This window comes from Malus sylvestris, chromosome 9 (genome assembly GCF_916048215.2).
Source record: "Malus sylvestris chromosome 9, drMalSylv7.2, whole genome shotgun sequence".
Classification (NCBI taxonomy): Eukaryota; Viridiplantae; Streptophyta; class Magnoliopsida; order Rosales; family Rosaceae; genus Malus; species Malus sylvestris.
Genome location: NC_062268.1, coordinates 20,901,930 through 20,974,018, shown reverse-complemented (window position 1 = coordinate 20,974,018; position 72,089 = coordinate 20,901,930). Strand labels below are relative to the sequence as shown.

Here is a 72,089-nt window from a genome sequence, read left to right as displayed (position 1 = left end):
GTGAGGTGTATTAAGATAATTTTTAATTGAAAAAGTAAATATGGGATGTATTAAGTAAGTGAAGTTTATTTAACAATTTGTGAGGTGTTAATATAATAAGCCTATTTTATTCCTACTACCAGAGAGGCATTATTGGAATTTCATGTATCCTACTGCGATTTCCCAATAAAAAACATAGGACAACCACATCATGTCACCATCCTTCTCCTCACTCACTTCTCACTTTGACCTTAAAATCCTTTCAAATTCCAAATACAAATTCTGAAGTTTTGAACGCGCCAAATTTTACCAAAGTGGAAAATCTATCTTCCAAGTTCCAACAGGTTAATGGTAAAATGTACCATTTGTGACAGCAATTAAATTTGAAACTTTAACGAATAATATTTTTGGTTTTTTTCCATATCCGAATAATAATTGAATTTTCATTTTCAAATTCGTTCTCTTCATGCGGTTATCCACAGTTATTGAATTTAACAGTTTGAATTGCCATCACACAACAATTAAATTTGAAATCTCACCACAAAAACTACCATATCTCAACTCAACTATATAAGGCAGAAAATCTCAACTAAATCAAAAATCAAAAGAAATTAAACAAAGTTAAACCCCAATGTCTTTTTGCCTTTTCCAGTCAAACCAGTCAAAACCCTTTGGAGATAAATGATTAATTTAATATAATTTATTTACTATTCAATCAGTTTTCATTTTCCCAATTTAATTTTTCCATTAAACTTTATTATTAACCAACAACAACAACCACCTTCACTCTGCTTCCGTGTCATATTTTCAAATTGTGCCTAATCCCGCTCTCTCTCAAGCTCAGAGCTTTCTCTCTCCTCTCTCTGGAGGCCTTTGGAACTTTTAGGATAGAGAGAGAGATTCATTTCTTTAGGTCAATCTTCAGCCTAACAATGCAATGTGTTCATCTATGCATATCAAACTTTGTGTATGTAATCATGGGTTTCCTCAATTTTTTTGTTTAGTTCTGGAGATGAATCGATTAGGGTTTCTGGGTTTGTTTCCATTTTTTAAATTCTTCAAGTTTTGGGTCGGTTGACATTGTTCTGTGCGCCCAATGTATGTTTGGTTAGTGAGAAAATGTGGGAACGAAAAAGGAATTAAATCAATGTTTCAAGAATCCTTCTCTTTAATTTTTCAATTTTTGGGATAAAAACTCGAAAGAAATGAAAATTTCCACTTAATAAAAACCAGTGTTCTAAAACGCGGTCAAGGCGGCCGCCTAGGCGCTAGGCGTCGGACCGCCGCCGCGATTTTTCCAAAAACGTTCAATAAATCGGCAAGGGTATTAGGCGGTGTCTAGGATGCCGACTGGGCGGGCTGGGCGGGCTGGGTGGTCGCGGCGGCGAGCTAGGCGGTCTCGGCGGTCTCGGCGGTGAACTAGGCAATTGCTGGAAAAAAAAAACGAAAAATTTGACCTGGACTCTTCGGATTTCTTCACCGGAGCCAGCAACGTTTTCAAGGATCTTCGCTGTGCTAGAATATGTTTTGGGAAATTTTGCAGGGCAAGAAGATGGGGAATTAGGCGGAGAAGACGATGGAGAATTGGGCGGAGCAATCGAAGAAGTGGAGCTCGTCTCTGTGAACTGAAGATGAAGGAAGAAAAAATGTTGCTGGCAGAGCAATCAGAGAAGTGGAGCTCATCTGTGAAGATGAGAGGAGAGAGTGCGAAGAGAGAGAGAGAGAGAGAGAGAGAGAGAGAGAGAGAGAGAGAGAGAGAGAGAGAGAGCGACATTTCAAATGTAGTGGTGCGGGGAGTGGATCTCAAATCCAAGTTTACAGCCAAAAGCTGATGGTTTTAATGAAGAAAACCATGGACTGTAGTGGTTTTAATAATGAAAACCACCCAAGGTGGACATGTGGACATGTGATGCGAAAAGGTTGATGGTTTTAATAATAAAAACCACCACGTGGGTTTTTTATATTTTTAAAAATTTGTTATATATATTGTGTGTGTATATAAATTTTATATAAATTATAAATTATTTAGATAATTTTTTTTCTAAGAAAGCATATCATATATGTACATAAAACATTCACATATATATGTTCTTTAATAAGAAATAACATATTAATCAATAATTATTTATATTTGATATAGTAAATTTAATTAATTCATAAAATATATAAGAAATTTACTTAAATCCGCCTAGGCGCCCGCCTAAACCCCGCCTAGCCGCCTAGGCGCTAGGCGCTAGCCCGCCGCCCGACTAGCGCCTAGCGTTTTTTAGAACCTTGATAAAAACTGGGTTTTACATCTTCTATTTGGGATTTTCTATAAAAAAAAAAAGAAGAAGAAGAAGAAAAGTTCCAATTTGGGTCATATTTTCTTTTGGGGTTCTCCCATTTTCTTGGGAATCAAACAGGTCAATGTGTCAACTTTCTCTGTTAAATTTGGAGATCCTGAAATTTTGAAAATTGGGTTGATAGCAAAAAATGATTTTACCTGGAACTAGATGAACTCAGCTCGATGCTTTTGCTTGATTCCTGAGAATTTGTGGGTAAAAATCAAGAGCTCAGTTTTTGAGTCCTTTTATCTGTTTTGATCCCACTTCTATCTGATCTGAGTAGCTGAAATTTAAAAATTCCAGATTGTAGTTTGTCTCTAGAAGCGAATTTATGGGCTGAATAATTTGAACTATTAGTCATGCTTTTCCCTATATTTTCCTTACATCTCATTTCATAGTTTGATTATTGTGCCCAATGTACTAGTCTGAATGAAATCCATTGAACATTGAGTTTTTTTTTTTTTTTTTGTTCTTTCAGAATAAATCTTGACATGATGGTTTTCCAAAGTTATGTCTGTCATTTTAAATTTCAATAAATATTTTGGTGTAAGCTGAACCAAATATTTCCCATTGATCTGTACTTATGACAAAAATGGTTAATTTAATAATTGTCCATGTAATTTGGCACTTTGGGAGCTTATTTAGGAAGATCATTTGGGACTTTGACTTCTATGATAGTTGATCATCACTAAAAAGATTTCTTATATCCTGATACGGATGCGATCTTGTGTACTGTACGATTAACTTTATTTCAATTGTATAATTTCAAATTTCATTCACTTCTGTTCGAATAACTTTGTTTCCACAATCAAAGTGCACTGTTCAACTGTATTAGAAAATGGCCTTTGTTGATTTACTTTTTGCAAGCTTATCATGGTCTTCAAATTCATGAGTTGCATTTTGAAGTAGCATTACAACATATCTGGAGATTTTCTTATGAATGTCGTACTTTCTGATTTTCATGATCTGCATAGCTGTTGTTGTATGCTCTTTACTCAGCTTGTTCTTGAATTTACTTTGTCCTGATTTTGTTGCAGGTCACATTGATTGGTTCCATTTGATGTGGTGAGCTGTTTGTATCTCAGCCCAGCAAACATGAAGAGAGAAAATACAGTCACTGCACATGTTAGAGAACTTCCTGGTAGAATAACACGTGTTCGAGCTGCTTCACTTCATACATCTGGACATATTCCCCCACCTAAAATACCCTCACAACAGAGTCAGAAGCAGGCTTTGCAGACAAATTCAAAGAGAGCTGCCACGGATGAGAACATTACAAACGCTACTGGTAATGCATGTATCCAACGCAAGAGGAGGGCAGTACTTCAGGATGCGACCAATGCTTTCTGTAAACCTTCATATGCAAACTGCTTCAATGCAACTAAAATTAAGGTCAATAGCCGGTTAGTTAGATTTTTTTCATAATAAGTATTCAGGTTTCCTCTTAAATGTTGTGGAAATACAATGATACGCTTGGTTTATGCTAGTGTACGGCTAACTTTAGTTTTCAGAATGTTAAGCAATTTTAGAAGGCTGAGAAAAAGAGATGACTTGCTATTCTTTTAATTTTTCATAACATAGTAAGCATGAAGGACCGTTTCCAGAATTAATTTCCACTTGTCACTTGTCACTATCTTGTAGCAAGGTTTAGTAAGCATATATGTCTGTGTATATATAATTATATATACACATCATGACGGCTTTGCGCTTTTTTATTTCTCTGCTCAAGAATCTGAATTCTGCCTCTAATTAATGCAGGCTAAGAACAATAAGCCAACTAAAAAGGGTCAGGCAAAGCTGATGGAAATGGCCTCTTCCGTTGCTGGAGATTCAAAAACCGAGGTTTTGGACGGAACAGTCAAACTAGAACTTAAATCAGACGAATTTTGGTGTACAATTAATTTGGAAGATGGCAACAGATTTATGAGGTCAACTTAGGATGTGAAAGATATTGATCAGTTGGAGAATCAGATTTCTGGAGTGGCTCCAAAATTCCAAAGCCCTTCGTATAAAGGTTTGCATTTCTTTAGTTTTCTCTTTTCCAAACATGACAAATCATTGCAAACTTGAGTTGAAATGCAACAAAAGAGTAGCACTAGATAGGAGTTTGTATATCAATGTATGTCAGTTTTGAAGCATGAAATGTGTCCACACCCTTTCTTGTGGCCCCTTTATTTCCGTTTCACTTACTCATAATGCACAAAGGATAATAGGCTGATAAATAGCATCATTAGACGTCACTTTTCTGATTAGATGTGATTAGACCATAATTCCGTAGTTCTTATGTACTAAGGGGCTTAAGGGCTATATGAGCTTGGAAGGCTTTATATGAGGAGGATTCATGATCAAATATCTGGTTGTTTCTCCTATTAGGAATGAGGCCATATGCAGTAACCACTACAATAAAACAAAATCATATTTTTACTGTAAATACAAATCCACGCTAAAAGCTTAAACAAATATAAACCAGAATGTTTATATTTTTTAAACAGCAATATTGAGGGAGGGAGGGGATTGAACCTACGACCTCGGGGTGCAAGGGTAAATGCTCGTAACTACAAGCAACAAGCCCCTTGTAAACATACTAGAAGGTTTGATTGTGTACTGCTTCTGTTCATGCCAGTTATAGCTGACTTGGTTTCAGAAGAATAAAAACTGAAGATAAAATGGGAGTATGGAAAAGTCCTTGACAATTAAACCAGTTATTAGATAACAATTAGAAAGAAGAAAAGAAGTTGTGTTTCAATATGATTTACAAATAAGCATTCTATACATCTTTTCCTTTGCTAATATTATGCTTCACCGTGTGTGCTAACCTTATATGGCTCTGTCATTCTGAAGACAGTTGACCCATGTCAAAGCAATACAATACTTTTCTGAGCTACTTTGGGTGCTAGATGTCAAATGATAATGTTTCTTTTAAGGATATTCTATGGCTTTGGTGTGCAGTACTTTATGACCTTTAGCATTAAATTGTTGCAGCAGATAATGGTAGTCTTTCAGCAGACATGGTTACGTCAAGCAACCAGCATATTGTTAACATTGATGCGGATTACAAGGATCCTCTTTTGTGTAGCCTCTATGCCCCTGATATCTATAACCATTCAAGTGTTGCAGAGGTTTGTGTCGTTGAGTGTCGATATTATTTTTATATGTACACCAGTTCCCTTTCTAGTAGCACCAGTATTTCATTCTAAATACATTATAATGGTTAATTAAACAATTGGATACCTAAGCGACTCGGTTATATATAAAGATGATGTGCAGCAAATTATTTTGTTTAACAAGCATAACTACCTGAAACCACAATGACATAGTGCACTTCAGATACATATGAATATCTGATACATGATTCCCGAGAAGCTGTATTATTCATAAGAATGTTGTTTTGTTTAGAGGAATGCCTGATAGGAGCATATTTATGCGCCTTAGTTAGCTAGTTCTTATGCACTTTTATGGTGTTTTCTTAGTTAAAGTCGTCTTTTAAGCTAGTTTTATGTGTTTTCAGGTTTTTAAGGACAAAGTAAGCAAAAAGATGCAATTTGGAGCATTTTGGAGCAAAATTGAGCTAGAATGGAGCTCATGCATGTGGAGCACAAAGAATGGACGAATTTGAAGGATTGAAGAAGCTAGGAATGTGTTTCAAAGTTGAAGACTTGAAGATGCAAAGTTTCCTAATTGAAGTGGGAAAGTGCTTAATTGAAGATGAAATCCTAGTCAAGCATGGATTCCTAGTTGAGGAAGGATTCCTAGTTGAAGAATGATTCCTAAGTGAAGTTGGATTCCTAGAAGATTGAAGTTTCCTACTCAAACAAGGTTTCCTACTTGAAGAAGGGAAGTTAAAGCCAAAGAATCAGCTCAAGTGAAGACACCTTATCCAAAACATTATCCATAACCTTATCCTATCCTATCTTATCCTAATCCTAATCTACCTATATTTCAGCTACAAAAGGGATTTCTTTTCCTATTTGGAGACTTAAAACCTGATTTCTAGAAGCCTTATCCCTTCCTACAAAGGTGCCACACCTTATCCCTTGTTTTTTCTAGAAATCAGCCACAAAACAACCTTTCTAGAAGGCCTTATCCCTTGTCCTACAAAAGTGACGCCCCAAACCTTTCTAGAACTTCTAGAAACCTGATTATTCCTTTCCCCCTTGGTTTCTAAAAGCCTTAGCCTTTTCCTTCAAGGATTGTGTGTTATTGTCCTATACAAATTAGGCCTTTAAATCCTTTTCCTTTGCTACATAGGGGCTGCGAATTTCAGCCTATAAATACCATCCCTTGCTGCACAAATCATTCACCACCCTCTACCATATTTTCACTACACCATTCACCCAAACATCCCTCTTGTGCCGTGAGTTTGCAAAGGAGAAGGAAGGAGACTCTTGGAGCCGTGCATGCCATTCAAGGAGCTTGGATTGTTGGAGCGTTTCTAGGTGTTTTCTATCTTTATGTCAATGTTTAAATTTAATTATCTTTGTTTATTTGCGAGCATGAGGAACTAATTTCTTTATAGTTAGAGGGGAATTCAAAGCCATGATCATATGTTTTATATGACTTGATTTTCTCCAGTTATGATTTCATAAATCGTGAATGTGGTTTACTTATCTATTTGATTGATAACATGTTTATGTATGTTGATTGAGGGTCGACACTTAGTTTGCATGCATGAATTTGATGCTAGAGTATAAGGGAATTTCACCTAATCGTTATTAACTTATATTCATAAGTAGTAAAAGTCGCTAGTCACGATTGTGTTAAGTAAATCCTTGGCAAGAGTAACATGCGTATTCCATAGTTATGAATGCCTCGTCAATGCTTATGATTTCCATTGAACTTAATGATCTTTGATATGTGTCTCTATCATGGGTATTCCATAGTTAGGTCCTTGATAAGAATAATTTGGTTGTAATGCGTATTCCATTCAATTCAATGAATCTAGGGAAATCTGAGAATTAATTGGTGCAATCTAGTTAATTTGGGGCATTGTCATTCATGGTTTGTTGAAAGAGTAACTGGAAATCGAGTCGTATGCATATGTTTCATATGTGGAGAAGGAACCCTCTAACTAGCCTTTCACCATCTTAATTTCCATCAAATCGTTTTTGTCAAGTTTGTTTTCAAAGTTTCTGTTTTAAAAGTAAATTCGTCAAAACCAAACCTCTTGCTTTTAAATCTTGTTTTTAGAGTCAAAACTTGTTTCTTTTAAGTCTTTTGAGTCTTTGAAGTTCTATTTTCGTCCAAATCACTTGTTAGGTCTAGAATTGAGTCTTTTTTATTGTTTCTTGCTGTTTTTAGTGTTTTAAAGTTAGTTTTGAGTCTATAGAGTCTAGTTTAGTGTTTTTGAGTCTTATTTGTGTTGATTAGCATCCCTAGTTAATCCCCGGTCTAGAACGATCCCTACTTGCTTAAATACTACAATTGTCATCAATAGGGTTTAATTTGTGTGTCAATATAATTTTCACACCAATGCCTTGTATAGGTTAAAACATTTTTATTCCTTTAGATGGAGATCTCAACCATAGAATACAAGCTGGATGGATGAAGTGGAAGAGTGCATCCGGTGTGTTGTGTGATCGTCGTATGCCACTGAAGCTTAAGGGAAAATTTTATAGGACGGCAATAAGGCTGGCGATGCTGTATGGCACAGAATGTTGGGCGGTGAAGCACCAACACGTACACAAAATGGGTGTAGCGGAGATGAGGATGCTTCGTTGGATGTGTGGGCACACGAGAAAGGATAAGATTAGGAATGAGGATATCCGAGGTAAAGTAGGAGTAGCCGAAATTGAAGGAAAACTGAGAGAAAATCGGTTATGGTGGTTTGGACATGTGCAAAGAAGGCCTACTGACGCTCCGGTTAGAAGATGCGACTACGGGACAGAGGTTCAGGGCCGAAGGGGTAGAGGAAGACCTAGGAAAACTTTGGAAGAGACTCTAAGAAAAGACTTAGAGTACTTGGATCTAACGGAGGACATGACACAGGATCGAGCACAATGGCGTTCTAAGATTCATATAGCCGACCTGACTCAGTGACTTGGATTTTTCAAGTCTCTAATCGAGAAGTTTTCCCCACCCGGGAAATTAAGGGAACACTACCTCAACCTACATGCTCCACTCACAAAGCTTCAACATACAAGCTTCAACAAAAGAAAAATTCAAAGAACTTAGTGAAGAAGGCTTTGGTGTATTTAACACAATATGTTGAAATGAAACAAAGCTTATTTATTGATATCTCTAAGAAGTTACAAATATGTACATATACACGAGTCAAAATAAACAAACAAGAGAGAGCCTTCACAAAGGTTGCTTAGAAGAAGTCTCAGCAGTCGGCAGAGCCCCAGAAAGAGAAGGCACCGGAGGGGGATCATTCGGAGCCTCAGTACTGGACAACACCCTAAAAGGAGGAGGCATCGGAGGTTGATCATTTGGAGCTTCATTACACGGTACAGCCCTAAAAGACGAAGGCAATAAATGCCTTTGGAACAAACCCACAAACCTCTGATGATCATGTAAAATCTGACCATCAGATTCCTTCATCTGGTCAAGCTTCCTCTTCATGTTTGTAGCATAGTCATGAGCGAGCCGGTGCAACTGTTTATTCTCATGCTTGAGCCCTCTAATCTCCTGTTTGAGACTCATCACTTCAGCCGCCACTGATTCAATTTGGCGGGTTCGAGCAAATAGGCGTTGGGCCATATTAGACACAGAACCTGCACACTGAACATTGAGAGCCAGAGAATCCTTAACAGCCAACTCATCAGACCGTTTGGAAAGTAGTCTGTTATCTTTGGGAGTGAGAAAGTTCCTGGCCACCACCGCAGCGGTCATATCATTCTTCATCACGGAATCCCCAACGGTAAGAGGACCAGTAGGGGATACGAAGGATGGGCGCCATATGTTGTCTGGAGAAGGCGTGGCTGCCTCTTCAACAAGGTTCAAGTCAAAACGACGGTCGGAGGGGCCAGACATTTTCAAAGGTGTTGAAGAGAAAAGAAGTCGGACAAATCAAGATCTTAGAAATGCAAGAAGGGAGCTTCTACTGGTGGAGATTCAAGTGTGCTTTGGAACTTAATACCAACCTCTATAAAAATCCGCACTCGATGGAGCTTCAGAAATCGAAGAGGCGCCTGCTCAGAAATCGAAAAGGCGTTTGCTTTCTCAAAAGTTGGGCTGCTCAGAGACCACGAGGGCCGATCTCAGGAATCGAAGAGGCGTTTGCTTTCTCAAAAGCTGGGCTGCTCAAAGACCACGAAGGTCGATCGCAGAAATCGAAAAGGCGCTTACTTTCTCAAAAGCTGGGCTGCTCAGAGACCACGAGGGCCGATCTCAGAAATCGAAGAGGCACCTGCTTTTTCAGCCTTGCCAGCACCTGTCACATGCACACTCAACTTTGCGGAAATTACGGGCATTCTATCGAAGATTTCTAGTGAAGTAGAAAGCACGTGAATGTTACTGTTCAATCATTCACTTTCCACACGCAACATCAGCTCACGGGTACCACAGATAACTTTGCCAAAAATCTCTGACAAAGTTTAGACACGTGAAGCTTACAGCTCCCATTACATCGCTATGACCAAGAAGGGTAAAAGAATAGCAAAGAAACAGCACTAACAAAGTTTAGACACATAAATTTTGAAGGTCTAGCTACCATATTATTACCCACAAGGGTAAAGGAACAGGACCATTGCTGGATAATTGGAAAGTCCCTGTGGGTCAACCTCTGTGCTCCGTGGCAAGGTAGACTAGCAAACAGGCCTAACCTTTACTCACATTCGAGAAAACACTCCCAACAAGATTGCTTGCTTCAAGATCAAAGAGGCACCGTCCTCCGAATCTCGAGAGCCAGACTCCCAACACGATTACTTTCTCAAAAAACGACGAGACACCGCTCTCCGAATCTCGAGAGCCAGACTCCTAGCAGGATTGCTTTCTCAAAAATCGAAGAGGCACTGTTCTCCGAATCTTGAGAGACAGATCTCCGACAGGATTGCTTGTTCGAAAACCGAAGAGGCACCCCTTAGATAAAGCTTGTCTGTAATCCTCACATCGCTTTCTCAACTTCGAGAGCCAGATCTCCTTGGATAAAGCTTGTCTGTAATCTTCACACGTAACATCAGCTTTCCAGATACTACAGACCACTTTTTCAAAGTGCTCTGACAGAGTTTAAACACGTGAAGCTGGCAGCTCCCACTACCGTGCTATGACCAAGCAGGGTAAAAGAATAGTATTACTCCTTGTTAAGGAGACTCCTATATATGTCGACCTCCATCCTCAACGGACAGGCAGACCTGCAAAAATGCTCAACCCTTCCTCATATCTGAGAGGGCACTCCCAACGAAGCCTCTCGAAATACTCAGCTTTCTTTCCCCCCGAGAATACCTCTGCAAACAAGCTACACTAGAGCAAGAATATCTCATATCATCAGGGTTAAAAGCAAGAGTATCCCATATCATGCTTTTTTCCTGTCTTTTCCTTTGGCCTTGTTCTTACCTGCAAGACAAGGAGAAAGAGAGCAATCAGTCAGCACTTGGAATCAAGCTTCCAGTCCGGAACTGACTGCCTGGAACCCCATTGCTCTCGAGTACTCATCTTCAACATCTTATGCTTCCCGAGAAGATACCACATCTGCTTGAGGAACAAATAGGGCAAGTGAGAAGGATACAAGGAAGCATGTGGAGACAAGTGCAACAAAACACGTGCCGATACATCCACTACTTTGTCAACAGCAAAAGTATCCCATATCAGCAGGGTCGAACGTACTCTAGATTTGATGGACTTGTTTTGACCCTCAAATTCTCCAGTCGGCCTTATACTCTGGTGGAAACAAGAAAACCCTCCAGCCCAGTTCAAGAATAAGCTTGTGGAAAGTTACTTCTTCAAAAGCAAAAGTATCTCATATCACCTTTTCTCCTTTTCTTCTCTTTATCCTTCATGCTACCTGCAAGATAAGGAGAAGGATAACAAACAGCCGGAACTCGAAATCAAAACTTCTGATCTGGGACTGATTGCTTGGAGCTCTGATTGCTTACCTTGTCTGTCACCTCTTTCAGCAGATCCCCTAGCTCGGCGACTTGGGGGACTCCTACTACATGGTTTGTATCGCGCTTGACCAAGCCTGAAACTACAAGTAAGCGTCAAGTGAAATTGATACATTACCTTGTGCATCTCCACCAGTTAAAGATACCACCCTTGGAGGGAGGAAGAGTACTTTCAAAGAAGATACCACATCTACCTATGAGACAGATAAGGCAAGTGAAGACGATACCACACTTCGGTACTTAAAAGTTTCGTGATTACGAGATCATTCTTCCACAATATTTCCTAATGTCATTTGTACTAAATCATTCACTTGTACTCACTAAAGGAGAGCTTGAACCTATATACTGTGTAAACCCTTCACAATTAATGAGAACTTCTCTACTCCGTGGACGTAGCCAATCTGGGTGAACCACGTACATCTTGTGTTTGTTTCCTGTCTCTATCCATTTACATACTTATCCACACTAATGACCGGAGCAATCTAGCGAAGATCACAAACTTAATATTTAAGATGATATTCTTTGGTGTATGCTTTTCGCAAACGATATAGTGTTGATAGATGAAACGCAGGAAGGGGTAAACGCGAAGCTTAACCTTTGGAGAGAAGTGTTGGAATCTAAAGGTCCTCGCCTAAGCCGATCAAAGACAGAATATATGGAGTGCAAGTTCAGGGCAAACGGAGGCCAAAATGAGTTAGGGGTGAGGATCGGAGATCAGGAAATAACAAAGAGCGACCGTTTTCGCTACCTAGGATCTATCTTGCAAAAGAACGGAGAATTTGATAGAGATCTCACCCATAGAATACAAGCTAGATGGATGAAGTGGAAGAGTGTATCCGGCGTGTTGTGTGACCGTCGTAGGCCACTGAAGCTCAAGGGAAAATTTTATAGGACGGCAATAAAGCCGGTAATGCTGTATGGCATAGAATGTTGGGCGGTGAAGCATCAACACGTAGGTGTAGTGGAGATGAGGATGCTTCGTTGGATGTGTGGGCACACGAGAAAGGATAAGATTAGGAATGAGGATATCCGAGATAAAGTAGGAGTAGCCAAAATTGAAGGAAAGAGGAGAGAAAATCGGTTACGGTGGTTTGGACATGTGCAAAGAAGGCCTACTGACGCTCCGGTTCGAAGATGTGACCACGGGACAGAGGTTCAGGGCCGAAGGGGTAGAGGAAGACCTAGGAAAACTTTGGAAGAGACCTTAAGAAAAGACTTAGAGTACTTGGATCTAACGGAGGACATGACACAAAACCGAGCGCAATGGCGTTCTAGGATTCATATAGCCGACCCCACTTAGTGGGAAAAGGCTTTGTTGTTGTTGTTGTAGCCTTCTTTTTTTTGTGATAGATCAGTCCTAAAGGATATTAGAGGTGGTTCCTTTCCATAGTGTGGAATACATGCAAAGGGAACATAACCGGAATTTTTCGGTTCAAATATAGTCTTTTGATACTAAAATGAAAACTATTTATAGATGTTGTGGGCAGAGAACATAATGTATTCAAGTGGGATAGGTTACAACTTCATCTTTAGTACGAAACATGTAAAACAAATTTCTGTTCCTTATACCAGCTGCCCTAGTCTGATATATTACTCAGGTGGACAGCCCCTCGCATAAAATACATTAAGCTGAATTGTGAAGTGAAGTTGTACCCATCTCATCTTTATAAAGGCACAAAAGGTTCTCTTAAAGGAGGTGGCACCTAAGAAAAAAAACCATTTTGAAGCTATTATTTTTAGTCTGTCTAAGCCTTTTGTGATATAGCGCTGTGTTCTGGTATAGTTACTAGTCTGTCATAAGCTTTAACTAATTAGAAACATAAATAATTGGTTGATTTATGAATGGTAATGCAGTGCTGTGCTAAGCTACAATGGTATTTGGACTCAGTGCAATTCTTGGCGCAAGAAAAAATCACAAACCTATTGAAATGCATGTGATCTGTTGCGCTCATTTCGTTTCCAACATAGAGATTGCACACAGTGTTGGTGGCTTTGAGCTTTCATTTTTCTATCCTCTGTTCCTCTGTGTGAAAACTGGATTTTTTTTTTGTTTTGTTTTGACAGCTTGACAGAAGGCGACATGCCAGTTTTATGGAAACAATACAGCAAGATATCACCAAAAGTATGAGGGGGATTTTAATCGATTGGCTTGTAGAGGTTCGCATGGTTCTTTTATCTATTATTTTTTATTCATTGTCTACATAGCGAATGTAACTCCGCCTGTGTAAGTTTATCTTACATTGTTGGTCCCAAGCCCGGGTAAAGGAGGAGGGGGAGGGCGTCAGGTAGTCGACAGCCGGCACTCCACAGTTACGTCGAACCCTTATGAAAATGAATCCAGAACGAAATCGCGCTAAAGCTAGGGCGTCACCCGTAAGTGGCGCGCTGTGTGGCCCGAGCACAGTGATAAGTGAGTAAGGGTCGCTGTATCTCCATCGGCACCTGGATGCAGTGTTAAATGAGCAAGGGAGCCATAGAAACTTCTTTTCGAACGACTCCACTCAAAGTTGTTTGGGAGCACATGCTCCTATCAACTTTACACAGGACACACAAAAGAAGTACGTTGATCCTATTGGACGGGAGAGGGTGAAGAAGCTAGGACAGAAGGGTAGAGTTCAAGAGAGTAGAATGCGTTTAGGAACGTGGAATATAGGAACCTTATCGGGAAAATCTATGGAAGTAGTGGAAGTTATGATGAGGAGAAGGATAAATATTATGTGCCTACAAGAAACTAAGTGGGTTGGTCTTAAGGCAAAGGATCTAGAAAATTCAGGGTTTAAACTTTGGTATTCGGGCACAAATAGAATGAGAAACGGTGTTGGCATCATCGTGGACAAGACCTTGACACAAGATGTTGTAGATGTCAAGAGGGTAGGAGATAGAATCATGGCAATCAAGATTGTAATAGGACAAGAACTCATCAATGTGATTAGTGCGTACGCACCTCAAGTAGGGTTGGATATGAGTTCGAAGGAGAAATTTTGGGAAAACCTTGGAGACTTGGTGCAAGGAATTGCCCAAACGGAGAAGTTATTTATAGGAGGAGATTTAAATGGACACGTGGGCAGGGAGACAGGCAACTATGGAGGCTTTCATGGTGGCCATGGTTTTGGGGAGAGAAACAAGGATGGGGAAGCTATCTTGGATTTTGCAATGGCATATGATCTCTTCTTAGCCAACACCTTCTTTAAGAAGAGAGAAGAACATGTGATCACCTACAAGAGTGGGTCGTCAAAAACATAAATAGATTTCCTTCTAATGAGGAAAGGGGATCGTATAACTTGTAAGGATTGCAAAGTTATACCGGGAGAGAGCTTGGTTAATCAACATCGCTTGTTGGTGATGGATGTACATATCAAAAGAGTGAGAAAAAAGAACAAGACTTGGAAGTGCCCAAGGACTAGATGGTGGAATCTAAAAGGAGAAAAACAAGCCATTTTCAAAGAGAAAGTAATCACCCAGTGTGGGTGGGATAAAGAGGGGGAAGCTAGCCAAATGTGGGATTCCATGGCTAGTTGTATCCGAAAAGTAGCAAAAGAGGTATTAGGAGAGTCCAAGGGCTTTGCCCCACACCAAAAGGAATCTTGGTGGTGGAATGAGGAGGTACAAACAAAGGTGAAGGCTAAGAAGGAATGTTGTAAAGCCTTATACAAGGACAGGACCGATGAAAATGGTGAAAGGTATAGAAGAGCGAAGCAAGAGGCAAAGAAAGTTGTGAGAGAAGCTAAATTAACGGCTTATGACGACATGTATAAGCGACTAGATACCAAAGAAGGCGAGTTGGATATCTATAAACTAGCTAGAGCAAGGGAAAAGAAGACAAGGGACCTAAACCAAGTGAGGTGCATCAAGGATGAGGATGGAAAGGTTCTTGCTACAGAAAATGTGGTCAAAAACAGATGGAGAGGTTATTTTCATAATCTTTTCAATGAAGGACATGAAAGGAGTACTTCTTTAAGGGAGTTGAGTAACTCAGAAGAGTGTAGAAACTACTCCTTTTATCGTCGAATCAGGAAGGAAGAAGTGGTTGTAGCTTTGAAGAAGATGAAACATAGAAAAGCAGTGGGCCCAGACGATATACCGATCGAAGTGTGGAAAGTCTTGGGAGAGACAGGTATAGCATGGCTCACTGACCTTTTCAATAGGATTTTGAAAACGAAGAAGATGCCAACTGAGTGGCGAAAGAGCACTTTGGTGCCTATCTACAAGAATAAGGGCGACGTACAAAATTGCATGAACTATAGGGGTATTAAGCTAATGAGTCATACAATGAAGCTCTGGGAAAGAGTCATTGAGCATAGATTGAGGCAAGAGACACGGGTTTCGGACAACCAATTCGGGTTCATGCCAGGGCGCTCAACCATGGAGGCAATTTATCTCTTACGAAGATTGATGGAAAGATATAGAGATGGGAAAAAGGATTTACACATGGTCTTTATAGATTTGGAAAAAGCGTATGATAGGGTCCCAAGAGACATTCTTTGGAGGATTTTAGAGAAGAAATGAGTACGAGTAGCATATATCCAAGCTATAAAGGATATGTATGAAGGAGCAAAGAGTGCCGTAAGAACTCATGAAGGACAAACCGAAAGCTTTCCCATAACTGTAGGATTACATCAAGGCTCATCCTTAAGTCCTTACCTTTTTGTGTTGGTAATGGATGAGTTAACAGGACATATTCAAGATGGTATTCCTTGGTGTATGCTTTTCGCAGACGATATAGTGTTGATAGATGAAACTCAGGAAGGGGTAAATGCGAAGCTTAACCTTTGGAGAGAAGTGTTGGAATCTAAAGGTCTTCGCCTAAGCCGATCAAAGACAGAATATATGGAGTGCAAGTTCAGTGCAAATGGAGGCCAAAATGAGTTAGGGGTGAGGATCGGAGATCAGGAAATACCAAAGAGCGATCGTTTTCGCTACTTAGGATCTATCTTGCAAAAGAACGAAGAATTAGATGAAGATCTCAACCATAGAATACAAGCTGGATGGATGAAGTGGAAGAGTGCATCCGGCGTGTTGTGTGATCGCCGTATGCCACTAAAGCTCAAGGGAAAATTTTATAGGATGGCAATAAGGCCGACGATGCTGTATGGCACAGAATGTTGGGCGGTGAAGCATCAACACGTACACAGAATGGGTGTAGCGGAGATGAGGATGCTTCGTTGGATGTGTGGGCACACGAGAAAGGATAAGATTAGGAATGAGGATATCCGAGGTAAAGTAAGAGTAGCCGAAATTGTAGGAAAATTGAGAGAAAATCGGTTACGGTGGTTTGGACATGTGCAAAGAAGGCTTACTGACGCTCCGGTTAGAAGATGCGACTACAGGACAGAGGTTCAGGGCCGAAGGGGTAGAGGAAGACCTAGGAAAACTTTGGAATAGACTCTAAGAAAAGACTTAGAGTATTTGGATCTAACGGAGGACATGATACAGGATCGAGCACAATGGCGTTCTAAGATTCATATAGCCGACCCCATTCAGTGAAGAAGACTTTGGTGTATTTAACACAATACATTGAAATGAAGCAAAGATTATTTATTAATATCTCCGATAAGTTACAAATATGTACATATACATGAGTCAAAATAAACAAACAAGAGGGAGCCTTCACAAAGGTTGCTTAGAAGAAGTCTCAGCAGTCGGTAGAGCCCCAGAAAGAGAAGACACCGGAGGGGGATCATTCGGAGCTTCAGTACTGGACAGAACCCTAGAAGGAGGAGGCATCAAAGGTTGATCATTTGGAGCTTCATTACGTGGTACAGCCCAAAAGACGAAGGCAATAAATGCCTTTGGAACAAACCCATAAACTGCTGATGATCAAGTAAAACCTGACCATCAGATTCCTTCATCTGGTCAAGCTTCCTCTTCATGTTTGTAGCATAGTCATGTGCGAGCCGGTGCAACTGTTTATTCTCATGCTTGAGCCCTCTAATCTCCTGTTTGAGACTCATCACTTCAGCCGCCAATGATTCAACTTGGCGGGTTTGAGCAAATAGGCACTGGGCCATATTAGACACTGAACCTGCACACTGAACACTTAGAGCCAGAGAATCCTTAACAGCCAACTCATTAGACCGTTTGGAAAGTAGTCTGTTATCTTTGGGAGTGAGAAGGTTCCTAGCCACCACCGCAGCAGTCATATCATTCTTCATCACGGAATCCCCAACGGTAAAAGGACCAGTAGGAGATAAGAAGGATGGGCGCCATATGTTGTGTGGAGAAGGCGTGGTTGCCTTTTCAACAAGGTTCAAGTCAAAACGACGGTCGGATGGGCCAGACATTTTCAAAGGTGTTGAAGAGGGAAGAGGTCGGACAAATCAAGATCTTAGAAGTGCAAGAAGGGAGCTTCTACTGGTGAGGATTCAAGTGTGCTTTGGAACTTAATGCCTGTCTCTATAAAAATCTGCACTCGACGGAGCTTCAGAAATCGAAGAGGTGCCTGCCCAGAAATCGAAGAGGCATTTGCTTTCTCAAAAGCTGGGCTGCTCAGAGACCACGAGGGTCGATCTCAGAAATCGAAAAGGCGTTTGCTTTTTCAAAAGCTGGGCTGCTCAAAGACCACGAAGGCCGATCTTAGAAATCGAAGAGGCACTTGCTTTCTCAAAAGCTGGGCTGCTCAGAAACCACAAGGGCCGATCTCAGAAATCGAAGAGGCACCTGCTTTTTTCAGCCTTGTCAGCACCTGTCACATGCACACTCAGCTTTGCTGAAATTACGGGCATTCTGTTAAAGATTTCTGGTGAAGTAGAAAGCACGTGAATCTTACTGTTCAATCATCCACTTTCCACACGCACCATCAGCTCATGGGTACCACAGATAACTTTGCTAAAGATCTCTGACAAAGTTTAGACACGTGAAGCTTGCAGCTCCCACTACATCGCTATGACCAAGAAGGGTAAAAGAATAGCAAAGAAACAGTACTAACAAAGTTTAGACACATAACTTTTGAAGGTCTAGCTACCATATTATTACCCACAAGGGTAAAGGAACAGCACCGTTGCTGGATAATTGGAAAGTCCCTGTGTGTCAACCTCTGTGCTCCGTGGCAAGGTAGACTAGCAAACATGCCCAACCTTTACTTACATTCGAGAAAACACTCCCACCAAGATTGCTTGCTCCAAAATCGAAGAGGCACCGTCCTCCGAATCTCGAGAGTCAGACTCCTAACATGATTACTTTCTCAAAAATCGAAAAGACACCGCTCTCTGAATCTCGAGAGCCAGACTCCCAACAGGATTGCTCTGTCAAAAATCGAAGAGGCACTGTCCTCCGAATCTCGAGAGCCAGATCCCCGACAGGATTGCTTGTACGAAAACCGAAGAGGCATCGCTTTCTCAACTTCGAGAGCCAGATCTCCTTGGATAAAGCTTGTCTGTAATCTTCACACGCAACATCAGCTTTCCCGATACCACAGACCACTTTTTCAAATTGCTCTGACACACGTGAAGCTGGCAGCTCCTACTATCGTGCTATGACCAAGCAGGGTAAAGGAATAGCATTACTACTTGTTGTTAGGGAAACTCCTATATATGTCGACCTCCATCCTCAACGGACAGGCAGACCTGCAAAAATGCTCAACCCTTCCTCATATTTGAGAGGGCACTCCCAACGAAGCCTCTCGAAATACTCAGTTTTCTTTCCCTCCGATAATACCTCTGCAAACAAGCTACACCAGAGCAAGAATATCTCATATCATCAGGGTTAAAAGCAAGAGTATCCCATATCATGCTTTTTCCCTGTCTTTTCCTTTGGCCTTGTTCTTACCTGCAAGACAAGGAGAAAGAGAGCAATCAGTCAGCACTTGGAATCAAGCTTCTAGTCAGGAACTGACTGCCTGGAACCCCTTACCTGATTACTTACCTGGCATTGCTCTCGAGTACTCATCTTCAACATCTTATGCTTCCAGGGAAGATACCACATCTGCCTGAGGAACAGATAGGGAAAGTGAGAAGGATACAAGGAAGCATGTGGAGACAAGCGTAACAGAACATGTGCCGATACATCCACTACTTTGTCAACAGCAAAAGTATCCCATATCAGCAGGGTCGAACGTACTCTAGATTTGATGGACTTGTTTTGACCCTCAAATTCTTCAGTCGGCCTTATACTCTGGAGGAAACTAGACAATCCTCCATCCCAGTTCAAGAATAAGCCTGTGGAAAGTTACTTCTTTAAAAGCAAAAGTATCTCATATCATCTATTCTCCTTTTCTTCTCTTTATCCTTCATGCTGCCTGCAAGATAGGGAGAATGAGAACAATCAGTCGGAACTCGAAATCAAACTTCTGATCTGGGACTGATTGCTTGGAGCTCTGATTGCTTACCTTGTCTGTCACCTTTTTCAGCAGATCCCCTAGCTCGGCGACTTGGGGGACTCCCACTACATGGTTTGTATCGCGCTTGACCAAGCCTGAAACTACAAGTAAGCTTCAAGTGAAATTGATACATTACCTTGTGCATCTCCACCAGTTAAAGATACCACCCCTGGATGGAGGAAGCGTACTTCCAGAGAAGATGCCACATCTACCTATGAGACAGATAAGGCAAGTGAAGACGAGAGCTTGAACATATGTCATTTGTACTATATCATTCACTTGTACTTACTAAATGAGAGCTTGAACCTATGTACTTACGTAAACCCTTCACAATTAATGAGAACTCCTCTACTCCGTGGACGTAGCCAATCTAGGTGAACCACGTACATCTTGTGTTTGCTTTCATATCTCTATCCATTTACATACTTATCCACACTAATGACCAGAGCAATCTAGCGAAGATCACAAACTTAATACTTTCTGTTGTACCAAAGTCCTCACTGATTTTGTGCATCAACAATCCTTAAGTCATTACGTTTTTGCGTTGGTAATGGATGAGTTAACATGACATATTCAAGATGATATTCCTTGGTGTATGCTTTTCGCAAACGATATAGTGTTGATAGATGAAACTCAGGAGGGGTAAATGTGAAGCTTAACCTTTGGAGAGAAGTGTTGGAATCTAAAGGTCTTCGCCTAAGCCGATCAAAGACAGAATATATGGAGTGCAAGTTCAGTGCAAATGAAGGCCAAAATGAGTTAGGGGTGAGGATCGGAGATCAGGAAATACCAAAGAGCGACCGTTTTCGCTACCTAGGATCTATATCTTGCAAAAGAGCGAAGAATTAGATGGAGATCTCAACCATAGAATCTGGATGGATGAAGTGGAAGATTGCATCCGGCGTGTTGTGTGACCGTCGTAGGCTACTAAAGCTCAAGGGAAAATTTTATAGGACGACAATAAGGCCGGTGATGCTGTATGGCACAGAATGTTGGGCGGTGAAGCACCAACACGTACACAAAAGGGGTTTGGATATGTGCAAAGAAGGCCTACTGACGCTCCGGTTCGAAGATGTTACATGGTGATTGTTGGCAAGATGGTGATATTAAAGTTGGTATCTTTGGTCATAATAAGGTGACGGTGACGACATGCATTACGGTAAATGATGGAGTATATCATCAGATAATGAAGAAAATTGAATTACATCATATCACTCAAAGTCTATCAATCCTATCTAAAATTCTTGCCCGCTTCCGCTTCTCTATTACCACTTGTTAGAAAACAGGGTCGAGAGAGAGAGGAGAGAAAGAGAGCGATGAAATGGCGGCTATGAACATGTTATCTCAGCCATGGCTGCCTACACCATCTCTCTATGCTTCCAGTTCCACCAATAAGTCAAATGCTAATACTACTAATAAGTCAAATGCTAATAATAAATTACATTCTTATCGCAACTCTGTTGCCGCTTCACCCTATGAACCAAATAGATCAAACTCAACAACCAAGCTCTCTACAATTCCCACCCATTTCTCAAAGTCTAGTAATTTTTCTGTTTCCACATTTAATTTCATTTGATTCCTGTAACCTAAAATTTACATGTTTTGCAATTGAATGTAGGATTTTCCTTTGTTAATTTCTCAAATTAAGAGCTAAATGTAAAGATTCTTGCAGTAATTCTTTTTTCCAGCTTTTGTTTGGATAATTAATCATTGATTAACTAGTACATAGTTATTTAGAGGCAATGTTGAATGATTAACAAGTACATAGTGTTTTCACAATGGGAGCAAGAATTTTGAGCCCTAACCAATCAAGTTTTGAAATGACAAAGTTCACAAAATTGGGGTATTTTTGGAATAAAACCTATGGTTACTGAAGAAAATTAGCATGCAAGCCAACACCAGTGAAAATCTTTGCCTAGTTTCGAACACAATACTGTTGGAACTATACAATTAGCAAGAACCCTAAATCACAATCCACATACATGTATCTGAACAAGAGTTTAGTTATCAATTCAATTCAAATGCATTTGATAGAAAGAAATAAATAACTTCTCACCTTTGGTTGCTGTATGTGTGATAAAGTCGTGAAATAGTGAATAAGGAAGAATCTTTTACTCAATGGGGACCTTATGTTCTCACTAGAATATGACTAGTTTCTGTATAGAACCATTTCCTCTTGAGCAGGGACCATTCCATATATAGATGCTGATCCAAACTGTCTTCCACCTATTATGGACAACAGTTGGTAACTGAAAGCACTACTCAATCCTTATAGACATGGGGCTTTCCATAAATTCAACATGTTTGCCTTACGGTCCTACTTTAAAAGAAGTTAACCTAATAATTAACTCTAACTGATTATAATTATAATGTGACAATTCCTTATCATGATTTGTAGAGTCCAAATAAGATTCCAACTAATACGATATTGGCATTTTAGTGTACTGTGTTTGATCAGGCAGTATTTTTAAAGCTGTACTATGGATGGATTCCTTCAATTTTGTTCACTATGTGCTCATATGATTTTTAAAGACTTTGTATCTGTGGATGGATTCTTTAGAGTTGCGAACGTAGTTCTTGCTCTTATCTCTTTGTGGATTTTAACGGCTAGCGAGCTGGTTTAACTAGTTGCACTTAGAACCTTGTATTGCCTCCTCATTTCTCTATTTTTTTTTGTCAAGTTTCCCTTTTAAAATATTATGTATCTTCCGTTGTTGAAAGTAAGTCGTCCTCCTAATAAGTTCCGTCTCTTCCTCGGATTTAAGTGATAATTTGGCCCCTTTTGAAAGAAGGAGAGGAACCAGTTTGCATGAAACTACTATTCAACTAACCAAACAAAGGTGTATGTGTTAGTTACTGACTTTTGCATGATTTTCTTTATGCTTACTCAGATATGACTGCACTTTTCTTATTCAAGCTAAATAACTGTCATAATTCTATCGTTTGCTTGTATGTTGAATAGCTGATTTGGCAGAATTAACTAGTGTTACTGCAGTACTAGTTCTACAGCTTAATAATTTACATTATGGCCGCGCGCTATCTTTTTTTAGTAGTAAATTCTGAATCTATTTTTTATTATTTTGGTTTACATGGATATTATTTTCCTTTAATTTAACAAAATTGGAAGGAGAATAAACTTTTATTCGTTAAAGATTAATAGCATATGGATATAGGTTGGCAGAAAGACTTGCAATGTAAATTATTTTTAGTAATAGTAATGGATCAAGCTGAATAGTCTGAATATGATGTATGCTCTTCACCTCTTTCTATTTCTAGGATTTTTCTTGCAGGCAGTGGATGTTCCTGGATGCAAGACAATTCCATGCATCACAAAAATTCTGCCGGCAGTGAATGTGGAGAGGGTCCATTGTATTTTGTGTTTCCTACAAAGCCTGCAGAAGTTTCTTCTGTGTAAGACCTTTTTAAATTTATATGCTCAGGTATGTTGATAGACAAATTGGGTCTGACCCCAGAAGCAGTGGCGAAGTCCATTGACAAGTGGTTAACACATGGGTTGCACCTGTGCCGGCTGTTTCAGCTCATTGAATTGTATCTGAATGAGCCTCAGAAAGTTAGGTTATATCACTACTATATTCCGATCTTTTTTCGGTGTAATGATCAGAATTCTCAGCATAGATCCTTGTACAAAGATGGAGATGATATTCCTCCTCTAGTGGAACATCACCTTCTACTCAAATTATCCTTTGCCTATTTGTGTACTCTAAGATTCTGTATTGGGTCTAGTTCTATTGGCATAATTTTGGGACAAGGTATATCTGTCTCCTCAATAATGATTGCATTTTTGAAGAGACATTGCTACCATTCTTTATCTTTTCTGTTTTGTTTCATCGTACAATGCTGATTTTTTTATCTATGACGCAGATTGGTTTCAGTGCACCACAAGGTTGTGGAAAGACTACACTTGTCTTTTCTCTTGATTATCTTTTCAAAGTCATGGGCAGGTTAGCTTTGAGCAACTGATACTTCAGATGATTCATGAAAAATAAAAGAATTTGCGTTTGCTTACTGTTTGTTCAAAGCTCAGGAAGTCTGCCTCAATATCCATTGATAACTTTTATTTGGCAGCAGAGGGTCAGGTATCTTTGAAGAAAGAAAAGAGGGGGTGGGGGGTTACGTCGCATTATTCTTTATATTTTTGTTTTTTGATTGGATATTGTACTTTATGTAAGCTAAACTAAGAGAAGAAAATCCAGGAAATGAGCTTTTAGAGGTAGCAATCAATTCCTTTCCAAGTAATTCAACTGATAGTTGACTAACTCATAAGAAATTTGAAAATACTTTCTTAGCAATAACATCTTGTTCTTCTGTTTCTTGTCGCTTGTAGTTACGCGGAACAGCAGGCAGTCACGACCTTCCATTCTCTGTTGAAACATTGTCTGCTCTGACTGAATTCAGTAAAGAAGGTGATTCTCCATCATTCATTTTCATCTGCTACAAAAGCATGCCTATTTTATAATTATGCACACCAAAAATTGTTCAGGTATGAAAATGAAGCTATGCCGATATGATAAGGTGCACAACCGAGAAAATTGCTTTCTGTGTTCATTATTTCCCCTAAACCAGTAGTTCAAAGTGACTCTTCAACTTGTTTTGGTTGCAGTCTGCTTACAATGGAAAGGGTGACAGAGCCAATCCTTCAATGTGGCCAGAGGTTGAGGGACCACTTACAGTAAGTCTGTATGAGGATTTTCTGTTATATGTTGCAATCAATGGGCTTAGGTTAATGCCAATTCAGGATGTTGATACCGTATGGCCCATGTAGCTACGTAATTATATGAAATAGATGTTTAAATGTATCAAGAATCAAGGTCGAATAAACGTTATGTTGAAATGTTTTCTATAAGTATTAATAGGGTTTGGATGTGAAATCAGTAGGTCAAATCCAAAGGTAATCAGTTTGGTGGCATTCGTCGGTTTTGTATAGAAAACTCTAAAATATTATTTTCACCTTGCAATTGATTGGGATTTGGCTTGTCATGTAGGCTGTTCTGTTTGAAGGTTGGATGCTTGGTTTCAAACCCCTTCCCGAGGAGGTTGTCAAAGCAGTAGATCCACAGGTTAGAGGACAGGATATACATCTTTTGTTAGGCTTTGTTGATATTACTTGTGCTGTGTACAAACTTCATCGGTGTTTTTCATCCTACTAAACACAGTTGGATCTCAAATGTTAATTTCCATTAAACAGCTGGGGACGGTGAATAAAAATCTTGAAGCGTATTATGCATGGTACAAGTTCATCAAAGCATGGATAATTATCAAGATCAAGGATCCGAGCTGTGTCTACCAGTGGTGTTTGCAGGTTGGCTTTCATGTTTACATCATCCTGCAACAAAAATACAGTCTCTTTGTTCTTTAAGTACTTTTGTCATTGTCACTGTGTAATTTATAAATGGTTCACTGAACTTGCAGGCTAAGATTGCCATGAGAGAGGCAGGGAAGCCCGAAATGTCTGATGATGAGGTAACTACTCTATGTTGACTTGTATAGGATTCCTACAATTGTAGGATTCCTACCATATTTGGTTTCCTAGTGATTCCTACCATATTTGGTTTCCTAGTTTAGGATGTAATTATTCTTTCCTTATTCGGATAGGATTGTATATGATTGTATATATACCTTTGATTGTGATGAATATAATATATCATTACAAAACATTATTTCTTCTTGGCACCATTCTTTCTTCTTGGCACCAGAGCCAAGTTAGAAAAAAAGAAAAGAAAAAGGAAAACTGTTAAACCCCACCCCCATATTTCCATTCTATTTCTATTTTTCCCCTAGAACATATTTGTTTTCTCTCACTTTAGTCCCTTATTCTCTTTTAATCCTAACCTTTGATCTAGAAATGTTGTTTCTCTTAAACTGCCATGTGGCAGCTCTCAGATCTCTCCCTTCTTCCCTCTCTTCCCGAAACACTCCCAATTAGGGGTGGGTAAACGGGTCCTGGACCCGCGTGTAGGGGCGGGTATTGGCGGTTCGGGGCGGGTCCGTATTCTTTTAGATACAAAACGGGGTGGGGCGGGGCGGGTCCAAGTAAACAAAGGGGCAGGCCGGTTCTAATTTTTTGAAGTCGCAGGCCACCGACCCGAACCGTTTGCAAACCTCACACACTCTCAAATATCTCTCTCACACACACTCAAATCTCACAAATGCACACACATCTCAGCTTTCTGGAAGATTCTCCCGAGTCCTCCCGAGTCCCTCCCTGCCGATCTCTATCTCTCTTTCAGTCTTCCCTATCGATCTCTTTCTCCCAAAGTCATCCTTCTCCATTCGTCGATTCTCCCGAGTCCTCCCTCTCGATCTTTCTCTCCCAGAGTCTTCCCTCACGATCTCTTTCTCCCAGGGTCTTCCCTCTCGATCTCTCTCTCCTAGAGTCCTCCCTCTCGATTCTCAATCTCCTCTCCCACAACACCACTATCGCCGTCGTCTCCTGACTCTTTTCCCAATCGTGACCACCCATCATCGCCGTCGAAAACACCACCATAATCTAAGCGGTTCAGCAGCTACAACAGCTAATAAGTATGCCTAATTTCGCATTTCAGTATTGTTGGGTAGAATTGAAAGGAACCCAGATAGAGAGTTTTAATTTTTATTTGAATTGCATGTTATCCAGTTGAAAAATTGAATTTTCGAGCTACGGTTTTTCGATTTTTTTAATTTGGGATTTCAATTTTATTGCTTTTTCTCATATATGATAATGGTTATGGTTTTTCTAGCGAATTCTGATTATTTTACGATCTGGGTTTAATGATTTTAGATGGGGATCAAGTATAACACGTGTGTAGAGGTTCTTCTTTGAATTGCTATGTGTGCAACAGCTTTGTTCAGTTAGTTATCTAATTGTTGATTCTCAGTTAGGGTTTTGAGCATCCAAGTATCAATTCTTTGTGGGTTTGATTTGTCAAGAGTTTTTTTTTTAATGAAAGAATAAGAATTTACTTGCTTTACTGAATTTTGGAAAATCATGCTGTGAAGGATCTTGCAAGACTTGTTGAAGTCGTCTTTTTATCCGCTTTGGGAGCTCGATTTGGCTTGATTTCAGGCCACTGGTTCGAGTTTGGTTGTCCTTCTAATGGCAGCAGTGGCGGAGGATGCAGAGGCAGAGGATGAAGGTGTTAGGGCTTTTTATGCTGGGCTTGGTTTCGTTGTCCTATTGTATTTGGCCTTGTAAATGTGAATGTGTTGTTGGTAATAAAAAAAAGCAGCCCAATGTCAGACCCAGAAAAAAAAAAAAAAGAGTAATTGGACCCGTAGGCCTGTCCCGAACCAGCCCGTTTAAAACAGGCCGGGTTAGGTTCGGTTCCTAAATTCAAAATCTCTCTAACCGGCCCGTTACATTTTTAAACGGGTAGGTCCGGTTCCTCCAAATTTGGGCCCGGCCCGGCCCGTGCCCAGCCCTACTCCCAATCTCAGAATCTCTCTCTTTTTTTCTGTTATTCTCTCTCTCTCTAGAGCTCCGCGAGCCCTCACCATTTTCCCTATTCAAATTGTAAATCAAACCAACAAATTATGAAATCTTAATCCCTAAAGCTTAAGGAACCCAACCATAGCATTGCATGTGACATCGGTGTGTGGTAGGTTGTTCTGCCATTGAAGCCGTGAACTTCAAAGCTCAAAAACCCGAACCCAGGTGAGACTCGTGTTCTTCTTTCAAATTTCTGGGTTATTCTTGCTATTTTTGATCTGTGACGAAGATTTCATGTGAAAAACTCGAGGGTTTTACCCTCTGTCGAAACTGGTATATCGAAATCGATTCCGACGACGAACTCCGGCAAAATGCCGTCGAATTCTGAGTTGGTGGGTATCTTAGTGCATCTGATCTCTTCCTATTTGTCTCTGTGATAACTGGGAGGAGGTTTGAATCCCTTATTCAAGTCCTAACCCCTGCATGCACCTCAATCTTTATTTTCCAGTTTTCGGCAAGAGAAGAAGGACGAACTCCGGCAAGTTTGTTGCTATGGGTGCACGGACACCTTTGATTTCGAACCCAGGTAATTATTTACCTGTTGTTCTTTTTGACAGTGTGTGTGTATGTGTGTTGTTGAGTGCAGCGTGTGTGTATGTGTGCATATATCTGCATGCCATGCATGCAGCAGTATGCCCTGTGTGTGTGTGATGTAGTGCAGGCCCGTGTAAGTGTGTGTGTGTACGTCCGTATGTGTGTGGGTTGTATGGATGTATGTACATGCGTGTTTGTGAGTGTATATATATGTATGTACTGTGAATGTGTGCACATGTATGTATGCGTTGCTGTGCTCAGTGTGTGTGTACTGTGAGAGAGTTGGGTTGATATTGCAGGGATAGGTATATTATGCAGGCCATGTACAGTGAGTGTGTGTGTGTGTGCATGTTAAGTGTGCAGTGCTTGTGAGTGTGCTGGTGGTATGTGTGGGCCGTGAGTGTGTGTGGTTTTGTGTGTGTGCATGTGCATACTATGCATGTGCAGGAGTGTGTGTGTACACGGGTTGGGCTTAAAGCCCGGCCCTGTTTGTAAAACTTTTGGGCTGTGTATGTGTGTGCAGTGTGTGTAAGCATGGGTTTGGGCTCAAGCCCAAACCACCTCTTGTTCCTAACCTACCCAAACCGAAAAACCCATTTCCATTTCCTAAAATTCTATCTTTTGGGTAGTTTATTAAATTGTACATTTTCGTGCTTAGGTGAAGTTGCTAGTGGAGACTTCCTTAATCTTTTTCCGCATAGTTCTGCTGCTTCAGAGTATCTGTGAGTGGACCACCTTCAAAAATTGCATGTTTTATTTATAGAATTGCATAATTTAATAGCATGCCTTGCAGAATTATTGATTTGAGGAATATTTTACAGGAAGCATGATGATTTAATTATGATTGATTATATATATTTTGAACTATTTTCATTATATTGTATTTTCTAAAGAACCCTCATTCTGGTAGACTATCTGATCGATGACGATAGGATCGATGAATTTATGCTACGAAGTTGTATTTTAGAGATGAATTATGTTTTGTGCGTACCTAGTGAACACTATGCCGCCTGGGGTGAGGATCTGGTGTTGGCATTGAGGCCAGGAGAAATAATCCCTAGCGAAAGGCTGAGGGACACGGAGACAAGCATTGGGTCGGGAAGGAGATATCTCTGGCTACGGGCACAGAGACTGAGGTGCAGGCATTGGGCCGGGAGTATTATTATTCAGTGCACTCACTAGCAGCACAACTTGTGTTATGCTTCTTGATACGATTTCTAATATGATTTCTGATATGATTTTCTGAGATTGATTTGCAGATAGATATATGAATTGTTTTATGGCATGCTAGAGGTTTCAGAAAAGCTATCACTTATTATGCTAGTAGTTTTCATTATATAAACTGTGGGGCTTAGTATGTTCATAACTGTTTTTGTACTATGTATATATACAAGCTTGGTCCACTCACCTTTGTTTTGCGCCCCCATTCAGGAATTTGAATCAAGGCATACAATCCCGGCATCAAGGTACTTCCGCAGCGACATCTCCGAGTCCTCTCGGGGTAGGACCCACTCCTTTGTTCATTCAATCTTATCTTAATTCTTGTTAGTGACTAGGTTTAGTTATATGCTTTGAACACGTTCCTAAATTGTTAATTCATTGTTTTTTTTTTAAATTCATAACCCGTATTTATTTCTTTAGCTTTTGTATCAATTAATGGCTTTCGTCACCCTCTGGTGTCGGCCAGCACGTGTCTATCCTGGTATTCGGGGAATATCTGGGTCGGGACGTGTAAAAAACACTAAACCCTAACTGGGTTTGTATTTGCCGTGTCCCTGATCAATTGCAGCGAGCAACTTAGAGTTGTTGCCCATGTCCCTGATCAATTGTAGCAAGCAACTGAGAGTTGTTGCTGCCCCGTTCTATCAGTTCGTCCACATCGTTCCAGATTCCCACCACAACGCTGCCTTGTCAGTCTGTTACCGTGTTCTAAATTCCCATCACAGCGTTGCAAGTTTTAGGTTAGACTGATAGCAAGACTGATGACTGTAGAAAAAGGGGCCGATTCTAGGATTGTTCCAGCGGCTGCTCCAATTATGGGGCAATTAGAGAATTCAAGCTTTAATATTGCTATGGTATTGGATGAGAAGAACTATGATTTATAGGCTCCTCTCATTCAAATCCATATTGTCGGAAGGAAGAAGATGGGATATCTTCGTGGGTCTATTAAGGAACCTAATGAAGATGATCCTAAAAAATTAAGAGTTGGCTTTTGTCTTCAATGAAGCCAGATATTATGAAACGGTACATTTGGTTGTCTACTTCGAAGGAAATTCGCAACTCTCTTAAGGTGGCCTACTTTGATGAGAATGACGAGACTAGAATTTATTCGTTGAATCAGAAAGCATCATGTCTTTGTCAGAATGGCCGACCTTTGGCTACCTATTTCGGCGAGCTAACTGAGATTTTCCAAGAATTGAATCACTTTAATAAAGTATCCATGGAGTGTGAAAACGACGTCAAAGTGTTTCAAAAATCCACTAAGAGACAAGGAGTCTATTTGTTTCTTAGTGGTCTCGATGATGTATTTGATCAGGTTTGTGGAGAAATGTTGCGGAAGGATCCCCCGCTTGGCCTTCAGGCTTCTTATGCATATGTTCGTTGAGAAGCCGATCAAAATGAAGCAATGAAGATGGAGATTGACAAGAGTGAACCCACAACGAACGAGATTACAAGATAATAATATTATTAAACAAATGAGAATGCCGGAACGGCTACAAAACCCTAAGAGGCTACATTGTGACTAACTTATTATTCTACGAGCTACAAAACATCATATATATAGAGAACTAACCTAACCCTAATAAGCAAGAAAACGAAACCCTAATACTAACGGGCTAAGCCCAAATTCAAATAACAAAATAATCCTAAATTCTAACACCCCTCGTCAAACTCATGGCGGTACACGTTGCCAACAAGCAGATGCGGATGCAAGCTTCATTAGGCGGACAAGACAAAGCAAGCTCCGTTAGGCGGACACGACAAGGCAAGCTCTGTTAGGTGGACATGACAATGCAAGCAAGCAAGCCCTGTTTTTTTTATTTCCTTTTTCCATTTTTTTCCTTTTTCTTTTTCTTTTTCTTTGTTCTCTTTGCGAAGGTCTCTTTCCTTATGTGGTCTTCTTCATACCTGCAAAACAAGCACATTAAACTTGATGATCGGCCATGAGTTTGATACGGGTATGTCAGATGGATAGTGATGCGGGTATGAAGATGGCGTTGGATAGAACGGTGGCAGACCGGTGGTTGGTGGTGTGAGATGGTGGTTGCGGCAGACGAAGGGTGCAACAATAGCCTATTGTGGAATGGTTCACATACGGACGATGGAGGCAAACCTAGTACGAAAACTGGTGGCTGGGTGACGATGTAGCGGAAGGTTCAGGCAGGTAGTGAAGTGTGGGTGGTGATGTGGGTATGAGCGGAATCGATCTGGTGTGGCGGTGGTCTCGAACTGGGGTTTTGGGTTCCTCCCAAGCAAACAAATTCAACCTTTTTTTTTAAACAACAAAATTGATATTGAATAGGCAAAAAAATCGATATCAACCCCAAAACAGATTAATTCCCAAAGGATTTATCCTGCTCTGATACCAAGTTGAATATTAGAGTTCGCAACAAACAAGACTAACAAAATAATAATATTATAAAACAAACGAGAATGCCAGAACAACTACAAAACCCTAAGAGGCTACATTGTGACTAACTTATTATTCTACGAGCTACAAAACATCATATATATAGAGAACTAACCTAACCCTAATAAGCAAGAAAACGAAACCCTAATACTAACGGGCTAAGCCCAAATTCAAATAACAAAATAATCCTAAATTCCAACACTACCATGGCAGCAAAGGCCCGTGGATCATCTTCTTGGTCGAACCGAGACGGGTCCCAAAACCGGCCAGGACAGACTCGTCCTAACCAGACAAGTTGGGATCGTCCTCAAGGTAAGTGCCCACATTGTGGCATGACAAGACACTCCAAGAGTCGCTATTTTGAGCTGATTGGATATCCCGAGAATTGGGATAAGAATTGTGATCCTCGGTGCAACAAATCTCGAGCTTCCGTTGCAGAAACCAAGGGTGATTCGAACCAGATAGCGGACAAGGTATCTGCCATGATTGATGCGGTAGGTAGTGATGGTAAGGCACTAAGTACTTCTACTTCTGTTATGAATAATACATGGATAATTGATTCAGGAGCTATTGAACATATGATTTGTGATTCTAAACAAGTTCCATCACTAAAAACATCCACACAAACCGTTCTTGTGGTTCCCTCTCTAAATGATAATTTTTATCCGTTGCCCAAATAACCCTTGCTTTACACTGTTTAGTTTTTTTTGGCCCTATTTTTGCGTTTTTAAGGACATCCGAACACGGAAGACGATTGGTTATGGTATTAGAAGAGGGAAGCTTTATTACTTGGAGTTGACAACCAGTAGTTCTGGCTTACTGACTCAAGCTCTTTCCATTGATGATTCTCAAGGGGATACTAATAAAGTGTCAGACATCTGGATGTGGCACCGGCGCCTTGGGCATGATTCCTTTGGTTATCTGCACAAGTTATTTCTTAGTTTGTTGATCACAAGTGATGTCTCTCAGTTTAAGTATGATGTTTGTAAAATGGCTAAGAGCCATCCAACTTCCTTTCCTCCCAGTTTAAATAAAAGTACCATTCCTTTTATGATTGTGCATTCTGATGTATGGAGGCTGTCGAAAATAGCTACCCTTAGTGGTGCTCACTGGTTTGTTACTTTTACGATTGTACCAGAATGACTTGGGTTAGTTTGTTAAAGTTGAAAAGCGAAGTTAGTTCGACCCTTCAAAAGTTCCATAAAATGGTTGTTGTGTAATATAACAGGAATATCCATGTTCTTAGAAGTGACAATGGAGGCAAATATGTTAATATGGAACTTCGTTCCTTCCTCAAACTGCATGGTATTGTTCATCAGACCACGTGTATGTATACTCCTCACCAGAATGGGTTGCCGAACGCAAAAATAGACACTTGTTAGAAATGGTTTAATCTTTGCTCATTCAGGCACATCTGCCTCTACATTATTGGGGTGAGGCACTTACGTCTGCGGTCTATTTTATTAATCATCTTCCTTCTCGTAAGATCAATTTTCATTCGCCATTTCAGGCTCTCATGTCTCAGACTAGCAGTCCACCAACTCCAAATCTTTCCCCGCGGGTCTTGGGGTGTGTTGCTTTTGTTCACCTCCATCTTCCTTAACGAAATAATAAACTTGAGCCACAAGCCATTCGTTGCGTATTTTTGGGTTATGCCACTACCCAGAAAGGATATTGTTGCTATCATCCTCCAAGTAAAAAAATGTTTATCACTCAGGATGTGATTTTCCATGAGAATGAAATGTTTTTTTGGATCCTCCGCGTCCTCCCTTAAGGGGGGGGGGTTACCGAAATAGTGAAGTTCCGACCCGAGATAATAATGAAGTTTTGACATTTGATTACTTTTCCGTGGCGAGAAACGATCTACATAAAGAGCAGCCATTGCAGTCACCACATTTGGAGTCCACGACATTTGGAAAAGAACAACAGCCCATATTTTTTAGTGATCAGCCCATTGAGCTGCAACAAACAAATGTGGAGAAAGACTAGCCCACGAGTCCCACAGGGTTTGGGCTCGAAAATGAGCTGCAGCCCACTATTTGCGATGGAACCGAGCAACAACCATAACAATTGTCACAGGATTTTTCTCCCGATGTTATGAACTCGTCTTCTGTTAACTCTCATAACCAATCGCCTTCTACACCGGATACACCTCCACTTCGTCGCCTTCTAAAGCGTATTAACCGAGGTATTCCCAAATCCACTTATGAGGCAGATCCTATGTGTAAACACAAGTATTCCGTGAGTGAGCCAAATTCGAATTCAAGAGTGAGATATCCACTAAACAATTATGTGTCTACCTGTCACTTGTCAGAATTAAATAAGTCATTTGTATATCAATTATCTACTGCATCTATTCCTAATAGTGTGCATAAGGCCTTAGCAGATTCCCGCTGGAAAGATGCAATGAATCATTGAGTTCGTTGAAGAAGAATGTTACTTGGGAAATAATTGACTTGCCAGTTGGAAAGAAATCTGTGGGATGCAAATGGGTCTATACAGTGAAATACAAAACAAATGCAAAGGTATATCGCTTTAAAGCAAGATTGGTGGCAAAGGGGTATACATAGAAATATGGCATCGACTACACTGATACGTTCCCACCAGTGATAAAGATCAATACAGTTTGTGTTCTACTGTCCTTAGCAGCAAACCTAGATTGGTCTTTGCAACAATTCGATGTAAAAAATGCATTCCTCCATGGAGATCTAATTGAGGAGATTTACATGGACCTTCCACCAGGGTGTAATGATCCGGACATACGGAAACAAAAGGTATGCAGGCTCAGGAAATCATTGTATGGGTTAAAGCAGTCTTCGAGAGCCTGGTTTGGTATATTTACCAAGTCCATGAGGGCATTCGATTATAGGCAGAGCAATTGGGATCACACATTATTCCTGAAACGCTAGAATGGAAATGTTACAGCTCTCATTGTATATGTGGATGACATGGTGGTTACCGGTAACGATCCCGTTGAGCAAGCAGCCTTGAAAGATTATTTTCCCATAGAATTCAAAATGAAAGATCTTGGTTCTTTAAAATATTTCCTTGGGATTGAAGTGTCGAGATGCAACTTTGGGATATTTCTATCATAAAGGAAATATGTTCTTGATCTATTGGAAGAAACCGGTATGACGACGTGTGAGCCAGTGTCTACTCCAATGGCTGAAGGAATGAAGTTGGGTATTGATCAGAACCAAGTACCGGTTGATAAAGGGAGGTACCAAAGGTTAGTTGGAAGATTAATGTATTTGGCCCACACTAGGCCGGATCTTGCTCGTGCCTTAAGTGTAGTTAGTCAATATATGCATAATCCAAGAGATAGGCTGGATCTTGTGCATTTCAGAATTGAGTGCTATACAAATGTTGATTGGGCAGGATCGACGGATGATAGGTGCTCGACATCCAGGTATTTCACCTTTGTTGGGGGAAATCTAGTAATGCGGAGAAGTAAGAAGCAGAATGTCGTATCAAGGTCAAGCGCAGAAGCCGAATTTAGAGGCATGGCACTTGGTATTTGTGAAATCTTATGGCTTAAGTTTCTGTTACAAGATTTGCGGGTCAAACATGGTCAGCCGATGAAGTTATTTTGTGACAATAAAGTTGCTTGTGATATCCAGTGCAACATGATAGGACCAAGCATGTAGAGGTTGACAGGTCTTTATTAAGGAGAAGCTAGACAACAAAGTAATTGAGGTTCCTCCCATAGGAACTGAAGACCAAGTAACATATATTCTCACTAAGGCTGTCTCTAGTGACAAGTTCTCGAGGTTTCTAGACAAGTTGGGCATGTGCAACATCTATGCACCAACTTGAGGGGAAGTGTTGACTTGTATTAGGATTCCTACCATTGTGGGATTCCTACCATATTTGGTTTCCTAGTTTAGGATGTAATTATTCTTTCCTTATTCTGATAGGATTATATATGATTGTATATATACCTTTGATTGTGATGAATATCATTGAAAACTATTCTTTCTTCTTTCTATCTATATTTGTATCTTATAAACTGTCTGCAGATTCTGCAGTGGGTTCCATAACCTGAAACTGATGTTTTTTGAGAGCTCTATTGTGCAGGTAAAAGACATTGTTTCACGATACTTGTCAGAGTACAATGCTTACCTTCCCACCCTTTACTCTGAAGGTCCAGAAGGGTCAGATCCAAGGCGCCTCATCCTCGTAGAAATCGATGAGGGAAGGAACCCTATCTTTAGTAACTATTAAAGTTTCAGAGAGACGGGCTAATGGTCCAACACTGATATTGTTCCTAACTTAACCACTTGCTGGTTACCAGCAGGAGTAGGGTTTCGTCCTAAAAGGCCTCGGTGTGATGAGGAATGGAATTAGGTAATTACACATTGTAAATTCTTTTGTCAAATTCCCGATGTGGGATTTCCAACACTAACTAGGCAAAATAATTTGAGATATGAGATCCATCAAGGCCCAGTTTTGAGTTCTTGGAGATGTCATTTGCACCGGTGGCCGGTGTTAGAGAAGCATCATGTAGTGGAAAAACATTTCGATGCAAAGAAATAATGTGTAATTACACTGGAATGAAAAGAATCATTTCTTTGATGCAGGCATTAACTTATGTTCTCGTACAGTCGATCAATTCGTAACATCAATGTAGAATTTACTCACTCCTTACTCAATATATTGTATGTTTCGAGTAAAGAGATCTAAGGGCAGCAACAGCAGACCCCGTTCAAGCAGGACTCACAAGTCTCGTAGCAGCAACAACAGCAGCACAACGTGAACAAGCTGCAACACAAACGCAATCCAACCATAAACAGAAGTATAAGATGAAGATGGAGGAGGAAAATTCGAAAAGCGAAGATTTAACGATTAAAACAAACCAAGCATAGAAGCAGCCTTTCTCCTCCTTGCGTCGCTGCACGTGATCGCAGCACGACATCCTTTGTCTTGGTGGTGCATCCATGCCTTTTCTTCTCTGATAGGAGGCTGCAGAAAAATACTTCAAAGGATACCAGAAAATAGCATATATAAGGGCTTTGTATAAAGGTTTGCAACTTCTAACTTCTAACCAGTTGGATGTAGTTTTCTCACTGCTCCATTTATTTTTGTAGTTAGAAGAATGGAATATGTCCATCTCCCAACTTACCAATTTCACGTGGAAGCTTTAAATGTGAGCAGAAATATGTGACTTTTAGTTGAACGACAACTTCAGACATGAAGTTGTAATTGACATTTCGAAATAGTCATTCGGCACTTCCTTCTTTACGAGAAAAAAATTGAGATAAAACAAATGTACGATTAACAAATTGGTAATAAAATCTTGTAAAGGATTTTGATTTTGGTGCTTGGTTGTTCAAAATTTGCGGCGCATAAAATAATGAAGACAATAGCCTTGTTTTGATTACCCTTTAGATTCAACCAACGTTGAAAAAATATGGGTGCTAACTTGAATATTTTATCCATGTGAAGGTAGAAGATGGAGAAATATGAAGAAAACTTTCCTCCTAATCCCCACAAAAATGGTAGAATTGAGAGGAACAACTTTTTTTCATTACTTTTCCATCCTCTATCTGCACTTGGACAAAATATGCAAGTTGGCATCTAAATATTTATTAAACAGTCATTGAATCTAGTGAATTTATCCAAGCCAAGTCAATAAACGAGATAACTAACTAAGAAATTATTGTTTTATTGATACTCCAAAATAGTCATTATGCGTTTTATATACGAAATTTATTAGATTGTATCTAATAAAGTATACAATCCAGGTAAAAAGAAGAAAAAGTGTGACAAAAGGAAGTGCATTAAATACCAAAAATGGCAAAATGCAGACTTACAGAGAATTGCAGACGGATCACTTTTATTTTTATCAGTTTTTTTTTTCTTTCTATCTCATCTAATCAAAACTCCCCGAACAAGAAGAAAAAGCCTCTGTACATACATCTCCTTGTATTTTTCATTATCTCTCTCTCTCTCTCTCTCTCTCTCTCTCTCTCATCATATGTAAAACAGTAAAAGGCCTTTTTCAGTGTGTGCTTGTGCATTGCGGAGGCGTCCTCGGAACTAATCCGATCGCCTCTGAGCTTTTCATCAACCGGAGCCGCTTGCATGTTTCCACAAACATTCTGTTCAAAGAAAAATAAAGGATCAATACTGAATAAATATGATGAACAATTTACTCAAAACATTAGAAAACATTAATTGTCTGGTTGTGAATCAGGATCGCCAATATTTTAAATGTTGCGGTCTTAGTCTTTTATTCACAAGCTGACAACATTAGACAAGAGATTGAAATCTTACTTCCATGGGACATCTCCAACAAGCATCCAATCGCCATCTCTGTGTTCATAAGTTGGTACATATTCCACCCCATTTGCAGGGTCCATGAGCTTGCTCTCATTTAAGTAATTACCTGCAGTAAACAGTAATAATACGCCACGACACATTAGAACTAGGACATGGGACCATGGGTTTCCAAAAAGAAGATAAAAACTACAGGTTTTCTAACATGGGCCGAAGCATATTATGCATTTGGATTCTCGGCCGTGAATCTTTAGCAAGTAGATAAAAGCACAGTACATATTATGCGCCGATTCATTCTAGAATTCTCAAAAAACTACAGATAGTGTTGTTAGATACATACGGATTTTTAAGAAGGAAAACATGTCCTCAAGAGCACCCAAAAGCTGCTGATAGCTGTTGTACATCTCAAGATCAACCTTGCGCAGATATGGAGCTCCATCAACTGCCACTTTCACATATTTGCAGCTGTTCATCAAGTTCTTCCTTGAAACTCTCACTGGTGGCCATCCAACCACTTGTGCCCTGAAATATTCACATAGAATTTTCATCAAAACACATTGTAAAAATAAAATTAAAAGAAAACTCTTTTTAGTGTTCATGTAATTTTTTACAATAAAATCATGTAGACCATCATATAAAATTTCCATCAATCACATTACAAACTTGAAAATTAAAGAAAATCCATTTCATTTTTCATGTAAATAGTAAAAAAAATTCATGTGAGCGTCCTTAAAACCCTTTTCGATGTTCATGTCGTCATCATAAAAAAAAAAAAACTCCCACAAAAAAACTCATAAGTTAAAGAATATTCAGGGTTAGGCCAGATGGCCAAGACAGTGTGTTCGTCCCTTTCACTTAGGTTCAATTCCCCATCATCGTAGATTAGAGCAGTTTGAAATATCGTAAAACATTTCAATTTTCAAGTAACTGAATTGTACAATATATTCACGTGGACAAACTTACTTAGCTGGAGCCTTATGAGTTTTGTCCCCACCATCAACAACACTATATTGATCACAACATTCCACCCCTGCTCTTGACGACGATGAGCTCGAGCTCCCAAGACTAATATCAACGGTCTCTGAGAATCCACGTTTCGAGCCCGAACCAGGCAACCCTAAGGTCAGCTTCGTCTCATCGTAGTTCAGTCCGTCCGGCGGCTGCTGCTTATTTTCCGGTGACATTTTGAGAGCTTTTGCTTTGCTTTTACTTCAATGTGATAAGAGTGACCAGCAAGTTTGGCCGGCCTCTTGGTGCCCTTCATAATATATAATGGTGAGAGGCAGAATGTGGCCGGCAAAATGATTCGGCCAGTGGGTAGAGGACACGTGGTAGGAAAGAAAGGCTGTGATTTATCCATGTTGTGGCATCGTGTGATGGATTGAAGCGTGTGGTTTGGTGATTTCTATGCTTGAAACTCAAAGCTTGGCCCCCGCGGTGGGTCCAGTTCCGACCTGGGATCCCGTCTCATTATTTTTATTTTTTAGCTTTGTTTTTATTTATATACATGAAAATTAAAATATAGTTATTGTTGCAGTTCCAAATTTATTAAGAACTAGTCTCTTATCACACGCATACGTGTATGACAATTGATATTTTTATATTTTTTAATTTAAATAATTAATTTAAATATTTTAAAAAAATAAAAAAAAAGAAATGAATTAATGACGTGAAACCACCCACTAACGTGAAAGGTTTTGTTTTTGTTTTTTTTTCCTATAATTTTAAATATTAAATTCATTCAAAATAAAAATATGGTTAAATACTTTAGCTTCTTTTGGTTCAAATATAATTTATGAAATTCTTAAAGGACAATTCATGGTATTTTGAATGTTTCACCATTTTAGGGTGCTCACTTTATATATATAGATGTAATTGTTTAAATGTTTAAATACCTAAAATTCCTTAACCTTTTAGTGTCATTTCAAATTGGTCTCAATTTTTTTAAACATTCCAAACAAGTACCCAACCTATTGAAAATGTCACTATCCATTATGCCCTAGTTAAAAATCGGTTAAATTAACTAGGGTTTACTTTGTCTCCAAAATCAATAAAAAGTCATGAAAGCATAATATCTACCAACAAATGGTCACTACTAGCCCCATGCCATCACCTCCAAACCCAACACAAAACCACTAACTTCACCCTATAACTCTAGCTACCAACATCGAGAAGAAGATGATGGAGATTGCTGAAAGGATATGGACTGTCATGATGCGGCTATCGTCATCTTCACCGCCACAAAGAAGAATTGGAAGCTTTATGAGCTGAGAATCGGCATATGAGGAAATCACATATGCAGAAACAAGCTTCTTGAAACCTTATCTGAATTCTTAACACTCTTTTTTTGTTAGGAAATTGCCCATCCTAATATAATTTCAATTTGGATCCATTTTCGATTCAATTCAATACTTGTTTGTTCATGGGGTTCCATATTACATAATCTATCTTTGAAATTCAAATTTCGAGGCAACTAATATTAATGTTGACCATGATATACCCAATTGGTAGATTTTGAACATAATCTATGTTTGAAGAAATTAACTGGAGCTTAACGGATGTGACATTTTTCTACAACTAGCATTCAAAGGTTTTATTTTATTCAGAGAAAATAGAGGGAGAGGGCAGCGATAGTCTATCAGCATGCTTGTTAAGCTCCAATTAAATTTTTTCAAACATAGATTATGTTCAAAATCAGTTATGGGCTGCAACAGAACATGTTGGCGGATTTCTAATGTTGGTGGATTTCTACAACTAGCATTCATAACATGTTATTAGCACGCTCACGTTGATGTGCTAAGGAACTTCTGAAAATTCTTGGAGGAGGTTTTTCTACAACTAGCATTCAAAGGCTTTCATCGTTTCCATCCAATCCAGGTTCTTCTAAAACACAAAATCGATAATTTATAAGCCCTGATAGCATGAAAACATTCGTCATGATGCACAAACCCTAAATTTATTGTTGCTTTATATGCCTATATTGCATAAATAGCTCAATTATATATTGTGCATACATACACAATATTATGTTTTATTAATGTATATTGGATATTTCTAAGTTTAATTGTGTAATTACAAAGAAAACAAGAAAATAGAAGCAAAAACTAGATATTTTTTAGAAAAAACCTTAATCGCTCCTAGTTGAGGCACGACCTGAAGCTGTTAGGTTGCCTCTTAGCCCAAGCCCCTATTGGGATGCTTCCTGCTTCCAACCCGCACTCAGCTCCTGTTGGGGGACGCTGTTCACGGTTTACACCGATCCAATTCTGGTATGGCATGAATGTCTATATTTTTGCTTCCACGACTGGCACCTATTTTGTCTCGGTCTATTGAATTAATTTAAGTGACAACCAATCCATAAATTGGACAAAAAACATATTTTTGGCCTGCAACCCACTTTTGCCAAATTACAATTCAATATTTTATTATTTTATTTGAACCATTAATATCATTTCATAGCCTGAAGCTACTTGAAGCAACCCAAATTCTCTATATAAGTTGTATATTATAAATTTATTTGAGAGATTGGTTGAAATGATCATTTTTCAAATCTAAATTGTTGAACAGTATTTGATCCATATGTCATCAATGTATGATCTTTATTAGACATGACAATTTCATGCACAACCTATTAACCCGACACGAAAATAAGAGGTTTCAAGTCAAGGCTTTAAGGGTCAGGTGTGTTATTGGGTCAACCTGTTAAATCTCTGTTATATAACAGGTTGATTCACGTTAAAAATACATTCTTTCACAAACTTTTCAATATTACACAATAAATTTACGTATTTAGACACATTTTAACATATTTTAAAAAAAGGCCAAGTTTTTCAGATTATTTTTTAGCAAAGTTGTAGAACAATTTTCACGTACTATATTTGTTTCTTATATCACGTACTATACCCATTTCGTATTTTTCATGTAATATGATTGCCAACATGAAATTCCAGCGACAAATGAAACAAGAGTACGTGTACAAAGTAATATTTGTATTAATGAAAGTTTAAGGTTACAATCTCTAATTAAAAAAATGTTAAACCTTTGATTCGATCTCTAGAATGCAAAGTGTGTGTACGGTGGTAGATTCGAGGGTCATAGGGACTTGTTCTCAAACCAAGGAAAGTCGCAAGAGTTTGGCTTGAGGTGATGGAAGAACCGGCATGTGTAGTGGTGTTTGATGGTTCTTCACAAGTGTGGTGAAGAATGCAAAGAGTTTTATGAGTCTTCTGAGTGTGTAGAGTGTTTGGGAGTTTGAGCTTCTCAGGATGTGTGGGTGTGTATCTCTTCTTTATCTTGGAGCCTCACAATTATAGGCCTCTCCATGTCTTGATTGAGGCTTGATTTGGTACTGATTTTGGACTTGATTAATTGATGAAAGAACCAAGACTTGATTTGGACTTAATTTGTTGATGAAAGAACCAATACTTGATTTGCACTTTATTCGTGATTTGATGAAATCAAATAATCTTGATTCAATTAAATAATCTTTGATTTAATTAAATCAATCAATCACCTTTCATCCTTAATTTGGTCAATCTCCTTGATTTGGCGTTCATTTCATTTGTGATTATTTCCTTTAATTAAATCAAGGTTAATTAAAGATAATTCCTTAACTATTTTTCGTTAAATGTTGACGCGTGTCACTCTTGATGATTCGTTCGGTTTTGATGAGTCACATGGTATGTGTGCAACTTGTGAGACTTACAGTGAGCATCACGTAAACCCTTGCAGGTCAAAACTTTAATTTGTTGGTGATAATTTCGGAGTCTACAACGATATGTTTTGAAAGTGATAAATATGTGGCATTGTAGTGCTTAATGAAATTGTAGTTCTATTGTTGATCAAAAGGAGCTTACGAAGTCAAATGTTAATATTTAGTAATTTCATATGAGTTTTTTTATGTGATTATTTATTTAGCGACGGGTGAAAATGATTCAAGTTGAGTAACCCTTTAATTTTAATGGGTTAGGTGGTGTCACGACATGACTTGTTAGAATAACGTGTTTGACATAAAAACGATACAAACACGATAAACACAACCTGTTTGCCTATAGGTCTCTTCATATCGTTGATATTTAATCGATCATTTGTATTTAATTTTGATTTGTTCGTCATATGAAAATTAATCTATGATTATTTTATTACATTTCTCAAATTATTTTACATATAAAGATACTTGAAACTAAGATATAGTCAAACTATCTAGGGTCTAGATCCTCGTCAAATCCTCTTTCTGAGGATTCCGGGGATCCATGAATTGTGTCCGTTTATCGTATATAGTGCGGTAAGAAATCATTTTAAATATTTTTATTTAAAAATAAACATAAACAGTACTTGACAAAAATTGACCGCACGATGTACAATAAACAAACACGATTCACGAATCCCTAGGATCCTCACCAAAAGAATCCAGAGAGGATCCTGTTGGAGTATCTAGAACATCAGATAAAACGTGTGAAAAAAGAATTTTTTTTTTTTTTTAGAGTTACTCTATCTAATCAAAACTAGCAGAGAAAAATTCAATGTTGAATTCAGATGTGAGACTACACTAACCTTGAAGATATTATGGGGTTTGATAATGTTTCAAAATGACATCACATGGAGTGAAGGGGAGTAGATATTTTAGGTTGAATTATCCCACAATCTGCTCTAAGCTTCAATCCTTGAAGAAATCTCCATGCTTTGAGTACAACGATATATTTTATACTAAAGGAATGGGGGAGTTCGACTAAATCACACAATGGGCAACTTAATTTAGTATCGAATTCGTTGTCCACGAAATTCGAACTTAAGACCTCTTACTTACATGTGTAAAGGAATACCACCAGACCGTAGTACTAAGTGACCTCGGTTAGTTAACAACAGACCACTCTACAATTGAGCTACTGAGGAACAACGGACTTAGGGCTGGTTTGGTATTGTTGTGCTTTGAAAAAAAATTGTTTCTGCTGTGTTGTGATAATAATTTCATTTTTAATGCTTCACGTTTTCAATTTTTTTTCACCTAGAACTGTGAAAATAAGATGTTTTTAAGTGTTTACCAACACCTTTTTGAGCTCAGCTTTTTTTTTTATACCCACTTTTTATAAAAGCACCTAAGTATCAAATTAGTACTTAAAGAAGCCGACTTCTTCCTTCATTCGGAGAAATCATTAGGAATGGAACCAATGGAAAGTCGTATGCAAAAAAGAAGTGCAAAATGGACAAAAACAAAGACTTTGAAAGAAAAAAATATATCATCAGACCGTAGTAGTGAGAGACCCATTCTCCTTCCTTTGTACAACACTGTAGACTAGCACAAGTCTAGAAGGTCAAAGGAAGCCATGAAGTGAAGGGAAGAAAGAAGGAAGGGGAAGGATATGCCTCTAAGGGCAAGGGACCCACATGTCATTGTCCTTGTCTTGAGTATTTAGGTATACGTCAACTTTGTGGAAGTTTCCCTATGCCTTAAAATTCCTCAAACTCAAATGTGACCGTGTTTGTTTGTCAGTTGCTGACGCTTTCCGCCCACAGTTTATCGTTGATAATCAGTTACTTCCTTTCCTCGGTAACCGGGATTCTCGGGACTTCCTGTCTTCCTTTCCCTTTCCTTCCATCAATCAACAACATTGTGAAAGTTTATGAAGGTTCATGAGGAGTTTCTTCTTGAAATATTTTGTGACCTATTTCTAAAATTTCGTATTTATAGTTGAAAGTTTCTTTGTAAAGATTATTTTTGTAGAAAATCAATCAAAATTAAGATCATTTAGTCAATCAATTATAGAAAATATATAAATGGTCCACAATGCTTTTACCTGATCTGTCTATCCATTTTTATACTGTTCAATGACAAAACGATTTTAGTTTTAATTGATTTTTAATTTATAAGGAGAAGTTTTAAGGAGAAGTTTCTCCTCAATTTTTAAGGGGCTAAGTCTTTCTAAAAATTTATAGGAAAACTAACGAAAAGTTCAAAAAAACTTTAGTTTTAATGAAAAATAACAAATAAATGTGTAGTAAATAGTACCAGGAAAAGGTAATGTAGTTTTTTATTAAACTCTTAAAATTTATTCTATTGTTATTATTATTATTATTATTATTATTATATTAATCTATTTATTCTTAAAGTCAACGAATACCCATTGTTTGACTTGCACATAGTTTAATTTGTTTAATACAAGCTACTAACCTATTTTAAAACACACAAATTATTATTATTTTTTTTTAAATTACTTTTATAATATGTTTTGGAACTCATTAAAATCCACAACTACACAGAGGATGGCACGTGAGAGTGGTTATTGTTAAATGTTTGAAGACCTGTAAGCTAATGATCAGTCATAAATACGACAACCAAAATTTAATGGTTAAAAATTTTATTAAAAATTTTAAAATACATAGAACTTTTAGTAGAAGGCGTTTGCAAATGTAGTAATAGAAAACCATGTTCATGTAGAAGAAGAGGGGTATTGTTCATTTGAGCTTTGTGTAATCTCAACGTTTATAGTTGACAAAGTCAAGAGAGATCTACAAAGGGTTTGAATTCATTCGAAGAGAGTAAAGAGAGAGAAATTTGATAGATATTTATTACAGTCACTTAGTACTATAGTCTAATGGTATTCTTCTTTATTTGTAAGTAAAAAGTTTTAGGTTCGATTATCGTCAAAGGCGAATTTGAACCACATCATTGTTAGTCTATTGTGAAACTTAGTCACCCCCTCCCCCATATAGTGTAGATAATATCGTTTGCTAAAAAAAATTCATTACACACATAAAATAGATATTCATCAAAAGGAGAATATAAATCAAACTATAACTTAATATTTTGTACAGAGAATCAAATTTCAAGTGTATGCCATTTTAATTAATTATTTTTCATGTTTAATATGACTAATTTCTATCCAAGACTGATTTCATCTTTGGCTATGTTTGGCTTAAAAATATTTTTTGATAAAAGGCTATTAAAAAAAGTTAGTGAACAAGTGTTTGATAATTGTGATTTAGCACCATATTTTAGTGTTTGATAATCGTGATTTAGCACCATATTCTAGTACATTTCTTTGTAGTAGTAAGTGACAAATTTTAAGTTCAACTCTTATGAATGATGAGTACACACATAAAACAATTGTTCAATTTTAAAAAAGTTAAACACACACACACACACACACACACAGTGGCGAAGCCACGTGAGGGCGAGGAGTGGCGTCCGCCACTCCCCTCGTCGGAAAACACAACCCCAGCGCAGGTTCAGCCCCTCCCCTCCCGGAAAACCCAACCCCTCCATGGCTGTTCTACCTCCGCCACTGTGGTGCACCACGTATCTGTCCTCGGTTCGAGTTCTTGCTTGGGAGGGTCCTAGGGTGTGCGTGTGTATAAGATTGTGGGTATGGATGTTGCTCACGGGTAGAGAGGGAGAGGGTGAGGGCGACTTGAGGGAGAGAGAGCTCGGGGTGCTTCGAAGAGCAGAAGAGGGAGTGAGGGGAGAAAGGAAGAGATATGAGAGAGGGAGTACGGGAGAAAGGGAAAGATATCAGGGGGTGGGCCCTTGGGCTCACCAATTAAGACCCAAAAACTATTTTTAATTAGGAATGGGGTGTGACATCACGTGTAAGCTTGTTTGTATTAATACATTATGAACGACAACAGTTGTAACTTGTTTGTATTAATACATTACAAACGACACTTAAATTTTTTACTATATAAAAGGATTTTGTTGTCTACATATTTTTTGGAATTTTGTACGCTTTTAAATTTCGTCCCTCCCCTTGAAAATTTCTGGCTTCGCCACTGCACACACACGCACAACTATGTAAGACATTATCCATAATTATACAAAAAGTTGAATATTACCTTAACAAGTGTAATATAATACATTTAAAATGAAATATCTGCCAAACAGACATTAACGTGTTGGGTTGTTAATTCACGTCTCAACTTTAATAAACAACAGAGGAAGGGATAATTTGCTGGTAATGGGCGACAAAATTGAATCAATGTATATCAGTGATATGTTTTTTTATACATAACGAAATTTTACAGTAAGGGGTGAAGAGTTTGGACTAAATTACACAATGCATCAACTATAATAATTTGATTTCAAACTTGTTATCTTTGAGAGTTGAACTTAATTAAAACTTTTCACTTATGAGTGAAGAAAAATATCACTAAATCATATAGTACTAGTGTCATCAATAATATGTTTACTTATTTTTTGTTAATGTATTATTATCTTATGTTAGTTCATACAAAAAAAAAAAAACGAAATTATTATGTAGAAATGGAGTTGATGTTGGTCACTGATTCATCCACTAATTAATTTAAGTTCTCTAGTTTACTTGTTTTGTCAGTAGTTAGTTGTAGCTACACATGAAGAACAATGCCATCCAGCTCTCTAGAATGTACTTTTAACAAAAATAAAAAATTTCTGAGTTAAACCTTTTCATTTCAACCCCTCTCCACATTTTTCTAGCCTTCCTCTTTATGTTTTCAAAGTTTCTTTCTTAATGAGGTTATTTGTAAGTCTTTCTATATTTAATTTATTGGTTGGTGTGTTATCAGCTCCTTCTAGGTTTAGAATAAATATTCACTGATGGTGTTGCCGACAAAATTCATGTTGCACACTAATTGGTTTATTGTCAGTTCTCTTTGGAGTCGGTAGTGCTTGTTGTCAAAGAGTGTTTTCGTGTTCGTTGTGTTTAAAGTTTTGTGTATAGAAGTATATGCTAATTTGAGAAGTGCTTGACCTTCTCATTAGGAATGGAGTTTCTTTGCCTTTGATGTGCCATTTTAGTCCTCTGAGTTTGGCTAGGGACGATTTCAAGACTTGGATATGTTCCTTTTGCTTATTCTCGAGCTTGTCTTGCTCTCAAATCCACCAGTACCTAGCAATTAGTAGGGGTGGGTTCAAAAAACCGAAAACCGAAAAAAACCGAACCGAATACCGAACCGAGACCGAAAAAAACCGAACCGAAAAAAAAACCGAACCGAAAGTGTAAAACCGGACCGAACCGAAACTGGTTCAGTTCAGTTCGGTTTCTGGGGTTCGAAAACCGGACCGAACCGAACCAAACCGAAGTAAGGAAAAACGACGTCGTTTTTCTCTTGAACGGTGTCGTTCGCTTCGTTCGTCCGCGCCTGCCTTCCTTTCCTTCAATTCAATCCTTCTTCAGTCTCTGAAGAACTCTGAAACCCTAAACACCAAATAGAACCGAAAACCCATTCCTTTCCTATTCCCTTTCTCTTGAACGGTGTCATTCCAAATCTCTCTCACCATCTCAGCGACCTGTCTCTCACTCGCCATCGCCGTCTCAGCGACCTTTCTTTCTCTTATCCCTCTCACTCGCAACCCATTCCTTTCCTATTCCCTTTCTCTTGAACGGTGTCATTCCAAATCTCTCTCACCATCTCAGCGACCTGTCTCTCACTCGCCATCGCCGTCTCAGCGACCTTTCTTTCTCTTATCCCTCTCACTCGCCGTCGCCGTCTCACTCTCAATCTGAATCTGTCACCCCTGCGACCCACGACTTCCTCCTTCTCGCCGTTTGAAGGCTCAAGTCTCGACCCACAAATTCCCTCATTTGCAAGGTTAGTCTCTCACCCCATGATGCGTTTTGCAGATTTTTTTTTTCAATTTCGTTGGTTCCGTCAACATATATGGTTTGTTTGTAGGGATTGTTGAATTGATTGCGATCATTTGTCTATATCGTAAATGGTTTGTGATTGATTTCTTTAATTTTTGTTGTCTATATCGTAATGGTCTTTAACTCGTTCCATCTCCAGTGACTTAGATGTGTACGAGATGGGTTCTGCAGATGCTTTGATTTCTTTAACTTGTTCCATCTCCAGTGACTTAGATGTGTACGAGATGGGTTCTTCTGCAGATGTTTTGTATAAGATTTTAGTACTACACAGGATAATTTGATATCTGATAATTTGCTCTGTTGCGTTTTTGCTCTAAACCTTTCTCTCCCATGTTTTCTATATCTGATAATTTGTTTATGTATTCAATTTTTGTCTAATGATATGTAATTTATTGTGTGATTTTTCACCTGCATGATCTGAGCTATATCATAACTGGACACGATGTCTGAACTCTACGCAATTTTATTTGATGGAGTCTTAATTCCGACATCTGGACACGAGTTCTTAACTCTAATGAATTTTATTTGATGAAGTCTTTCTTCCCACAACCGGACACGAAGTCTTAACTCAAAGTGCATGTATGGCTGTAGGAAGCCCTGATGTGGTTTCCTATTGAAATTTGAACATGTGTATAGGTTTTGCACTTAATTAGAGTCATTGCTTTGCTTCTTGGTAAACATGTGAATAGGATACATGCTTTTGATAATTACTCCTGTTTCGCATGAACTTCTCAATTGTACAGAAAAATAAACAAAGAAAGTTAATAGTTTCAGTTTTACAGCTTCTGTAAATTTGCATCCATTTCGTATCGAAATGTGAAAACTTTCCACTGTAATTTATTTGTTTTCTGTGAATCAGGTGATTTTTTGGTATCCTTCATTTGCTTTTCATATTTGTATTTGTATTTTAGTTCTCTTTATTTATTTGGTATTGCGTAGTTTGGAATTAATGGTGATTACATCATGATCGTGGTTACTTTTTCGAGATATTTTCATTGAGTAAGATCTAATTTACTAAGTTTCAAAAGGGAAATCTCAGTCACAAGGACAAGTAAAGTTCATTACCCGTACATTTCATTTGGTTTTTGTTCCAAATGGAACAGGAGTGGCTTACTTTCATTTGGTTTTTGTTCGGGAATAACATGAACCCAACATACCTCAGAAACTTTCCTTTTGCTCATTTATGGCTGTAGGAAGCCCTGATGTGGTTTCCTATTGAAATTTGAACATGTGTATAGGTTTTGCACTTAATTAGAGTCATTGCTTTGCTTCTTGGTAAACATGTGAATAGGATACAGTTCATTATAATCACTTGGCAAATTTGTTTTCTTTTTCTTCTTAATCAATGAGGTATCTAGATGGTTGATAACTACATTTGTGCATATAGTTTGTGTTTTGTATCTTACCTTTGCTTCTTAGTCAATGATGTATCCGTAAGGACAGTAACTTTTTAACTAGATGCTATGTTGCACGCTTGCTTTACATCATGTTCTTTTTTTCTTTTTTTTTGTATGTAGAAATGGCAAGGGGAAGCTCAAAGAAAGGTGCTATGTTGCCTCCTAGGCCGCCTATGCGTTGAGCTTGAGCTTGAAGACTTGGAAGATTTTATTTGTGCAAGACATGAAGTGATACATTGTTTAGGTGGCTTTTAACCTCCTGAATGGAGCTACTTGATATTGTAATGCTGTCTATCCAAGTGAGGTCCAAGCTTTATCTTTCTATTTCCTAATTTATCTTTGCGGGGCATTTTGTCATAATGAGTTAGATAAAGGCGTTCTTAGGGCTTATTTAGCATTATAATCAATTAATAAATGGATCATATGGATCATTATTGTTGCATAAAGTAGATATCATCTAACTCCGCCTATGTCTTACATGGCCGGTCCCAAGCCCGGATAAAGGAGGAGGGGGAGGGCGTCAGGTAGTCGACAGCCGGCACTCCATGATCACGTCGAATCCTTATGAAAGACATGAAGTGATGAAACCTTGAAGGTTTATTTGACTTGTGTGATGTTTAAATTTGGACTTTTTGAAGACTTAAACTTTGATGTTTAATTTGGACTTTTTGAAGACTTAAACTTGATTGATGATTGATTCTATTTCTAGTTGGACTTTAAATCTTTATTTTCATTTTTTGAAGACTTTTAGTTTTATGAGACTTTATGTTTTTAGATTAATTAGTAAGTTTTATGAGACTTTATACGTAGAGATGGAAACATGTCATATTTTCTATTTCTATCTTATGTTGTGGTTGTTTTGCATTTTTTTAAGTAAAAAAAAAAAAAAAAAAAAAAAAACCGAAAAAAAACCGAAACCGAACCGAAAAAACCGAACCGAAAAAAACCGAAAAAAATTTGGGCCGAACCGAACCGAACCGAAATTTCGGTTTGGTTTCGGTTTTGGCAAAAAACCGAACCGAAAAGAACCGAACCCAGCCCTAGCAACTAGTTTGACCAACTTGTCCTTATATATATATATATATATTTTTTTTTTTAAGTTTCTTTGGATCGAGGACCTTTTGAATGTTATCTCGAATGTCCTTTTTCATATTTGTATAAGTTCTTAATGTTATAATAAAATCACTGTTATTTTGTAAAAGAAAAATTGCATGTATAAATATAATTATATAACTCCATATATTGTGGAGACCTATATATCCAACTTAATTTTCAAAAGAGAAACCTATCTGTAACTGAGTTGTCTTTGTTGAAATGGAGCCACCCAGCAAAGTCGAAAGCTCATGTCATTTACCTTTTGCCAAGTAGAAGGTCGGCAGACGATAGCCAGATACCTCTTAGTGGCCCCATGTTTCTTGTTATGGAAATTTGCTTTTCATGCTCTTCACGACATCAAACCGATAGCCATACATCATTCACATGGAGATACTTTGAAAGAGATAGATATATAGGTTCTACATATGGTGAGCCAAAGGGGTATAAACACATGGTAGGGCATCAACCAACTGGTATATAAAAGGCAGTTGAAAAATTGTACTGTAAAAGTCCAATATTAATCCATATGTTTCACCAAATACTACGAACTTTCTTAGTTTTGACAAGACATAGAGTATTTTGCAAGGATTTCGCATCCGTGATCATTTCGTTCAAAGAATGGAACTAGACGAATTGGGTGGGTTTCAATTTCATTGGTGGATCCTTGATTTGTAGAGTAATGATATTATCCATTTTAAAATAAGATATGGTTTGAGTTTGAGTTTGAGTTTCCTTTTTGTCATAGTTGAGGCCAAGAGTCTCATTGAGCTAGATCTTTTATGGTGGAAGAGTCATTTGCATTAGTTTTGCACAAGAAAACTTTGTAATAGTCACTAATTGACAAAAACCCGAGGAGCAAAAGGGCCTTCGATGTTTGAGTCAGAAATGGTTAATTCGAAAGAACTAAATTCAAAGAGTTTTGAGCAGTAAAGTGACAGTAAAGTGACGGTTACTATTTATAGGAGAAGTTACCAAAAGTTGTCTGCGAGGAGGGATGCACTGTGCTAGGCAAACTATATAGAAACAGAAAGTATCTTTGTAAAAAAATGATTCACATTTACTTGAATAATTACACAGTACAATAGAGTATATATAGGTAGAGACCTGATGCATTAATGCTCTTAATGCCCTTAGCTCTTACAACTAATTACAGAAAAACCACAACTAAAGTTTTACAGTTTTAGCTAACTAACAGCTTGCTTATCTATTTCAATATCTGCCTTAATACACCCCCTCAAGCTGAGCTTGGGATCAACCATGGAACCAAGGGGAAGCTTGGATTTGAGATAACTGAACCGACTTTTGGACAAAGACTTGGTGTGAATGTCAGCCAATTGCTCTTGATTACATACAAACTGAAATGTGAGAAGCTTAGCCAAGACTAATTCTCGAATGTAGTGATAGTCGATTTCAATATGTTTGGTCCGGGTATGAAACACCGGATTAGAAGCTAGAGAGATTGCAGAAATGTTGTCACACCAGAGAGTGGGAACTTGTGAGAGAGAGAAGTCAATATCACAGAAAATTTTACAGATCCATGTAATTTCTGCAGCAGTGTGGGCTAGATAGCGGTATTTAGCTTCAGTAGAGGAGCGTACAACAATAGATTGTTTCTTTGCACTACAACTAATAAGATTGGAACCCCAAAAAACATAATAACCACTGGTGGAACGTTGATCAAATGTACATCCTGCCCAGTCTGCATTTGAGAAGGCAGTAAGGTTGAGAGAACCCTTTTTGAACCAAAGGCCTTCAGATATAGTGCCTTTGAGATAACGATGAACTCGTTTGGCAGCCTGCAAGTGTTGTTCTCAAGGAGCATGCATGAACTGGCAGATTTGATTGACTGCAAACGAGAGGTCAGGACGAGTCCATGTTAAGTATTGCAGACCACCAACAATAGATCTGTACTCAGTGGGATTGGAAAGAAGAGGACTCGTGTGATCAAGTTTGGTGGAACCAAGATGAGTACAGCAAGGCTTAGCACCATCCATATTAGTTTTACGCAGAAGATCCAGTAGATATTTGGTTTGGTGAAGAAAGAGACCTTCAGCAGACCGATGAACCTCTAATCCCAGAAAATAGTGCAAGGGACCAAGATCTTTAACTGGAAAAATAGTACTGAGCTTTTGAATGAACTGATTACACTCAGAAGAACTTGGGCCGGTGACTAAGATGTCATCGACGTAAACAAGAACAATAACGGGAGATGGACCTTTAAGGACACATAATGAAGCATCAGAAGAAGATTGCACAAATCCAAATTGAAGGAGAGCTTGAAAAAGTTTGTCAAACCAAGCTCGGGGGGCCTGTTTGAGGCCATACAGAGATTTGCGCAATTGATAGACATGGTGAGGCTTGCTAGGATCAATGAAGCCAGGGGGTTGCTGCATGTACACAGATTCCTCTAAATCCCTATGAAGAAAAGCGTTACTGATGTCCAATTGGTTCAAAAACCGATTAAATTGCATGGCAAGTGATAGAATGACTCGAATGGTGATTGGTTTAGCCACAGGACTAAAGGTCTCTTGAAAATCAATGCCTTCTTGTGGTGAAACCCCTTTGCAACCAAGCGTGCTTTAAATCTGTTAACAGTACCATCAGACTTCTTCTTAACTCTAAAGACCCACTTGCAACCGACAACATTTTGAGTAGGAGAAGGAGGTACTAATGTCCAAGTTCCGGTAGATTGCAAGGCATTAAATTCATGTTGCATAGCAGATCGCCAATGAAGATGTTTAGATGCTTGGAGATATGTAGTGGGGACAACATCAATATCTAATGGATGAGGATGCTTGGTAGCTGCATAAACTTTAGGCTTATAGATTCCAGCTTTGGAACGAGTCACCATGGGATGAATGTTACTAGGAGGTACTTGAGAGGATGAAGAACTTGACGAGGTAGGATTCGAGACTACTCCAATAAGATCAGAAGAATTATGATTTGGTGATGCCTCAATAATGGATCCTGAAGATGGAGAGTTGGAGGAGATTCTCGAAATTGGAACAGAGAAATGTAAATCCATAGAAGAGGAATTAGAGTCTTGGATTGCAGCAGCTGGTGGAGAGATAGTGTGAAATGGATAAGCAGTTTCATCAAACTGCACATGGCGAGAGATATATATCTGTCCAGTTTGAGGTTCAAGACACCGGTAGCCTTTGTGTTGTAAACCGTACCCCAAAAAAATGCAACTTTTGCTTTTAGGATCCAACTTGGAATTAACATAAGGCTTAAGCCATGGTAAACAACGGCAGCCAAATTCCTTCTATCGGGAGTAATCAGGGGGTTTTTGAAAGAGTATTTCCCAAGGAGATTGAGATAGTCCAGATATTGGCAACCGAAGATACACAGCTGTGGAGAATGCTTCCACCCAATAGAGATGAGGAACATTAGATGCAACAAGTAAAGTACGAGCAGTCTCCACAATATGGCGATGCTTCCTTTCGGCACAACCATTCTGTTCAGGGGTATGAGGACAACTTAATTGGTGTACAATACCATGAGAATGAAGAAATGACCGAAATAGAGTACTAGTAAATTCACCCCCAGAATATGAGCGTACAATTTTGATTTTATTATCAAGTAAGGTCTCTACATACTGCTTGAATACAACAAAAGTAGAATAAGCATCAGACTTGGCCTTTAAAGGAAACAACCAACTATAACGACTATAGTCATCAACTAACAACATGTAGTACTTAAAACCACTAGGTGAGATAACATTGGTAGGACCCCAAAGATCACAGTGAAGTAGTTAAAGACTGTGACTTGTAGTAGAACTTGCAGATCCAAATGTAAGTTTATGGTTTTTAGCAAGAGCACAGTCTGAACAGAAGAAATCCACAGTGGTTTTTCCGAGTACAGCAAGATTATTTCTGGATAGAACCCTTCAAAACAGTGAAGAAGATGGATGACCCAGTCTGCGATGCCAAATCTTCATAAGAGCTTTGACACTAAGGAAAGCTGATGGTGAAGGAATGACAGTGTTATTGAAACTGTGTAGGGGATAAAACCTATCTTCAACTCGGCCCTGCAAAAGCGTCTTCCCCGAAGCACGATCCTTTACAGTAGATCCATCAGGGTTAAGAGTTATAGAACAATCATTGTCTTTGAGAAATTGATAAGCAGACAGTAAATTGTGCTTCATATGTGGAACATGTAGTACATTACTCAACATGAAGGCAGTATGAGGAGTATGTAAATATGAGGAACCAACATTTTTAATGCATAAACCTTTACCATTTCCGATGTAGACTTTGTCTTCACCAGTGTAAGGAGAGGAGACAGAAAGATTGGCAATATCATTGGTAATATGTGATGTAGCTCCAGAGTCCAGTAGCCAAGAGGGATAGGGTTTGGAAGAATAATGAGCACATAAAGCAGCAAGTTTGGCTGGTGGTACTCTTCCAAAGATGTCAGGATTCATCCTATCAAAGCAGTCAATAGCTTCGTGGCTAGTAGAACCACAAATTTGACATGGAGTCTTGGTGCCAGAAGAGGAGGAAAAGCCTGAATAATTGGACCTAGAGCCGTGAGGATGATTCTGAGAACCACGAGGATGTCCATTAAAAGAGCCACAAAAGGTGCGATTCTGTCTCCCACTATTAGAGTTGTAATGGAAAGAAGTTTGGAGTGGTGGAGGATATGCAGGCGTAGGTAACAAAGGGGCCTGAGACTGAGCAGAAAATACCTGAAATGGCTCAGTGACAGAAGAAGAACCGGTGTGTTTACGACGAGCTATGGATAATTCTTTAGTAAGTAGCAGGCCATGTAATTCATCAAGAGAGGTAGAAGAAAATCGAAGCATGATTGAGTAAATGAACGACTCGAATTCATCAGGTAGGCCATAAAGTGTCGCTGCAATTAGGTCTCGATCAGAGATAGAAGCACCAGCGGCAGTGAGAGAATCAGAAATTTCCTTGATTTGTTGAAGATATTCTGAGATCAATTGATGACCTTTCTGAATAGAGTGAAGACGAGAGCGAAGTTGATGAATATGAACATCAGAGACGCCACCAAAACGTTGTTCAAGTTTTTGCCAGAGCTCTCGAGATGTAGATACTCCAACTAGATCAACAGATTTTGATCTTCAGAGATTTTGATCTTCAGAGAGTGTATAATTCAACCAGATCAACAGATTTTGATCTTTCTTAAACCACTACTCAAACGCTGGATTCATAGAGCGATCAGGGAAAAGAGGAGCCGGACATGGCTCAGTACCATCAATGAGACCAAGAAGCTTGTAACGACGAAGAATATGAGCAAATAAGGCACGCCATGGGAGATAGTTGGTGCGCTTGAGCTTGATAGGAACCATACTTCCGATGTTCTGAATCGTAAGAGACAGATACGAATTTGGAGGGGGAGAACTTCCAGAGAGATTAGGGTTTGGTAATGGTGGTGAAGCCATCGGAGATGATGATTCAAAGGTGGATGCCAGGATGAAGAGAGACAGAAATTACAGATCGAAGACAGAGATCGATCAAGAAATTGGAAGAAATCAATCAAGAAATCCGAAGAAATCGATCAAGACGATGAACGGAAGAAGATCGAGACAGTGGGTGAGTGAGAGCCATGAGGCAGTTGGCAACTTGATACCATATAGAAACAGAAAGTATCTTTGTAAAAAAATGATTCACATTTACTTGAATAATTACACAGTACAATAGAGTATATATATAGGTAGAGACCTGATGCATTAATGCTCTTAATGCCCTTAGCTCCTACAACTAATTACAGAAAAACCACAACTAAAGTTTTACAGTTTTAGCTAACTAACAACTTGCTTATCTATTTCAGTATCTGCCTTAATAGACTAATTGAGCAGACCTTTGGTGGAATACTTGTCCTTTGACAGGTGGCCTAACGTACTAGGGAAAAGAGACTTGATGGCCGAAGGACTCCATGACATCTGCAAACGGGCTTAGAGGGCATGTTGGCAATGGGCAGTTTTGCATAGCATCGAGGTGGAAAGGCAAGGCAAAAACGTCAAATTAAGTTTGTAGTCCATGTGCGTATGATCTTACTGAATGTGGTTAATTTATGTCTTTGACTAAAGTACTCATGTTGCTAGGGTTTAGCTTCCAAGTATACTCCATTGCTTGACTACTTTAGATATCAATTAATAATACAAAGTACCGGACCTCATGCAATGTACTTCGGAATTACACTTTGTTTTCAATTATCCGAAGCTTAAATTGGAGAAGGCAGATTTGTAGAGATAAAGTCACAACAACAATACATTCATGCATGTCTGCAGAATTTGGATAGGATAATACGGCCAACTGTATGGAATAGGGATATGTGAGAATACAAATTAGACAAAAATGATTCTGTACCTGGATGAGTTTAAGCTAGACCTAAATGCTAAGCACTGAACATGTGCATAATAAAAACAGAATTAATATATATATATATATATATATATATATATATATATATATATATGCAAAAAGAATACGAGAACTGTTGAAAATAATAGTGGGTAATGAATGCCCACGTAGAAACTGAAAACATTGGGTAGATGTTCAATGCCCATAAAAATCAATCTTGACTTAGGAGATGAAAGAAGATCATATTGTCAAAGATGTATGCTTGGAGTTGCTCTATAAATAGAGCACTTCATAATGCTTTCAAAAATACAGAGAGAATCACAGTAAAGAGAGAGAGGAAAGAAGAGGAGAGGAGATAATAGAGAGAGTTATTTTTGTACTCTTATTTTCAGATTATAATGAAAGCATCAATGCTGCCCCGATGATGTACTCCAGTCACACTGACTGTAGAGGAACCTCGTAAATTTTGTGTCTTGTTTATTTATTCCACTGCACCCACCATCAATTTTACAACACGTTATCAGCACGAGAAGCTCTCATGTTAGTGGAAAGCACAACGCCATAAATCCGGTGAAACATTACCTACCTCCCACCTCTGCTAGCCAAAAATCTCACAGAATAAAAGGTATGTCCATTTTCTGTATCTCCCACCGCACCAGAAGCGCTCTGCCGAATTTCGGTGAGAATTGAAATTTACAACGACCTGAAGTCGTCACGAGATAAGAAAACTCATACCTGACAACTGGTTTCCAGAGATCCAGAAGAATCTCATTAGACTTGGAAACCCAGATCGCGTCGTTTTCGACAGATCTCAAGAACTCCCATGAATTCTCAGTTGTCTGAGATGCTGATAGCAAGAATGAATCCACACAGACCTCCCTCTCTTGTGCCTCCATCAACCCCGCAGTCATCTATGTCTTTGTATGGAGGTTCTTGCTTTATGATGCCATGTTCTCTGGGCCATGCAAGAACAACGCCAGTCTCTGGTAGTCTTTTTTAGACTGAATTGGTTTTGTGTGACCTCCACAACAACCTAGCTGGCCCTGGGTTTCGAGACTGGTAAAGACAGACAAAGAAAGAAAAAAGGGGAAGTTTATGGAATATGCATGGCACCATCTGAAAAAGTCAATAGTGCACAGCACCATTTGAAAAAGAAAGAAACAAAAAGGTTTTGGTGCCTGGTGCATCTGCACCATCTAAATAATAAAATAAAAGAAAAATGATGGTGTGTCAGACACCTTGTGGAAACTAAGAAAAAAAAAAAAACCAAAGGGTGAAGACTTTTTGGATGGTGTCGTACCATCTGAAAAGAAAGAAGAGAAAATATATATTTATTTATGTGAATTGGTGTTGGTTTAAAATCCTTCCACAAGATCTATTTACTTTAAAGCAATTTATTCATCATGGACGGTTTTACCGCCTACTGCTTTAAGTTTTGATTTATGTGAATGGTGCTAAATTAAAGCCCTTATCACAAGCTTTATTTACTTAAATGCAATTTATTTACTATGGCTGGAATTACCGCCTATTGCTTTAATTGTTTTTTATTGTACTTATCTTTTGTTACGATGAGTATAACAAGGACCCAGAGTTCCTTGATTAGATCAGAACTTGCAGTTTCTTGATCCTCATCACATAAAATGATTGGACCCGAAGTTCCATCATGCAAAAAGATCAAACATGAAGTCCCTAGATCGGACATGAAGTTTCTTGATAAGTACCTTAAGTTTGAAGTGCCACAGTGCCTCAACTTAATTGTAATAAAGGTCATAAAAGTCTGAGTCCATAGACTATTTAATAAGGACCAGAAGTTCCTTATGTCCATACTTAAAATGGTTTAGCAGAAGCATTTATTAAGCGGATGAAATTGATTACCCGCGCTCTGCTCATGAAAATGAAATTACTAGTTTTCTACATGGGGACATGTCATTTTGCATGACGCATTATTAAGTTCGGTTGAGACCAGTTTCCAACCATCAATATTTCTCAGTACAACTCGTGGTTGGGCACTAGCCAAACATTATACATTTACGAGTTTTTGGTTGTGTTATCTATGTGCCTATTGCACTGCCACAACGTACTGAAATAGGCATTGATGTTGAACATCATCTATCATTCAATATTTAGAACCCTTGATTGGGGATATATTTACTGCATGGTTTGCGGACTGTCATTTTGATAAGACAATTTTCCCGCTGTTAGGGGGAGAAAATATTGTTCCAAAAGAACAATGAGAAAATATCATTCGAGAAGAATGACGAGAAATGATCGTTCCAGAAGAACGAAGAGAATTTGTCTTATTTTGATTCACGAAGCAATCAATGAGAAAATGAAGTAAGAATAATTGAATGATGCAATGATGTGTCAATCAAATGCCAGATGCATTTAATGATGCAACGAAAGTGATGAAATCACATATACTTGTTGCAAATGTGCCTACAAGAATTGATATCCCTGTTTGGACAAAATAATGAGGTAGTAAATGAGTTATCTGTTGCACGCTTGAAGCGTGACAAACCCTCAGACTCAAAAAGGTTCAGTCATTCGAAAGAAGAAGAATATTACATTACTGAACTATTGCATTTCCGAAGCATAACTGTTGCATGCCAGAAGCATGACAGTTGCCGCATGGATACACATCCCAGAAAGGACAATCTGCGGACATGGGAATGTTGATGTCTCATGCATGAAGCATGATAGACGTATAGGTTCCAACGACTCAACTCCCGGAAGTGGAGATTAAGATCCAAGCTTTATAACGCTCAAGAAGAGGTTATGATCCGCATTCTCGAAATTACGACTATCCTGGAAGAGATAGTGTAATGCCCTTGAAATGGCAATGGATATCCAAATAAATAGAAAGCTTTTATGCATGTGCATGCACATGTGAATATGGGATCACGGATTGATGATAACCAATGGTAATTTTGGTTCTTACAAGTAGCTACTAAAATCATCAATGAGCTGTGTTGATATTGAGTCTCGTTCTTTTCAACGAAAAACAAAGATGGAGAAAGGCAATTCCATTACAATTTTGTAAGAACGTGGGAAAATGGACCTATATAATTGAATGTAATACAAATAGCCAAAAGATGTTGAACCAAGGAGGTTACATTGGGCATTTGTAATACAGTGAATTACACTCACATGATATGACACAAGGTTACTAATTGAAACCTGAAATTATACTCTTGTAAATGAGTTCATATGAATGGAGAATTATATACGAAGGGTTGTGAGTCGCCCACATCGTATCTCCATAAGTAAATCCCTCAATTATACATGGGAGCAAATTGCTCTGTCTAAATTCCAAAGGAAAATGTGTCATGAAGTGCAGAAAATCCCTGAAGGATTCAAATTGCTTGAAGTAAGCCCCCGAAGGGTAAAGCATAAATTATGTACTCAATACCAATGGATGGTATAATTGCCTTAGTAAGTACTATCATTATGATATTGTTGCAACATACTAAAATCTCTTGCAAGAATCGATGACATTAAATTAGAACTCCTGAAGAGTTGATGATGTTAAATTGGGACTCCTGAAGAGTCGAGAAAGATTATAAAGTGTTGAGAGAAATATTGTCTCGAACTATAGATCGGACAATACGCCAACACGAATATTATCCATGATGTTTATGATATTAAAAAACCATATGGATTGAAGATTATGAGTTGAATACTCAAATGATGTAGACACTAAGAAAGATCATTTATCTTCGTGAGGGTAAAGATAAATTGATATTTGGTCCAGAAGTACCACATCTTAGTGAAGTATATGCTTTATTGTATTTGACACAATACATTGAATGAAATAAAGCTTATCTATTGATATATCCGAGGAATTACAGACATGTACATACACATGAAAACATGAGGGAGCCTTCATAAAGGTTGCTCATGTGAAGCCTCAGTACTCGGAAGTACCCCAGAAGGGGGAGGCACCAGAGGTTGATTATTTGGAACCTTAGTATTTGGTGAAACTCCAGACGGTTGAGACAATGGGTGTTTTTGGAATAAAGACTTGAACCCTTGATTGTCATTTTGAGTCCGACCTTCGGATTCCAGTAGCTGGTCTAGCTTTCTTTTCATGCTCGTTGAATAATTATTTGCAAGCATATGTAACACTCTATTCTCGTGCTTGAGCCCTCTAATCTTTTGTTTAAGACTTGCCACCTCAGCCATCAATGATTCAACTTGGCGAGTTCGAGCAAGTAGGCGTTGGCCCATGTTAGAAACGGAGCTCGCACATTGAATACTGAGAGCCAAAGAGTCTTGAACGGCAGCCTCATCAGATCGGTTTGAAAGGATTCTGTTATCCTTGGGAGTGAGAAGATTCCTAGCTATCATTGTAGTGGTTAGGTCATTCTTCATCACAGAGTCCCCAACCGTAAGATGACCATTTGAAGATAAGAAAGACCGGTGCCATATATTATCCTAATGCGGCTCGCTTGTATTAGTCCTAAGACTCAAATCTAAGCAAATGTTAGATGGGCAAGCCATTTTCAGAAATTGATGAAAGAAAAAGGTTGGATATAGTGAAATCTCAGAAATACAGCAGAGACAATTTTCACAAGTGGGAAATCTTCAAAGTGTGCAAATTTGAATACAATCAATACCTCTATAAAAGAAGAGGCAACAGAGCCACTTGTTCAGAGATCGAAGAAGCACAGCTCTCTGAATTTCAAAAGCCAGATTTTCCTGAATAAAGTTTGTTGGCATTTTTCAGACACAATCTCAGCTTTTGGATATCACGTACAACTTTGTCAAAGATCTCTGATAAAGTTGAAAACGCGTGAATTTCACTATTCCAACTACAACACTGTTGTCGACAAGCGTGAATGACAAAGTCACGTCCACACCACTACCTGCTATTGGGGAAATCCCTATATATGTCGACTTTCATCCTCCATGGCAAGGCATACATCCAAAACTCCTAACTCTCTCTCTCATTGCCGAAGATGCATCTGCAACCAAACCTCTCAACATACTCAGTTTTCTTCCTTTCAGAGAATACCTCTTCAAAACAAGTCATACCAGAGCAAGAGTATCTTATATCATCAGGAATGAGAGCAAGAGTATCTAATATCATGCAATCTCCATGTCCTTTCCTTTGTCCTTGTTCTTACCTGCAAAGACAAGGATAAAGAAAGCAATATGTCAGAACCTCCACTCAAACTCCCGGTAAGGAACTGACTGCCTGGAACCTTTCCTAATTGCTTACCTAGCTCTCGGGTAGTCATCTTCAACTGTTGTTGGAGCTGGGTCTCCAGTCACCAAGAAGTGATGAACCATCCAAATGCAAGGGTTGCATTCCACTCCTGCATCAAAGGGCAAATACTGCAGGAGAAGATGCCACGCATGCATGGGGGAAAAGCAGGGAAAATACTACTTAAGCAAGGGGAGCAAGTAAGGAAAGTGAAAATGATACATTGAAGCATGTGGAGACAAGCGTAACAAACGTGTGCTGATTCATCCCTGACAAAATTAAAGATCACTTGCCACATGAAGCTCCTCATGGTCCAATTTCATTCAAGATCAAGCCTCGAAGGTCGTTGAAGAAATCACAAGTCCGATTCAAGATCAAGTGTTCACTACCCTTGAATCAAATTCCGCTCCAAATAAAAGGAGTAAATTCAGACCTTTGGATCAAGTCTAGCAGAAGGTCCTCTAGCCCAGTTCAAGAACAAGCATGTGGAAAGTTAACAACAAGTAAAGCACCTCTTTCGGCAACTCTTCTTACTAAGAGACTGAAGTAGAATGATCAACAATCAACTTAAATGATTTGAAAATAGGGGGAGATACTCATCAGGGGGAGCATCCAAAACAGATCAATGTTTTAACGAGGTAACTGATGTTGATATGTGGGCATCCAAGGGGGAGTGTTGAAAATAATAGTGGGTAATGAATGCCCATGTAGAAACTGAAAACATTGGGTAGATGTTCAATGCCCATAAAAATCAATCTTGACTTAGGAGATGAAAGAAGATCATATTGTCAAAGATGTATGCTTGGAGTTGCTTTATAAATAGAGCACTCCGTAATGCTTTCAAAAATACAGAGAGAATCACGGTAAAGAGAGAGAGGAAAGAAGAGGAGAGGAGATAATAGAGAGAGTTATTTTTGTACTCTTATTTTCAGATTATAATGAAAGCATCAATTCTGCCCCGAGGATGTACTTCAGTCACACTGACTGTAGAGGAATCTCGTAAATTTTGTGTCTTGTTTATTTATTCCACTGCACCGACCATCAATTTTACAACAAGAACATGTTTTTTCTTTTCAAAATTTTCCGTTGTGCGTTATCGACTTTTGTACTATTCTTTAAGTTTAATGTCAAAAGAGAAAAAGGGCATGTGTCCTAGATTTAGTTGACAAGTTTGCTGATTTTGTTAACAGTCGGTTTTAAATTCAAATCCCTCGTGACAGCTTAATTAGCTTAGAACTTTCTAATTAGAGATATTCGATTAGTAATATTTTATACAATTTAACAACCATGCACTCATAATAAGGGAACTGGATCTCCTTCAGATCTCAATAATTTGAGCCTAAGGATCAATAATCCGAACCGTTGATATTTGATACAATGGTTACAAACAGAGGACTCCTCTAAAGTTATAATAATTGTAGTCGTTTGATCAAATTTTAACGGACCAGATCAAATGATCCTTGGGCTCAGATTATTGCGATCCAGAGAGGATCCGGTTCCCATAATAAGGGGGACATCCTTATGTTGGGAGAGATTCTTGTGTGGAGAATCCAAATTGGAGTAAGCGTGAGAGAGAAAATGGAACCAAAATGGGGTAAGTGTGAGGCTCAAAATCAGGGGGCCGTTGAGAAAGAGATGCTTTTTTAGTCTTGATATGTAGGGGACATGTAGTCTAGTTTGTGTATCACATAATTTCTTCTATATTGGATCTTACTTCTCCAAATTAGCTATGGTGGGAAAAATATTAGGGAAATAGACAAAAATGACCCATTTTCTTAATCTTGGGATGAAAATAGGACAAACCAGCCATGCAAAAGCCATGCACACCATACACAAGCTAAAATTACTAAAATAGCCACATATAGATACCAGAAACCCTCAGCTCATTGCATCACTTTTCTCATTTGGAAGAAAGGGATGTCGAGAAAGCTCTATGAGCTCTGGGTGAGCTCAGATCTCTGAGCTTGGACTTTGAAGAGAGAGAAGTCCAAAGAGCGGTGAGAAGAGTGAGCTAGGTTTTGGGTTGACCTTATACCTTTGATTTCGAACATAGGGATGTCGAGACAGAGGTGAGAAGAGTGAAGTCGAAGTTATCAGGTTTTAGCTCAGATATGTGAGCTATGTGTGTTATTCTTCCATAACCAAACACAACAAATTGTTTCATCCTTAAAGATAGGACGTATGTACCATATTTTATGTTTTGGCTGGAAAGTTCAATTTTTCCCCGTGACTGAAGCTTTGACAAACATAGTAAGGTAGGGTGTTTAGTTCCAAGTTCCTTCATCAATGATTTATGGATTAAATGGGTTGTTTGTAAGATGAACTAATACTTAGAAGTTAAATTAGGGTTTGCATTTCATGGTGGGGCCTATGGGTTATAGAATAAATTTTAAGTTTTGATTCTACAAAATTGGGATGGAACAATTTCTGGTTCAAGTGTCCAATTGCATAAATTAGTGATTTTTTTCCATAGTATGCATGTGGTGTGCATTGCTACATCTTAATATAAGAAGCGAGAATGTTCACTAGTTATGAAACACGTATGTTGTGCCCTGGAATTTAGCGAGTATGATAACAACCTAGTTGGTCTTGGCGAAAAACAAAATTAAGAAAAAGCTTAGAGGACGTTAAAGGTCATGCATGTCCATGAAATAATGGCGAGTATCATGTTTTCCACGTGCACGGTTAAGCGGTGGTTGATATACGCAACAAGACTTTTCAAACTGTCACTGTAACCTTATATATGTAACAATTATGTTTTAATTGTATCCAATATACCAATATGTTATCGTTAAAGTTTCTTATCAATGCGAAAATCAGCTCGTTGCTCGATCTCTCGTTCTGTGCATATCATGTGCATGTATTGTTTATATGATGTGCACGTGGTGTGCATATAGGGTATATGATGCGTATTTCCATATTTGATACTCTTCGCACTAACGTAGTTTAGGACATGGTAGACGCTGAAAATAACAAGGATACATAGTCCTTATGTGATTTAATATCATATAATAGTTGGCAATATTCGAAAAAAAAAGTTGTGAGCTCCAAGTTTTTGGGTTGAGCTCAAATCTTGTAGCATGTCATGTGCATGGTGTGTACATGTTGTGTAAATACAGTGTATAAATACGTATTTTTACTACTTTTTCCTTTGATTTAGAGGCATGCCCTACATATACAAAGAAAGTGAATGAGTTTGCAAAACAATTTCCTTTGATTTAGTTGGGTTCTTTCATGCCCATTCAAACTACAATTTTCAAATCCTTGAAATATTTGAACTCAATCACATTTGATATCAAATTCTAATCAAAGAATCTTCAATTCTTCATATTAAGTTGAATCCTATAAATTAAATCAAGTTGAGGATCGCTTTGGAACCACAAAGCTTCAACGCTGTTCGATTGTAAGCCATTGCTGCCTCTATCACCATGTCGAAGGTCCCCAGCTAGACCTGGGAGCCTTTGCGATTTAGGTCTTGGATCTTCGCGGCGTACTTGCCCCACGACCTTTGTTAGAATCCTTGGTAGTACTTCTTCTTCTCTTCATCGAAATCACTTTTTGAACCGCAGCCGATTTCGTGATGGCTTAGTATAAGCTCGCGAACGAGATCCAGGTTGGGGTGGCAGGTTTTGGATCCATTTGCTTTAGAATTTCAGGCTTTTGCTCGAATTTAAAGTACTTGCCACTAATTAGAGGCTTCAAATCGAACTCGAACGAATTTGCAAGCTTAAATTTGTGGATTTGGGAGTCGTAAGGTCAATTACTTAGGTAGAGAGAGAGAGAGAGAGAGAGAGAGCTTGGAGGAAGAAGATGGGTGGGTTAGAAAGAAGGAGGGAGATAGAGCTCTTGGATAAAGAAGATGGGCGGGTTAGGGTTCTTTGAGCCAGGAATTGGGCGAGAGAGATATTCAGCGAAAGGTGCAAATGACCTTTGGATGGGAGAAAATAACCCATTTATATAAGGGCAATTTGGTTATTTCAAGGTGCAGGGAAAATTCTATTTCTGTCCTATTGTTGTGCTTGGCGTGTGCATACTCTGTGCATATTTGAAAATTCCTGTTTGGTCCCAAGATTAAGAAAATGAGTCATTTTTGTTTATTTCCCAAAATATTAAGGCAAGCCTTCTAAGTATAGATTCCAAGAGTATCCCCAGTGAGGGGCTCTAAATGGGGTTGGAAAAGTGGTGGATATAGCCCATTTAGAGCACCGAGAAATCTTTGAGGCTCTATAGAAGAATCTCTCCCAATGAGGGGCTATTTATTATCGGAGCTCTAAATATTTGTTTATGTAGTAGTCTAATTACACAATAAATTTTTTTTATGTTAACTTTTCTTAAGTTGATTTTTGACGTGTTATCTCAAATAAAAAAATTATGAACATTTCAACCTAAAAAATCCAAAATCTAACAAAATTAGATTTCATCACTTGTGAACCTTTGGGTTAGGTTATCTTGTCTCAAACTTCCTCGTTGGTTTATTTATCTAAAATTAGATAAGATAAGATTTTATCTCATAACTAAATTGTAATGCCCTTGCAATTTAGGGGTGTTTTTTTTTATGTTTTCAATTTAGGTCACTAAACTTCCAATGTCGTTTTTATATGTAGTCTCTAAACTTCCCCCGTTTCTTTAGCTTCCCAATAGTCTTCCAAAGAGAATAAAAGGCCCCAGTAAAGATGGAAGGCAGACTGATTAGAATCCAAAGACCATGCACCTTGTACGCATTCTTGAAAGAAAATAAACATTTTGAATCAAAGACCATGCACCTCCTACTTAGTCACTAATATAACGAGAGTCATCAACAGAGGTCAGAGGCAAATTGACATAAGATGATCTATAAAAATAGCACAGCTGATCAAACTTACCTACAATGAAAAGGCAAAACTCATTTATAACGAGAACACAAAATTTACCTATAAAGCAAGATTACATAACACAAACAGGTCAACTTGAGTTTTAATTTGGATTTATTACAAGGATAAAACAACAAGCTCTCTCTCCTTCTGAGAGACTCTACATCGTCTGTGTGAATTTTCTAGATTTGGCAATTCTTTCTACTGCCAACCCTCGCCGTGGTCAGGGCTGGTGGCAAACCTTTTCCCTTTCATTTTTTCTTTATATCTGTTTTTTTTTCTTTCTCTCTGTTTCGATGGTAGGTCCTATTCACCAACCCAATTTTCTTTGTCCCAAACCTCTTCTTATCATATTAACAGACCTAAACTCTAGTCAGAGAGCCCTCGATTCCGACATTCCTTTTCCTTTTCTCCCTACTGTTTTCTTACCTCTATGTTTACATCCAATCTATCTTCTATCTCTCCCAATTCGCTCAAGCATCATTTGATCCCATAACTTTCTGGATCTAAAACCATTTATTTCCACCACATTTTGAGGTTTTACTGGAAGGTGTACAGAGCTCCCGCGGCTCAGGTGTTCACACCACAACCTTCCTTGTGTGTGCCGTTTTTGGCATAGTTTCTTGTAGGATGCTTGTTTCTACAAGTTTCCTTATATTTATGGTTCAGATTTGTGTGCTGCTTGTTCGACAACGATGGAGTTAATTTTCTCCTTGTTCGTTTCTGGGGCATTAGGTGATTGGATTTCAAGCATCCTCAGGGGGTGCGGGTTTGTGCAAGGTAGATGGTGCTCCGATGGCGGCAGAGTCAATTGGCTGCTAGGGTTTTTGGCTTTGTGTGTTTTTTTTTTTTGGGGGGCTCCAAACCATGTGTTAGGCTCTTTGTTTATGCTGCTTTGAAGGTTAATAGTTTTGCTATGTGTTTCATTTATAATTGAGCCTCTTTTTATGTACATTTTTGTGTTGCTAATAAATTTTACCTTCCACGAAAAATAATAATAATAATAATAATAATAATAAGACCAAGAACACCACTTGTTACCCATGATGCTCTGTCAAGACTATAACATAACCATATGGCTTCGCCTCGAATAGAAAACTAAATGACAACATATTGGATGTCACCTAAACCCAAGATAATCATTGATTTCAATAGATGGACAACAATACAATAGATACTAGAAATAGGCGGAGGAGGAAATGAGAGAATTGGAAGGACTACCATCGATCTCAAAGCCAAATGCAAGAGTCGGCGGCTAGAGACAAGGCTCTTAGATCTTCTCTCCTTCTTTGCCTCAACTAACCCATCAACTCACTTTAAGTTTTATTTGTAAGAACTTAACCTATAGAAACGATGAAGAAGCCACGATCTTCAAAACTGACATTCTCCTCTCTACAAGTTTCTCAGTGCTCAAAGCTCAACTAATAATAGGCTTTTGGTTCTACAATTAAGCGTATCTCTGTGAGAGCAATGACTGTGGATGCAAATTTCTTCCTCCTTGATCTTGGACAAAATTGCACCTACAAAACAACTAACACCTTTGGTTAAGGCCAAAAACCTCACGCACCCATGATGAATTGGGGGGGGGGGGTTTGGCCGAAGAATCTCCGATGCCAAAGTTAGAATTTAGAGAGAAAAGTGTTTAGAGAGTTTTTGGGAGTTTTGCAAGAGTGTTGGAACTAGCTTTTTAGAGAAAATGGAGTCCTATTTATAGAGCATGACCGGCCCTCTTTGGAAGAAAGAGTGGCCGACCCATGGGTATTTTTGGGGGTGTAATGGATGATTTAATTGGTGATTAATGGATTAATTAGGAATTAATCCATTAATTAGCCAATTAACTTCCACTTATATGGAATGTTATGTAGGTTATAAAATAATTACCTAAGATTAGGATGGATGAGAATATCTTTGAATTTGTTACCTATTTTGGACACTTTTGACTTGATTGACGGATGATTGTGCGCTGTTCGCGCGTAGGAATCCCGGTATGCCTCAAGGGTATTTTTGTCCTCTTTTACCCAAAAATCCACGTGTCGCCTTGTGATTATTTTTGGCTCCACAAATGCCTCCACACCTATTGGAATGCTCACAGGAAAAGGCAGCAGGTGTAGAGATCTTCTTGCTTTAGGAAACATAGGACTGCTTCATTTTTTGATGTAGATTCCCTCTTTAATAGGAAATTAGATCATTCTAGGAAAGGGAAATAAATTTCTCTCAAAGTCTATTTAAGTCCACCTTAAGTGGGTTATTAAATCAACTTTGGAGAGCGATTTACCCTACCCTACAAGAGAGAGAGCTTAGAAGATATTTGTTCCCTTTCCTCTAGCAATCTTCTACATCTTGCCCTTGCAAAGGACTGTCTTTCGTTGATTTCTTCGTCTTCTCCGTATTGCACCAATGTAAGAAAAAATTAATTTTTCTTATCTTCTTCTTGGATAGTGCTGTCGCGGGGCAGCCGTCGGAGTGATGCAGCACGTCGGCTGGCAGAGGCCAGGATTCTACTCGGCATGGGCCGAGGAGGTGTTGTGACAGGGACCACGGCTTGGGCAACTCGGCTTGGCTAGAGTCAAGGGCAACTTACGCTGTTAGGGCTGCAGATTGTGGTGCTAGGGCGTAGTGCTAGGCGAGCCATATGGCTCATGTCCTTTGGGCTCTTGGACCTGACTCGGGCCAGGCTAGCGACTAAGAGAAATGAGGAGGTCGTGGGAGCTCATGAGTTGCTGGAATGCTCGGCATGCAGGCCTCTTGCCTGCTAGAATGCTAGGTTGGGCTCATCTACTAAGAATCATGAATGTCGTTGGCTGCTTAGTTATCTTCATCGAGAGAAAGGTAGGCTGTCCCCAAAAGATGAGGCAAAGAGGATTAAGGCGGATGCATTGGCTCATCTGATCGTTGTCGTAGAGTTTACTATGAATGAAGATAGAAAGAAGAGATCTTCCCTGCCTGCTCAAGAAAGAAAATTGAAAACTTCTTTCACTGTTCGTGAAGGTCCACCTGCTGCCGAGAGGTCTGTGATTGGCATGACTTCTTCCGATGGGAAGAAAAATGAAGTTGCTAGATATGAGCATGTGGCGCCTGCCATCAAGAATAGCTAGTACAATTGCTGATAGGATTGCTCAGTGTAGAGGTCCTGTCTTACCCCCAATGTCAACGTCTGTACCAAGACGTCCGTTGGGAGCTAAGTCTGGTTCACCTTCGGAGAGGCTTGTTATTAAGAAGAGCGATAAGGTGGACTCTCTTGCTAAAGTGGTGCTAAGGCCCACCCCCTCTGCTCTAGAGACTGACTCGTCTGTTGGGAAATAGGAGATTACTAGTGTGGGCAACTATGAGAAATCCACTAAGCCTGCTTCTAAGGAGGCTGCTGAGATCTATGTGCTTTTAAGACCAGATTTGCTTGAAGACATGGATGCTTGTGCCAAGTTTGTTGATGGCGTTAGAAAGGTTATTTGCCCAAGTTCCTTTGCGAAACATACGACCCAATATAGAATGACTGCTCTGCTTGCTATGATGCAGATGTAGCAAGGCTGCCAAGGAGGTGGCGAAGACTATGGCAGCTGAAGCTTATTCCTCGGCTAAGGAGATCAAGAGGTTAAATTCTAAGCTCGTTGCTTTGAAGGGGTCTAATATTAAAACCCCCACTTATCTGCAGCTTGAGACCACTCGCCAAGAGATCGTTGACTTGAAAACTAGGCTTGACGCGATCCAAGTTAAGTATGAAAGTGCAGAGAAGGAGATTGGATGTTATATACCTTAGATTCAAGATCTTGAGTTTGTAGTTTCTGTGCTTCGTTTTGCTGCTTATGCAAAGGATGAAGAGTTGATTGCTGCTTCTAATCAAGTGATCCACTTCAAGAGAATCGTCAATAGGCTTGAACACCAAGTGTTGGAACTTTAAGGTGTACTGAAGATCAACGAAAGTCTTAAGAAGGAAGTGGATGAGCTATAGCGCGTTAGTGTTGGTCTGCTTGAGAAGAATGAGCATCTGAAGGGTGAGAATGATGGGTTCGAGGTTTCGAAACCTTTTCTATTTCTTCAGAAGACTTGCTTGCCTTTACTTTTGAGGCTTCCATTGGTGAAGTAGTTGGAGAAGTTGGTGCCCAGGCTAGGGCAGCCGGGGATGAAGCACTGGATGATGTTGCTATTAAAAGCATCGCAGCTGCTGAAGGTATGGCGACCGAATAGTCGTGGGATGTCCAAGCTGCTAAAGTGTAGTCCTCTAGGTAGCATTTGGGATTTTCTTTGTTTTTCCTTATAGCTCTTGTTTTGCTTGAACTCCTTCCGTATTTGCTAATTGTTTATAAACATGCTTCCTTCGTTTTTCTTCATCTTCGCTTCTTTTGTTCATGCCCTAACCTTTAAACTTTATAGACCAGTGGCAAGCATGCTACTTTTCTATAAGTAGACAGACCTGCGTAGCCTATGCAACCGTAGGTGTTGGTGTAGAACTTTGCAAAGTTGTTAGCCATAGGGTTGGCAACCGGATGCCTTACTTACAGAAGCAGAGAAGTCCGCATAACCACTAGGTTGTTAACCTTGGCTTTCTCCAATTCTGTAGGTTGCATAGCAAGTATCACAATGCTTCCTTCGTTTTTCTTCATTTTCGCTTCTTTTGTTCATGCCCTAACCTTTAAACTTTATAGACCAGTGGCAGGCGTGCTACTTTTCTATAAGTAGATAGACTCGCGTAGCCTATGCAACCGCAGGTGTTGGTGTAGAGCTTTGCAAAGTTGTTAGCCATAGGGTTGGTAACCAGATGCCTTACTTACAGAAGTAGACAAGTCCGCGTAACCACTAGGTTGTTAACCTTGGCTTTCTCCAATTTCGTAGGTTGTGTAGCAAGTATCACAACACTTTAGGACTTGGTGTAGGTTGCTCCACGCTCGGCAGAGATGAAGTTTATTGACCACGTAGCATGTCGATAGTGGATAAAACTTCGTGTATGCACACTAGCTTGTTTAACCTTTCACAAGAATGTGCGGCTGTATAAGTCTAGCATGGT

General features: G+C 38.9%; 1 protein-coding gene, 1 long non-coding RNA gene and 2 pseudogenes across 2 annotated transcripts; 3 read left to right on the top strand and 1 right to left on the bottom strand.

The window, feature by feature from the left end:
- Positions 1-3,281: 3,281 nt before the first annotated feature.
- On the top strand, positions 3,282-13,552 carry LOC126633875 (cyclin-A2-4-like; annotated as a pseudogene).
- A 7,430-nt stretch (positions 13,553-20,982) lies between these two features.
- Positions 20,983-35,557, top strand: LOC126583785 (D-glycerate 3-kinase, chloroplastic-like; annotated as a pseudogene).
- Positions 35,558-35,866: 309 nt separating this feature from the next.
- Positions 35,867-38,847, bottom strand: LOC126583784 (auxin-responsive protein IAA1-like). The gene is made up of 5 exons (XM_050248305.1): positions 38,555-38,847; positions 37,932-38,113; positions 37,589-37,700; positions 36,169-37,413; positions 35,867-36,073 (listed from the first exon to the last, which is right to left on the bottom strand). The coding sequence occupies exons 1-4, from the start codon at positions 38,773-38,775 to the stop codon at positions 37,314-37,316; spliced, it is 615 nt and encodes a 204-aa protein (XP_050104262.1). The 5' UTR covers positions 38,776-38,847; the 3' UTR covers positions 35,867-36,073; positions 36,169-37,313.
- An 8,871-nt stretch (positions 38,848-47,718) lies between these two features.
- On the top strand, positions 47,719-50,309 carry LOC126634290 (uncharacterized). The gene is made up of 2 exons (XR_007627269.1): positions 47,719-48,154; positions 49,728-50,309. It is a non-coding gene; the product is annotated as an uncharacterized LOC126634290 (long non-coding RNA).
- The last annotated feature ends 21,780 nt before the right edge of the window (positions 50,310-72,089 follow it).

What these genes read in the sequence shown, in the direction of transcription:
- LOC126583784 (XM_050248305.1), bottom strand. Translation starts at nt 38,775, where the DNA reads ATGTCACCGGAAAATAAGCAGCAGCCGCCGGACGGACTGAACTACGAT. An exon ending in GTTTTCCTTCTTAAAAATCC is followed by an intron (nt 37,701 to 37,931) that starts GTATGTATCTAA and finishes TGTTTACTGCAG; the next exon opens with GTAATTACTTAAATGAGAGC. An exon ending in GTTGGAGATGTCCCATGGAA is followed by an intron (nt 37,414 to 37,588) that starts GTAAGATTTCAA and finishes TTCTTTGAACAG; the next exon opens with AATGTTTGTGGAAACATGCA.